General features: G+C 50.0%; 1 protein-coding gene across 1 annotated transcript; it reads right to left on the minus strand.

Annotated features, from left to right (window-relative positions):
- Window positions 1–16200: 16200 nt before the first annotated feature.
- LOC116944324 (uncharacterized) lies at window positions 16201–35457 on the minus strand. The gene is made up of 8 exons (XM_076068532.1): window positions 32617–35457; window positions 31887–31909; window positions 30610–30746; window positions 29070–29213; window positions 27540–27616; window positions 25143–25298; window positions 22732–22947; window positions 16201–20666 (listed from the first exon to the last, which is right to left on the minus strand). The coding sequence occupies exons 1-8, from the start codon at window positions 33115–33117 to the stop codon at window positions 19962–19964; spliced, it is 1959 nt and encodes a 652-aa protein (XP_075924647.1). The 5' UTR covers window positions 33118–35457; the 3' UTR covers window positions 16201–19961.
- Between the last annotated feature and the right edge of the window lie 36632 nt (window positions 35458–72089).

Raw genomic sequence — 72089 nt, forward strand, 5'->3', positions numbered from 1 at the left:
ATAGCGCCAATAACAATAACAGTACAGGTGGTAAGCATATATGTACATTACGAAACTGTTTTGGCAGTCACCCTGTTGGGCCCCATCGTGTAAAATGTTCTCCAATTCAAGGTTCTGCGAGTGGTGCTGACGAAAGTGGTGACGATGCCGGTAGTGCAATTCTGAACAAGGGGCACTGCACAACACACCAGTCAATTGCAGTGCATTGTATATACTGCGTTTTAATTGAATTCACGAGGCAGCGTTAATGCTGGATGTGCTCATTGTGAAATATTTACTTATTTACAGGGACTCGTCTACTTACGAACATTCGACGTACGTACTTTCAGAAATACGAACAGACCTGTCCGAATGTCCATTTGCAGCTGTTCACGATGCAATTGCCCGTTACAACTAAAATTATTAAAGGAAGAAGAGAGCAAATGTGCAGACATCTCTTGGTCAGTTTTTCAAGAGAGTAGAGAGGAAACACGAGCACCAAAGGGAAGTGGCATCTACATCTGCAGAACGTGAAGAACCAGTGGCATCTACACCTATAGAACGTGAAAAACCAGTGGCATCTACAACTGCAGAATATTAAGAACCAGTGGCATCTACATCTGCAGAACGTGAAGAACCAGTGGCATCTACATCTGCAGAACATGAAGAACCAGTGGCATCTACACCTATAGAACATGAAGAACCAGTGGCATCAACATCTACAGAACATGAAGAACCAGTGGCATCTACACCTACAGAACATGAAGAACCAGTGGCATCTACATCTACAGAACATGAAGAACCAGTGGCATCTACATCTACAGAACATGAAGAACCAGTGGCATCTACATCTACAGAACATGAAGAACCAGTGGCATCTACACGTACAGAACATGAAGAACCAGTGGCATCTACATCTGCAGAATATTAAGAACCAGTGGCATCTACATCTGCAGAACGTGAAAAACCAGTGGCATCTACACCTATAGAACGTGAAGAACCAGTGGCATCTACATCTGCAGAACGTGAAGAACCAGTGGCATCTACATCTGCAGAACGTGAAAAACCAGTGGCATCTACAACTGCAGAATATTAAGAACCAGTGGCATCTACATCTGCAGAACGTGAAGAACCAGTGGCATCTACATCTGCAGAACATGAAGAACCAGTGGCATCTACATCTACAGAACATGAAGAACCAGTGGCATCTACATCTACAGAACATGAAGAACCAGTGGCATCTACATCTACAGAACATGAAGAACCAGTGGCATCTACACGTACAGAACATGAAGAACCAGTGGCATCTACATCTGCAGAATATTAAGAACCAGTGGCATCTACATCTGCAGAACGTGAAGAACCAGTGGCATCTACATCTGCAGAACATGAAGAACCAGTGGCATCTACACCTACAGAACATGAAGAACCAGTGGCATCAACATCTACAGAACATGAAGAACCAGTGGCATCTACACCTACAGAACATGAAGAACCAGTGGCATCTACATCTACAGAACATGAAGAACCAGTGGCATCTACACCTACAGAACATGAAGAACCAGTGGCATCTACATCTACAGAACATGAAGAACCAGTGGCATCTACATCTACAGAACATGAAGAACCAGTGGCATCTACATCTACAGAACATGAAGAACCAGTGGCATCTACACGTACAGAACATGAAGAACCAGTGGCATCTACATCTGCAGAACATAAAGAACCAGTGGCATCTACATCTGCAGTACATGAAGAACCAGTGGCATCTACATCTGCAGAAGGTGAAGAACCAGTGGCATCTACATCTGCAGAACATAAAGAACCAGTGGCATCTACATCTGCAGAAGGTGAAAAACCAGTGGCATCTACATCTGCAGAACATAAAGAACCAGTGGCAGCTACATCGGCTGAACGTGAAGAATCAGTGGCATCTACATCTGCAGAACGTGAAGAACCAGTGGCATCTACATCTGCAGAACATAAAGAACCGGTGGCATCTACATCTGCAGAATATGAAGAACCAGTGGCATCTACATCTGCAGAAGGTGAAGAGTTAGTGGCATCTACATCTGCAGAACATAAAGAACCAGTGGCACCTACATCGGCTGAACGTGAAGAACCAGTGGCATCTACATCTGCAGAACGTGAAGAACCAGTGGCATCTACATCTGCAGAACATGAAGAACCAGTGGCATCTACATCTACAGAACATGAAGAAGAAGTGGCATCTACATCTACAGAACATGAAGAACCAGTGGCATCTACACGTACAGAACATGAAGAACCAGTGGCATCTACATCTGCAGAACATAAAGAACAAGTGGCATCTACATCTGCAGAACGTGAAGAACCAGTGGCATCTACATCTGCAGAACATGAAGAAAACAGTGGCATCTACATGTGCAGAAGGTGAAGAACCAGTGGCATCTACATCTGCAGAACATAAAGAACCAGTGGCATCTACATCTGCAGAAGGTGAAGAACCAGTGGCATCTACATCTGCAGAACGTGAAGAACCAGTGGCATCTACATCTGCAGAACATGAAGAACCAGTGGCATCTACACCTACAGAACATGAAGAACCAGTGGCATCTACATCTGCGGAAGGTGAAGAACCAGTGGCATCTACATCTGCAGAACATAAAGAACCAGTGGCATCTACATCTGCAGAAGGTGAAGAACCAGTGGCATCTACATCTGCAGAACATAAAGAACCAGTGGCACCTACATCGGCTGAACGTGAAGAACCAGTGGCATCTACATCTGCAGAACGTGAAGAACCAGTGGCATCTACATCTGCAGAACATAAGGAACCAGCGGCATCTACATCTGCAGCACATGAAGAACCAGTGGTATCTACATCTGCAGAACATAAAGAACCAGTGGTATCTACATCTGCAGAACATGAAGAACCAGTGGCATCTACATCTGCAGAACATAAAGAACCAGTGGCATCTACATCTACAGAATATGAAGAACAAGTGGCATCTACATCTGCAGAATATGAAGAACCATTTGCATCTACATCTGCAGAACGTGAAGAACCAGTGGCATCTACATCTGCAGAACGTGAAGAACCAGTGGCATCTACATCTGCAGAACATAAAGAACCAGTGGTATCTACATCTACAGAACATGAAGAACCAGTGGTATCTACATCTGCAGATCATGAAGAACCAGTGGTATCGACATCTGCAGAACATGAAGAACCAGTGGCATCCACATCTGCAGAAAATAAAGAACCAGTGGCATCTACATCTGCAGAACGTGAAGAACCAGTGGCATCTACATCTGCAGATCATGAAGAACCAGTGGCATCTACATCTGCAGAACATAAAGAACCAGTGGCATCTACATCGGCTGAACGTGAAGAACCAGTGCCATCTACATCTGCAGAACGTGAAGAACCAGTGGCATCTACATCTGCAGAACATAAAGAACAAGTAGCATCTACATCTGCAGAATATGAAGAACCAGTGGCATCTACATCTGCAGAACGTGAAGAACCAGTGGCATCTACATCTGCAGAACGTGAAGAACCAGTGGCATCTACATCTGCAGAACATAAATAACCAGTGGTATCTTCATCTACAGAACATGAAGAACCAGTGGCATCTACATCTGCAGAACATAAGAACCAGTGGCATCTACATCTGCAGAACATGAAGAACCAGTGGCATCTACATCTGCAGAACGTGAAGAACCAGTGGCATCTACATCTGCAGAACATAAAGAACCAGTGGTATCTACATCTGCAGAACATGAAGAACCAGTGGTATCTACATCTGCAGAACATGAAGAACCAGTGGCATCTACATCTGCAGAACGTGAAGAACCACTGGCATCTACATCTGCAGAACATAAATAACCAGTGGTATCTTCATCTACAGAACATGAAGAACCAGTGGCATCTACATCTGCAGAACGTGAAGAACCAGTGGAATCTACATCTGCAGAACATAAAGAACCCGTGGTATCTACATCTGCAGAACATGAAGAACCAGTGGTATCTACATCTGCAGAATATAAAGAACCAGTGGTATCTACATCTGCAGAACATGAAGAACCAGTGGCATCTACATCTGCAGAACATAAAGAACCAGTGGCATCTACATCTACAGAATATGAAGAACAAGTGGCATCTACATCTGCAGAATATGAAGAACCATTTGCATCTACATCTGCAGAACGTGAAGAACCAGTGGCATCTACATCTACAGAACGTGAAGAACCAGTGGCATCTACATCTGCAGAACATAAAGAACCAGTGGTATCTACATCTACAGAACATGAAGAACCAGTGGTATCTACATCTGCAGATCATGAAGAAGCAGTGGTATCTACATCTGCAGAACATGAATAACCAGTGGTATCTACATCTGCAGAACATGAAGAACCAGTGGCATCTACATCTGCAGAATATAAAGAACCAGTGGCATCTACATCTGCAGAACGTGAAGAACCAGTGGCATCTACATCTGCAGAATATAAAGAACCAATGGCATCTACATCTGCAGAACGTGAAGAACCAGTGGCATCTAAATCTGCAGAACATAAAGAACCAGTGGTATCTACATCTGCAAAACATGAAGAACCAGTGGTATCTACATCTGCAGAACATGAAGAACCAGTGGCATCTACATCTGCAGAATATAAAGAACCAGTGGCATCTACATCTGCAGAACGTGAAGAACCAGTGGTATCTACATCTGCAGAATGTGAAGAACCAGTGGCATCTACATCTGCAGAATATGAAGAACCAGTGGCATCGACATCTGCAGAAAATGAAGAACCAGTGGTATCTACATCTGCAGAACATGAAGAACCATTGGCATCTACCTCTGCAGAACATAAAGAACCAGTGGCATCTACATCTGCAGAATATGAAGAACCAGTGGCATCTACATGTGCCATACGGCCTTCTGTGAGTGCCTAACTTCAGTAGCATTCCCTCATCGCAAACAAACTCTGGACCAGCCTTGCCATTCAGTACGTTTGTATGTTGAACGTCTTTTGCACCGTACATAGCCAACCGTGCTAATTGGAGGTGTGTAGTAAGGACAACAAATTGAACAATAAAAAGCAGTTATAAAGAAATATTTTAAATCTAAACGATTTAAAAGTTCATAGCGTCAGTGGCTTCCTCATATCGGAAGGAAGAGCGTTCCAGACGGCCGTAGAAGCGCATCTGAAAGCACGCGGTGTCGGTGACCATCTTTGTTCGATGGTTAGCCAAAATCCGCTGCTGTGAAGATGACCATAAGTTTGCGTGACGGTTTATATTCATTGACGAGACCAATAAGTTATTGTGGTGCATTTGTGGCAAGCACTTTATGTGTAATGAGTGCGACCTTACGATGCATTAGTTCGGCAAACCGAAAGTCAGTGGAGCTCAACGAGCACCGGGCGGACACGTCTCATCAGCAGAGCCAGGCCTTTTTGAGCCAGTATTGGTGATCTGCAAACATTGTTGATGGGCTATTTAAGGACCCTCTCTGTTAGATGGCAGCTGCCAGGTTTCTGAGCACTGGAGCCCAGCTTAGCAAATCGTCACGCTCTGTTCTGGTTCTCAAGGCTGGAGCCTGGCCAATTCTAAGAGAGCCAGAGGCCCCAATAAAGAGGCCCCTTTCGGACCCGGAAACGGAAAGATTTCTTCTTCGCAATTCTGGCAAATCGTGCCGAAGAAGCTGATTGTTGCAATCGACAGCGAAACGTCGTACTCAAATTGTAAATGTGTTGGGTTTACTCTTTAATACTCCGGTGTGCTGAAGTAGTAACTAATTGGCACGTTTTATTTACGTGACAAATCTGACTAATTGGCTTTGTCCGGTGGTGGTGGGTTAATGACACATTTTTATTTACGCGATCTGACCCGAAAAAAACCCTTTATTATACGGCCTGTTGACTGGACTTGAGAGTAATTTTTGGGGCATTATTCCATCACCATTCTCTGACACATGCTGACATGCACATTCTAGCTGCAGGACACGTCCATGTACACGTCTTTGCGAGACGGCGACAACTCGATTAAAACACAAATCATTTGATTCGCATGGCGCAACACTTTGAGGAATGATAATCACTCCGTACATAATTATTCAAATAAACTGACGTAACGCTTTAAGGGCCCATTGTGCAACAGCGCCGCGCCACCGCACGTGCCAAGTCCGTTTGGCCACGAGCTTGGAAGGGAGGGCGGTCCGCACGCATTGCGGGATTATTTGACCATTCTTCTTCACCACACCGCGAGGCGGTGTGAGGTGGTGAATGTTGGTCGTGAGTGCGTAGAGCTGGGGGATTAGCTGCGTGGCACGTGGCCTGTAATCCAGCGAGGGGTTGTTGGATCACTGCACACAGATGCTGTGGAACTCCCTGTGCCACCCCCCCCCCCCCTCCCTTATACTGCAGGCGCCAAAGCCTTGATGGGGCCCTTCTGAGATCTGACGGGACGGGGCGCATTCCGCGTGAAGTTGTTCGTCGCCAAAGCCCCGGGTTGGTTCTGGAATGCGCGCCGGCTGTCGCACGCACCGCGAAGCGCCGTTTAGAAAATGAACAACAGAATGCAACGCAGTAACCGTATAATATGCTGGCACGGCGAACTTTGAATGTGAGTCAGTCTGCAACACTTTAGCGCAGGGGCTTGGCACCCAAATGAACAAGAAGTGGCCTCTATTTTTTGTTTGTTTTAGAACTCGGTAAAAAAAATAACACAATATTTCAACAGCCACAGTTGCAACGTGGCGAATGCTAGACGGTGGTGGATATCTGAATAAGCAACGGTCAAGAAACGAGTCCTCGAAGAGCCACCACAGACAGCTCCTGAGCCGCAGGTTGCCGATGCCCCCCTCCCCAGGGCTGGATGCAGACACGGGTGGCTTTAGGGGGCCGCAGCCACAGGGGGCCTCCGCCAACTGGAGGGGCCTCCAGAGATGAAGTGAAAAGTGATTTCCTTCGTGAATGCTGAATTTTATTTGTTGTTAGCCTTGTAAAAAACATGCAATTTTATTTTTCTTTAACTTTATTTTCCTTTTGAAAATATTACTGGGGGCCTCATAGTACTTATAGCCCTGGAGCCCTACGCAATCCTAATCCCCCCCCCCCTCCCATGTGTTAGCAGGTTGGGTAGAGATCTGCACTTAGATCGCTGGACACCGATGGAAACCCGCCCCCGTTTTCTAAATGGAAAATATTTGCATTGCTGTCACAAGCAATTCACCTCGCTATTTTATTCCATCAAAGAGCTGGACGGGTGACCGACGGCGAAGATCGTGTCGAAAATGTTTGTTTTAATTCTACGGTTGGCCACGTACGGTGCGAAAGAAGTTCAACATTAGCGTCGTTGCAGTGATGACAGTCTCAGGTCTTCACGCCTAAATATATTCCATGGGGTAAATTATGATGGCGATCATCATCAATCCACTGCTGGAGGAAGGCCTCCCCAAACGTCGCTGGGTTGAAGGCCACACCCTGGATTATTTTTGTTGCTTCGCCATCTTCTCCTCAGAATCCTACGATGCACCCGTCCGCCTGCACGTCAGACGATCACATCGCTCCTCCGTCTTCACGGGTGGACGTCCTCTTGGACGCGTTCTCTCCTTTGGCTGCCTCTCCGTCATTCAAAACACGTATTTATACTGGAGGAATCCGATGAGCTATAAAGCTCTGTTTCGCAGATGTCTAGTCATTTTTCTGGACCACCGTCCAGCCATGACGTGTCCTGCGCAAGGCCTACTCACTCTTATTATCTGATGTTAACTACCTCGCCTGGTATGCACGAAGTCGTGGCTTCGATCCCGACCCTGGCGCCTGATGTATACATTCAGAATTTCCGTGTCACTCTCCCGATGGTCGCGTGGATTTTTCTCCGGGTCCTCCGGTTTTTCCCTCCACATGTATTATTAACAGGCGTTTTTAGAGAATTTGGCTGCTTTGAATTTCCACACGATGATAAGCCACTTCGTTGAGCTATCATTGGTGGCACAGGTCGCTTCTGAAAAAGAGCTACACAGCTCCGTGGGCCTTACCTAGTAAAAAAAAGGTGAATAGTTTAATTGTTCGAATGATATATTTGAGCATGCGTGTGTTCTCTAATCCGTGCATTTATTCGTTATGTCTCTCATTGTAAAACCCATGCAGTCGTGTATTTCTGCCTGCCACTTTCTCCGTTTTCCCGATTTTAAGCAAACCGCATTGTAGCTAATTGGATTACTGCCCTTTAATGCAGCCTTACAACAATTGCAATGAAATCTATTACACATTATGAGAAAAATCCATCGGCATCATCGTGACAGAAGAATAGTGCAGGCCGGAGAACCACACATTTCAAGCAACACGTAGGCCCTCTTTCGTCTTAGGTCACGCCATCAAAATAAATTTGAGCAATAGACAACTTGTGGACCGGTTTGATCCTCGCTGGAACGCATCAGCTTCGGTGACTAATCTGTGAATTATTTTTGTGAACTGTAATGGATGTATGTTGAACTTCTTTCGCACCATACGCAGCCAACCGTGCCAATCGGAGGTGCGGGGTAAGGACAACAAGACTCATATTTTGCGAGGAAAATTCATATTTCGTGCGATAATTACGATATGAAGGTATTGTACTCAACGGATGTTCCATCGTACGATGTGCATCGTAGTTTCGCCGTATCGCAGCGACCTTTTTTTCTGGAAGGCACCCGCTTCGGAGAATCCAATCTGCAGTCTCGATCTGGCCGCGTAAGCTAATTAACTGAGGGCCTCATTTGGGCCAAATTAACAAATTAACAATGCTACCCCTCCTCCAAGCCTGTTCCCCCCCTAAACCAGCTACCACCACCGTGTCCCATCATTACCCCCAGCTGTCCAGCGTACTGACACACACAACAAAACATCTTTAGTATGACATTTCGGATAACAAGTGAGTGGTGGTCGTCATCGAACCAAATTTAATTATTCATTCTGGACGAGATACACGGAGATGCCAAAGCTATTTATTTACGTCTATCAATTGCAAATGCTATGACTGCATTGCTGTAAGAGGTATGCCTAGAAATAATATTTCTGTGTCCCTGTAAAAGGTTTATTTTGTTTTATAGTTTGATTTAGAAATCTGGAAAATATGCATAAAATTTAGATTTTTCTTGCAATTTTTTTTTTACAAGGTTATGCCGACTGCGCTAGTTACATCAGCAAGAATAATTTATTCTGAATCTTGCAGAGCGGTGCATTGCCCTCCGTCTTTAAGAATGGCCCGCTAGAGGATATATCGTTGAGCTGCATCCTGCTTGGAGATAATCGGATCTCTCCAGTATATATAAAACAGATTATGATTCTGATCGAATATTCTGATTCTGACCTCTTTCATCCGCACAGATAAGAGCTGGCATTTGTTGCTAAATCGAGTAGAACCCACGTTAAATAATGGTTGTGTTGTTGTTTTTTTGTTGGGTGCAGTCATTGATTTCCTGGCTGAAATTATGAATACATTTACAAACCGGCATCCATAACCCCGAAATAGAGAACGCTGACGGCAGTGCATGCCCGGCGTGATGCGGCGATGCATAATGACGTATTCTTGGTTCTTTCGGTAAAGTCACGTATATAAAAAAAAATTACAATTAAAAATAATAAATTGAAAATAAATATTATTATTGTTAGTTTAACACGTAGGCTTTCGCGACCAATATTATTCATAATAAAGTTTTTGGGTTAGATCGCGTTATTTATAAATGTGTCGTAACCCTCCACCACCCGACACGGCCAATCAGCAAAAAAAAGTGTCACGTTGACAAAAGACAATTAGTTAAATAAATTAGTCTTATTTAAGACCGAGAGCAAGTGAGGGCTTTACCATTCTGGCGAATTGCCCGATGATGCTGGATGTAATTACCAGCGAAACGTCGTATTCAAACTGTAAATGTTGTGGATTCACTCTTCAACACACCGGTAGGCTAAAGTGGTGAACTAATTGTCTTTTGTCAACGTGACACTATTTTTGCTGATTGGCCGTGTCGGGTGGTGGAGGGTTACGACACATTTAAAAATAACGCGATCTAACCCAAAAACCTTTATTATGGATTATTATTGTTATTATTTTTAATTAATTATATTCAATTAATTATTTGTATTGTTAATTGTATTTTATTTTCTATCGACGTGACTTCACCGAAAGAACCAAGAATATTAACTCCTGAAGTTACGAATGTTTAAGTCAGAGTAATGACGTCTATGACGACATCAACGACGATTATGACGACGACTACAGCAGCCATCGGTGACATTTGCGACGATTTCATCATCGGTGTGATTGCGATGGCGCAATCAACAACGCCATCGCAACTTTGTGCCCGAAAAAATACACCACGTGTTTAGAACCCGCGTGTTGGCGGCAGGGTGACAGCGCCGCTGGTAGCGCCTGTGCCTCGCAGCAACGAGGCCCCCTCTCTGGGTTCGAATCCTGACCCGGGTGCCTTCCTCCGAGGAGGTTGTGCTCTGGTGTTCACCCTCCTCCCTTCCAAAGCTAAAGATAAACCACACGGGGGTAACTGGCATGAGCAACAAAACATCACAAAGCTGGCACGGTGCTCGGCATCCCGGACCCTGCAGTCCGCAAGTCACCGGTTCGATCTCCATCTCCGGCGCGGTGCAAGTTAAAACAACGCGGCGAAGTTTCTTATACCCACCCTGCCTCGCTCTGCCTCTGTCCACTCTATACCCGGCAGTGCAAATGGATCCCACCCAGAGTGCAGGTCGCGTGTAATGGCGTGAAGAGGTGTGGCGACCTCTCACCTCTTTACAGGAGATCCCTGGCCACCGTCGGAGAGTAGACCAAAGATGCTCTCTCTCTCTCTCTCGATTCTCGTTCAGTGCCGAGCCTTCCGTCGGCAGTGGCGGGTCAGCAAGACGTTGCAGGGCCGCGCCTTTAACTTCCAACAACTTGTCAGCGCGCTTGCGGACCTTCTTTCGCACCGTACGTAGCCAACCGTGCCAATCGGAGGTGCGGGGGAAGGACAACAAACTAACACACACACACACACAGCAAGAAATGACCTTTATTTAAAAATAATCAACTAACAGTTCCGCGCTGTTCTATTTTAGAACCGCTCGCAATTTAGACGATGACGATGGCTGCGAAGCACCGAAGGCGTCGCGCCTTGCACCTTTGCCAACTTTGGCAAATGTCACCGTCACCATCGGCAAAGTGGCGCTCGCCGCGGTGGCCCAGGGCGCGGCTTTAAGCCGCCGCCTGTGCAGTAACACCGCCACCACCACCACCGTCACCACCGCCGTCACCACCGCCACCGCCACCACCACCACCGCCACCACCGCCACCACCACCGTCACCACCGCCGTCACCACCGCCACCACCACCGTCACCACCACCACCGCCACCACCACCACCACCGCCACCACCACCGCCACCACCACCACCGCCACCACCACCGCCACCACCACCGCTACCACCGCCACCACCGCCACCACCGCCACCACCACCGCCACCACCACCACCGTCGCCACCACCACCGCCGCACCCCCTCCACCGTGTGCGCCCCCCCCCCTTCACCGCCAACTCGACAATGAGATCGGTGGCATTTCGATGGGGCAGCCCGCAAGTGCGCCACGTGGGGCCAGCGCCACTTTCGCTTCCAAGGCCGAGTGCAGCCAGGGGCGAGTGCAGCCAGGGGCGAGTGCACTGCGCTCACGTTGCCAGACGCTGTTGTGGACCCAGCGACGATTTCGCGAGCGACGGCGTTGCAACTCGCCCGGTAACACTTTGCGGGGACAACTTCGACGCGTCGGTGGGCTGTTGTTGTTGTTGTTGTTATCGTTGTCGTCGTTGTTGTCTTCGTTCTTGTTGTAGTCGTTGTTGTTGTTGTAGTCGTGGATCCGTAACGGGCCCTCCGTGGTGCCTTCGCGGTTGTTAACCGCGCATCGTCCGGCACGACGTCCGACGTTTCGCTCCGAGTGCCGGGAGATGCGAGCTGAATTCAGCCGCTCTTCCACGCTCGAGCAGGTGGGAGTCGCCCACATTTGACCCCACCGCATATGCAAAGCAACCTCGCCAATGTGGTGTAGCCATTGCTACAACTGGGTGGATCGAGGGGGTGGGGTGGGGAGGGCATTTAAGAAACGTGCACCGATGTTGCAATTACCGTGCAGCAAACAGTGAACTGGAGACCCCTGTATTGCAAAAAAAAACCAGTGCGCTAACTATCCCACAACTCACTTCGGCTTCCCAGCACGTGGAAGCGAAACGTTGGACATCGTGCAGGACAACAACCCAACAACACACCGGAGGGCCACGTTACGGGGGAGTGTTCCAGCTACAGCGCATCCCCTTGTTCAAACAACGCGCATGGAGCAGTTGGATTGTTTTTTTTTTGCAATTTTATTATCAACGCGTTCAATCAGCCGTGTGGCGGATGTAAGGGTAGAGGTGACCGAGCGGTTCAGGGGTCAGATCAAATCACTGAGCCGACCACCATTCAGAGCCTGGGTTCAAATCCAGGCAGACACCTGCGATCAAAACCGGCTTCTTGAGTGCAGCATCTTCCGGGGAAGCTCTCTGGCAGCCGATCGCTGCAGGGCTTGAAATTCATTATGCTCGTGACATGATTCCGAAAGTGCAGTTGGAATATCATTTGTGGGGTGGGGGGGGGGGGGGGGGGCATAAGCACGCAAGATCATTTTTCGTCGTGTGAAGCCATTCGCTTGAGAAAGTGGCAGCTGCAGCCTGGAGTCCCCATGGCTTGACTCCAGCCAGGAGTCCCCATGGCTTGACTCCAGCCAGGAGTCCCCATGGCTTGATTCCAGCCAGGAGTCCCCATGGCTTGACTCCAGCCAGGAGTCCCCATGGCTTGACTACAGCCAGGAGTCCCATGACTTGACTACAGCCAGGAGTCATCATGGCTTGACTCCAGCCAGGAGTCATCATGACTTGACTCCAGCCAGGAGTCCCCATGGCTTGACTCCAGCCAGGAGGCCCCATGGCTTGACTCCAGCCAGGAGGCCCCATGGCTTGACTCCAGCCAGGAGTCCCCATGACTTGACTCCAGCCAGGAGTCCCCATGGCTTGACTCCAGCCAGGAGGCCCCATGGCTTGACTACAGCCAAGAGGCCCCATGGCTTGACTCCAGCCAGGAGTCATCATGGCTTGACTCCAGCCAGGAGGCCCCATGACTTGACTACAGCCAGGAGGCCCCATGGCTTGTCTCCAGCCAGGAGTCATCATGGCTTGACTCCAGCCAGGAGACCCATGGCTTGACTCCAGCCAGGAGTCATCATGACTTGACTACAGCCAGGAGTCCCATGGCTTGACTCCAGCCAGGAGTCCCCATAGCTTGACTCCAGCCAGGAGTCATCATGACTTGACTCCAGCCAGGAGTCATCATGGCTTGACTCCAGCCAGGAGACCCCATGACTTGACTACAGCCAGGAGACCCCATGGCTTGACTCCAGCCATGAGTCATCATGACTGGACTACAGCTAGGAGGCCCCATGGCTTGATTCCAGCCAGGAGTCATCATGACTTGACTACAGCCAGGAGTCCCCATGACTTGACTCCAGCCAGGAGTCCCCATGACTTGACTCCAGCCAGGAGTCATCATGACTTGACTACAGCCAGGAGTCATCATGACTTGACTCCAGCTAGGAGTCATCATGACTTGACTCCAGCGAGGAGTCTCATGACTTGACTCCAGCCAGGAGTCATCATGACTTGACTCCAGCCAGGAGTCATCATGACTTGACTCCAGCCAGGAGTCATCATTACTTGACTACAGCAAGGAGTCCCATGACTTGACTACAGCCAGGCGGCCCCATGGCTTGACTCCAGCCAGGAGTCCCCATGACTTGACTCCAGCCAGGAGTCATCATGGCTTGACTCCAGCCAGGAGGCCCCATGACTTGACTACAGCCAGGAGGCCCCATGGCTTGTCTCCAGCCAGGAGTCATCATGGCTTGACTCCAGCCAGGAGACCCATGGCTTGACTCCAGCCAGGAGTCATCATGACTTGACTACAGCCAGGAGTCCCATGGCTTGACTCCAGCCAGGAGTCCCCATAGCTTGACTCCAGCCAGGAGTCATCATGACTTGACTCCAGCCAGGAGTCATCATGGCTTGACTCCAGCCAGGAGACCCCATGACTTGACTACAGCCAGGAGACCCCATGGCTTGACTCCAGCCAGGAGTCATCATGACTGGACTACAGCTAGGAGGCCCGATGGCTTGATTCCAGCCAGGAGTCATCATGACTTGACTCCAGCCAGGAGTCCCCATGACTTGACTCCAGCCAGGAGTCCCCATGACTTGACTCCAGCCAGGAGTCATCATGACTTGACTACAGCCAGGAGTCATCATGACTTGACTCCAGCTAGGAGTCATCATGACTTGACTCCAGCGAGGAGTCTCATGACTTGACTCCAGCCAGGAGTCATCATGACTTGACTCCAGCCAGGAGTCATCATGACTTGACTCCAGCCAGGAGTCATCATTACTTGACTACAGCAAGGAGTCCCATGACTTGACTACAGCCAGGCGGCCCCATGGCTTGACTCCAGCCAGGAGTCCCCATGACTTGACTCCAGCCAGGAGTCATCATGGCTTGACTCCAGCCAGGAGTCATCATGACTTGACTACAGCCAGGAGTCATCATGACTTGACTCCAGGAGTCATCATGACTTGACTACAGCCTGGAGTCATCATGACTTGACTCCAGGAGTCATCATGACTTGACTACAGTCAGGAGTCCCATGACTTGACTCCAGCCAGGAGTTCCATGGCTTGACTCCAGCCAGGAGTCATCATGACTTTACTCCAGCCAGGAGTCCCATGACTTGACTCCAGCCAGGAGTCATCATGACTTGACTCCAGCCAGGAGTCCCCATGGCTTGACTCCAGCCAGGAGTCATCATAACTTGACTCCAGCCAGGAGTCCCCATGACTTGACTCCAGCCAGGAGTCATCATGACTTGACTCCAGCCAGGAGTCCTCATGACTTGACTACAGCCAGGAGTCCCCATGGCTTGACTCCAGCCAGGAGTCATCATGACTTGACTCCAGCCAGGAGTCATCATGACTTGACTCCAGCCAGAAGTCCCATGACTTGACTCCAGCCAGGAGTCCCATGGCTTGACTCCAGCCAGGAGTCATCATGACTTGACTCCAGGAGTCATCATAACTTGACTACAGCCATGAGTCATCATGACTTGACTCCAGCCAGGAGTCCCATGACTTGACTCCAGCCAGGAGTCCCATGACTTGACTCCAGGAGTCATCATGACTTGACTCCAGGAGTCATCATAACTTGACTACAGCCAGGAGTCATCATAACTTGACTCCAGCCAGGAGTCATCATGACTTGACTCCAGCCAGGAGTCATCATAACTTGACTACAGCCAGGAGTCCCATGACTTGACTACAGCCAGGAGGCCCCATGGCTTGACTCCAGCCAGGAGTCCCCATGGCTTGACTCCAGCCAGGAGTCCCCATGGCTTGACTCCAGCCAGGAGTCCCCATGACTTGACTCCAGCCAGGAGTCATCATGGCTTGACTCCAGCCAGGAGTCATCATGACTTGACTCCAGCCAGGAGTCCCATGACTTGACTCCAGTCAGGAGTCCCCATAATTTGACTCCAGCCAGGAGTCATCATGACTTGACTCCAGCCAGGAGTCCCATGGCTTGACTCCAGCCAGGAGTCATCATGACTTGACTCCAGCCAGGAGTCCCATGACTTGACTCCAGCCAGGAGTCATCATGACTTGACTCCAGCCAGGAGTCCCCATGGCTTGACTCCAGCCAGGAGTCATCATAACTTGACTCCAGCCAGGAATCATCATGGCTTGACTCCAGCCAGGAGTCATCATGACTTGACTCCAGCCAGGAGTCATCATGACTTGACTCCAGCCAGGAGTCCCATGACTTGACTCCAGCCAGGAGTCCCATGGCTTGACTCCAGCCAGGAGTCATCATGACTTGACTCCAGGAGTCATCATGACTTGACTCCAGCCAGGAGTCATCATGACTTGACTCCAGCCAGGAGTCATCATGACTTGACTCCAGCCAGGAGTCCCATGGCTTGACTCCAGCCAGGAGGCCCCATGACTTGACTACAGCCAGGAGTCATCATGACTTGACTCCAGCCAGGAGTCCCCATGACTTGACTACAGCCAGGATTCCCCATGGCTGCAGTCAAGCCCCCCGCCCAACTAATTATGAGATCACACGGGAGAAATAATTTGCTGACAAAATGATATATTAACAGTAAATATGATACAAGATTCAAGTTTGTGAGAACGTTTCGTTTGAATACAATCGCAGACTAACATAGCAAGCCTATCCTCATCACCATCACCACTACCGCCATCATCGCCATCATCTCGCGGTGATTAAAATAGCTTCGAGGTTAAACCGAGGGAGTGGTGGCACATTTGTTCACATATTTGCACTTTTACTTCAAAGGCGAGTGATCTGATGGTGAGTTACGCCCCAACCTCCCCCCGCACCCATCAGCCCCCTACATCCTTTACCAACACCCACACTGACCAGCGTCGTCAAGAATGGTCAAATAATCCCTTTGGTCAGCAGCCAGCTGACAAGAAGTCGACGTCTCGCCTGGAACGCGTGCAGGAGTGCACGGGTTCGATCCCGGACCCCGTTGTTTATTTGGAGTCGGTGTGTTCTCTCTCTTCCCGTGGTGGCCACGTGGATTTTTCTCCGGGTTTCTCCGCTCTTGCCCTCCACGTCCAGACATCATCTGTCTGCTGCTCTATAGTCACACGTGTGATGATGACGATGATGACGGTACACGCTACTCTGATCAGCTGTCACGTGTGGGTATGAGGCCTCTGGAAAAGCGATAATAGCTCAGTGGGCCTTAACCTTAACACCGTTTAATAGTTTAGAATCATCATTAGTCATGCACAGCAAGCTTGCTGAACAAATGAAGACCATCTATATATCTATGCAAGCGACGGTAAAACTACATTGTGCGACGCATATACATTGCAACATTTTAATTCAGCGCTTTGATAAATAGTGCACGCGCTGACTTTGGTAAGTAACACAAAAAAATATATATCAAGAAACATAATTGGACGGATCAAAAACATCTCCGTTTGATCTCCTGTCGTCAAAAGGCCACGGGGGTGTGGGCCCCGCAGCTGTGGAAACTGAAATTGACTTCGCGTTTTGACCCTCGACGGTTCCGGGCGATCTTCGTTTTTGGTTGCTCGTCGCCACAGAATCCCTGCGACGACGACGCGACGGCCCTCTCCGTGAATGTCACAGCGAGCGATTGAAGCTGCCCCCCCCTCCCTCCCTCCGGAATCAGTCGAGGCTACGGCCTGGCACGCGTACCGGGGGGGGGGGGGGGGCCGGGGGGTCACGCTCGTTTGGTCTCTACTTCACAAGCGAGTCGTCGAGAGCAATAGCGAACCGTCCCCCCCCACCCACACACCCACAAGCGGAATTATACTGCCCAAGATCACTGACTTTTATTCGCAGTTAATATTGTGGGTAAAGAGATTCCTAGCCGGTCGGATTACTCCCGGGGTGAATATAGATTCCGATTATCTTTTCGGATTTTTTTTGTATCCTGTCATTATTATGACGACCCAGGGTTGTAAGGAAAAGATAATCACACGTTGCCGTGACTACCTTCGTAATTTCAGAATCGCAATCTTTATTTAGACTAAAGGAATCCGATGAGCTATGAAGCTCTTTTTCACAGATGTCCAGTTCATATTAGACATGACTGCTGCTGCTGATGGTGAAAGTAACTGACGTGAGTTGAGAACCGTAACGTCAGCATAGTATATTTGAAGTGTAAATATTAAAGATTCATCTTTAAGAAAGCAATGTGCTCTTATATAGTCTGTTCTCCTATAGCGCGTGTGGTTTTCATAACGCGAATCTGATGCAATTATATGAATGTATTCGGGATTTCGTTTGAAAACGCGTTGGCGAAGTGGATATAACGTGATCGAGTGAACGGAACTACGTCGCGCGAGTAGGAATAGTGTGGTCGTCCAGCTGCCTCGGCATAGCATTACACAAAGTGGGATGCTGCTGGATGCTCTTGGATGCTACTCACCCACCTCGGTCTTTGTTCAGCCTGCGTACGCACCTCACGTGTTATCGCGGACTGTGCTTTACTCCTACGTTGTATATTATGACAACGAGATTTCCCCGTGTTCTTCAGGAACGTAACTACTACCGCGCTATAGGAGAACAGGGTGTACATTTTAAGAAATAACCATGTTTCACTGGCCCCTTACAATGTTGCTCAGGAAGCAAGAGCATTCACAAATAGTGCAGTGTAAATCCGAACAAACAAACACGTAACGTACGCTCCGCACAGCTCCCTGGCGCGTTCTCTCGGGGTGCCGCGCGTTGGTCGGCACGGAGTCCGAACGCTTCGCGCTATGCGCTGGGAGCTTCTTCAGGAAGCTGAAAATGCCGACGGAGTTGACAGAACGAAGGAGCTGCTTTTCCTGCAAGCAGATTCCCAGCACGTAGAGCGGAACGTCGGACATCGGGCCGAACAACCAATTTGTTTCATAGGCGGAAAAAAAACTCACGCGGTAGTTGGCTACTTACAACTAGCGTTGGCTGAAGCAGCAACTTTGATTCGATATTCGCACAGTGGGAACGAGGCATTTCCACCGCTGGCTCGTGATTTAGAGTTTGAGGAGGCTCGCTGACGCCAAATGCTAAGCCACTTTGTTGAGCTATCATTTGTGGCCAGGTCGCTTCTGACAAATACAGTTAGTTAATACCTCAGTGGGCTTTGCCTGGTAGGATGGGGATGATTTAGTTGTTGTATTTGTTTGTGTTTTGGTGATTTGTTTTCCTTTCTTGTACTTTGCACGACCGTCGTGTTTTTGTACTGTTAGCTGTTGTGACGTTTTTTACCCACCCCTACTGGATACCTGTAAACTAGAGCTTTTTCGCTCATCGGATTCCTCCAGTATAACCAAATATTCTGATTCAAAATTGTATTCCTCAAAACCGTAGCGGTGTCTCCGATACCAGCGAAAACATAATCGTCGCAACAGAGCCCTCTTAGTGCGTCTGGTATTCGCACCGTTCCCATCATGCAAAGGGGCGTCGTGAAGGTGATGTGGCTGTGTTTCAGTCTGCCAGTAGGGGAGCGATTGTGGCTTTGGGATTTTCACCGAACTAAGCACTTTGCGGGTAGTCTTAAAAAAAAAGTGGCAAAATTGGACGCATTGCACCGGACTTGTGTGCCTACCACAAAAAAAGGAATTGGCAATATTTGGACCGTGACCTACTCCGTTTTAGAGTGAACCGCCGCGGCCCACGTGATACAAACAGCCACCGTGCAAAGGATGACAGCGCATTGTGATTGGCTAATACACCCCGCAGTGTTCGCCGGGGCGGCCCGCTGGGATAGAACCACTGGGGCTCGTGCTCAGCCAACAACGATGCAGCGCTCTCCGAGGTCCAGGATTGTGGCCGTTCCGTCAACTTGTGAGTCCAGCCGGAAGTTTCTCCCCCGCTCACCGCGAGCAATATGGCGGCACCTAATCCAGCGACGAAAATTTCACGTTCCACAACGAGGCCCCAGTGCTTTCCAAAACAAAACCGTTGCCAAGTACTAATTACATTCATAAATAGTGGTAGTAATAATAATAAATGTCATATTTCTATCTAGTAAAGTCTAACTGGCCTCACCCTGCTACCTTCGTAGATCTGGCCAATTCCTTTGCTCGTCGAGGTGCTATCCTCATTGAGCCTCGAGACTCAATTTGCCGGCCCATCCTGCCACCTCGGGACATTTTTGGCCTACGTCTACGACTCTCTCCCTCCGTCGACGAGCCAAACATACGCTCGCCTCACACCGCGGCCTGCCAACCTCGAGCGGGCAGAGGGCCCCCCCCCCCCCCACCACGACGGTCCTCCCAACGACTGAATCGTCTTCGCACGGCTGCCTTAGGTGGACGCTCTGGCCCCCGCCGCGTCGGCGGCCGGGCCTCATTTCACCACGTAGCTGTTGCTCGCCGGGTCCGACTTCAGCCTGGGCTGCAGCGCGTTGCGGACCTTGTCCAGGGCCTTTATCCGAAGTGGGCCGCCCCCCTCCCCGCCCCCGCCTCTGCCGACCTCGTTGATCCGTCTCACGTCGAGGCTCGACAGCGCCCGTGCCGCTCGCAGGCCGTTAGCGCTGGGAGTCTCCGGCGCCGCCGCCGCCGCCAAAATCTCCGACACGGACCAGGAAGCCCGCGTCGACGTGCTGACCCTCGAGTCGACGGAAATGGCGTCGTCGGACGACGACTCCTCGTACGGGGGCTCCGTCACCTCGCTGGACCACGACGAGTAGGAGGAGGAGGTGCACGACGCTCGCTGCGGGTCCCAGCCGGCGCCGACGCCGCCGCCGCCGCCGCCGCCGCCGGCGGCGCGGACGACGCCGGCGCCGGGCGAGCCGGACGACGGGCCGGCCTTGTGAAGCATGGCCGCTTGCTTGCCCAGCCAGAGGTGGATGCTCGACTCGCGCGCGTCCGTCGGGGAGGCCCGCGAGTGGTCGGGCGTGGACGCGCGGGAGGCCGGCGCGGAGCGCGGCGAGGACAGGGCCGCCCGGAAGCGGTCGCCGATGACGTTCGTCAGTGTCCTCGGGCGGTGGTGCTCGCGGCCCGAGCCGAGGCTCAGGGCATCGTCGCCCCGGCCGGAGTCGTTGCGTTCCATCTGCGCGGTGACGGCGTGGGGCACGGCAGAGAGAGAGAGAGAGAGCCACCGACTGATTTATAGAGAGAGAGAGACGAAAGCGACCGAGCGCGGTCACAGCGGGCCCAAAGGGTCCCCCCCAAACCTCTGGATGCCTAGACAAATATATATAAATGTATACACACACACAGGGTGCTACTCTTTTTTAACACTTATATAGGACTATCGTTTTTAATGGACAAATAACCTGATAATTGTACACTGTAACATGGTTACAAATGTAATGTTAATAGTCGAAGAGTCTCCACTTTGTTCGCCATCGTTGTCAACACGTGGCCTGGAATCTTCTCCAGGTGGTCTCCAGAGCCCGGAGGCAGCAGCACATGTCACGTGGCGTTGTTGCAAATTCTCCGAAGTGTTACCGTTTTTTTGAAGGACCTTGTATACACGCTCAACGTTACATGGCAGTACAGCGAGTAAATCTGTCAGTTCAACATTGCGGCACGGAAATTGAAATACCGGTTTACGTTTCTTAAAATGCCCCTTCCCCCACTACCCCACAGCCCCCTCCCCCCATCCTCTCTATCCTCCCGAGTTGTTTAAATTTCTACACCAGATTGTCAGGTTGCTTGCATGTGGTGGTGTAAAATGTGGGTACTCTCCCCCCCCCCCAAAATCCCCCATCCCTCCCTCTCTCACGTAGTACTTAAGATTTTCGTTCACGTTTCCACCACTCCTTAATGGAATTGGCCAAACATCCCAATGTAGGACCACAGAGCTTGGCAAATCGTCTGCGGTTTCCCTCGTCACCGATTCATTCGGTATCTCTCTCCCTCTCTCTCTCTTTTTTTTACGATCAGAGGAAACAAGAAGGTGCTCGGTGTAGTCGGCACTTTGCTCCGTTCATCATTTTTGTTTTCAATGCTTTGATTTCTCTCTCTCTCTCTCCGAGAGCGAATGGAAGCTGTGCGCGTTACAAATGATAGATTATGGAGATTCGTTTTACTCTCGCTTGGAAAGCGTTCGAAAGAAACCCCAATATTGGTGAGAGCGAAAAACAAAGGCATGCGTCACGCGCGACGGTGTTTAACCGACGACGCGTTCGGCTCGCCAAGCAGCCCGCTCGTCGATCTCGAATTTAATATGAAACGCATTTTTCGTTGCTCGAGGGTGTCCAGCGCTGAGAGATTTATAGGATCGTTGTCCAAATGCCTCCCAAAGCCTCCTCCCGACTCCTCCATCTCCCAAACCCACCACCCCGTGCCGAGCGGCTCAATCAATACCGCAGGGCGCTTCGGCTTGCTCAGCACCAAACCACGACCTCCAAGGAGACACTGCGTTGTCACGAGACCGGGGATGTTGGCACGACTAATTCATCCAAACGGGAATGCTTTCATTTGTGTTCCCGTGGGCTCTGCTGCTTTCCAACAAAGGTTGAAACCTTTAAAATCCATGTGCTCTTGTCCGTCTGTTTGTCTGTTTTTTCCGTCTGGTTATTTGTGCGGTTGTCCGTCTGGTTGTCTGTCTGTCCTTCTGTGGCGGGGGGATTACTGTAATTATCTAAAGCTGATCCAATGTCAGTGACTCGGATCAGACATCGCTCATCACTCACGCTAGTCGTGGCCGGGAATCGAACTCAGGACACGTAGCCTAACCACTGCACCACGGCTCCATCCCGCTTCTTGATTGACGACGTAAATTTCCATAAGCGGCACGTCTGCCGATGGGTTTTTATATTCATTTGCAGATGTGACGATTGGCGGCATGAGCCATGCTTATTGCCCCACAGTGCGGATGCGGCCACTCCACATATTTGGGTATACAGTGGAAGCAGTGGGAATCGGTGACTTACACCATGCCGATGAGTCCCAATAATGACGAAATGCATCCACACGCGTCTATCTATCGCTGCATCCCCGCCTCCTGTCAGTAGCCCGAAGTACACAATTCCATGGTGACCTTCGGTACAACATCACAGTGCAGTTCCTCAGGAACTGGTGGGGGTTTCTTTGGTTACATAAAGCACCAATGGGGGCCCCGTCTGCGCGTGCACGCGCGTGGCCAAGCGAGGGGCCGAGCCGCTCACCTCCAAGCGCAGCGGACACAGCGACAGCGGCTGCGTGTTCTTCCCCCGCACAACGCCGCGGGTGTTGAGCGCGACGGTCAGGGCTCCGGAGAAGGCGGCGTTGAACGTGTAGAGCGCCAGGTTGGTGTCGGCGTTGTAGAACGACAGCTGCCCATTGTCGTACCGCAGAAGGATGCCCAGCCGTTCGAAACGCTTGCAGTCTTTCAGCTGTTCGGCCTGCACGCACGCGCGGGTCAGGTCAGTCGCAGTGTTATTTTTTTTTCTCTTCCGATTAAGCGTCAACTCCTCTTGAGCGCAGTTCACCCCCCCCCCCCCCCCTGGAAAAGCAAGCGGCCTCTGTCGTCTCCTCGAAACAGCCGCGGCCTCGCCACAGCAACGTGGAGTTCACGTGCATACACACAAAGATCCCCCGTGTAGCCTGTAACAGACTGTAGGGGCAAGCGCTGTTAGCGAGCACCTATAAAGGCAGGCACGGCACACGGGGGGGTGGGTGGCCAATACCACGCCCGGCCGCCTTTGTCTCCCGAGTGGCGATGTTTACACACCGCACCAGGTACTCATTTGAGGCTGAGTCGACCTAGGGGAGGCCGAGGACCGGTTCAGATAATCGTCACTGGCGTTGGCCGTGAGCGGGAATCGAACCCGGGTCACCAGGTTCGTAACGTAGCGCGTTAACCGCTACACTACCGCCCCCCACACACGTGCATGCACACACGTGCATACACACACACGTGCATACACACACACACGTGCAAGCATGCGCGTGTAACGGTCCTCGCAACATCGGCGTTCCCTACCCTCCGACACGCTGACGTCAATCCCTGCACCGAGTTGAGGTATGGAGAGAGGCGATTGGTGGCTGGAGATGATGAGGCATGGTCTGAGGTGCGGGAGACAGGGAATTGGTGGCTGGGAATGAGGAGACAGGGATGAGTGGAGGGGGAGGGAATGGGAGAAAGGGCGGCGGGGGGCGTGCAAGTAAGAGGGGACGTCGTCAGGAGCGAAGGGGGAGGAGAGAGCTGTGGATGAAGAGGAAAGAGCTGTCGGCTAATGATGGAGCGGCGTGTGCGACGGAGGAGGTGGAAATAAATGGACTGGAGCTACACATGCATACACAAAATTATGTGTCTGTGCCTTGTCTCTCTCTCAAATTGCATACTTAACTTCTAATTTGGGAATCTTTGGAAGAACGTAATCAACCAGGCCATGCGTTAATTTTGTGTTAACCGACTCTCTGTGTTGCATTGCGTTACATTTCCAAATTTTACTAAGTTTGTTTGATTTAGTGTGGTTTCTCTCTGTCTCCCCTCGTTTTTTTAGTTTCCTGCGTTCTTGCCAGGTCTCTCATTGACATGCTAATTTATCTACCCCCCCCCCATCTCTCTGCCCCCTTCTCTATTTAAGGCCTCGACACAGAGGCGTTGTTTCTCTGTGTACCTATGTGTGTGTCTCTCTCTCCCTGTGTCTCTGTGTTATCTCTCTCTCTGCTTGTGTGTCTGTCTATGTGTCTCCGGTTCTGTGTTTTGTCTCTCTCTTAAAAATGTAGCAATATTTGGAAGAACGTAATCAACCAGGTAGGGTGTTGGACTGTTATGTTGGCCGACTCTCTGTGTTGTATTGCATTATATTATATTTCTAAGTTCACTAGGTTTGTTTTCTCTATCATTTGTACCTGATGATGATTGCGTGTGTTGCAATCGAAACGTCGTATGCTATTATTACATTTTTGTTTTCTCTTTCTACGTGACTTTACCGAAAGAACCAACGAGTGTAAAACTATGAATAACTTTTTTTTTTCAACTAGGAAAGGCCCACTGAGCTATGTGGTTATTCATATTCTTGGTTCTTTCGGTAAAGTCACGTTGAAGGGAAACAATAAAATAATAAATATATATAAAACAATAAAATAGTGAGAATTTTATTGCTTTATATATATTTTTTATTGTTTCCCTTCAACGTGACTTTACCGAAAGAACCAAGAATATGAATGGCTGCAGTCACGAAAGCTTTCAATCAAAATGTATGTAGTTATTAATTCAGAAGCGACCTGGCCCTCACAAGTGACCGCCCAACGAAGTGGAAACGTATCGCGGCCAAACACCCGGGACGCGTGACGTCGACTCAAAATGTAGAGGGGGGAAACAAACCCGGACGACCAGGAGACAAAATCCATGCGCCCGCGGTGAGAGAGAGAGAGGGACACCGCTAATTCCATGTAGGACCCGGAGAGAAATCCACGCCACCACGAAGGAGGGCGCACACGCAAACTCCACACGTACGGCAGGCGTCAGTGTCGGGATGGAACCGACAACATCCCAGCACATCAGGCGGGGAAGTTAACATCTCGCCCACCCCCCACATTCATCACAAAGCGGCAGTGGCGTCACGACAGCGCTCAGCCGTCTCCGCACCTTGTTGTTGTGCCAGGCATGCAGGTTCCCGTGCGTAGCCACGAGTGCCCACGAGTGCGGGTTCTTGCCGATGAGAGTGTCGAGGCCCGTGCCCTTCCGCTTGAAGCCTTCGCTCACCACTCCGACCGTCCACGCCTCCTTGTTCCGCACAGACACCTGCACACACACGGCACGGCACACACATACACCACACACCACACACACACACACCACACACACACGGTACACACACACACCACACAAATACACCACACACACACACACCACACACACACGGCACGGCACACACGTGCTGATGACAGGGGTCCGGGGAGAAGGGATAGACTCCCAGCACAAAGACAAAAATCCCACCACCCCCCGAATCGCCTATAAGAATGTCGGGGCAAGTGCTGTTAGCGAGTAGCAGCACCTATGAAGGCCGGCACTGCACACGAGGGGGTGGGTGGCCAGCACCACGCCCGGCCGCCTTTGTCTCTCATACTCTACGCTGTTTGGCGTCCTCTGGTCTAACACCGTTTGAAACGAGGCTCACAAGAAAGCTGTCTCTGGTGTGGACCAATCACTTTCAAATACAATGCATCATATATTATCAGAGTATGTTTTTTTGTTTGCATTCTGACCACAAGCATTGTGGTTCATGCAGATATGATTCCTTGTGAAAGGTTTCAGTTTGGTGTTTGATCATCTTAACGCAGCTGTTTTGTTGCCAGAAAAAAAGGGGAAAAAACCTATTATCACGTAAAGTTGAGTTCATAATTAGAGTTGTTTCGCCACGGCAGCAGCTTCCCCACTTAGGGATTACAACCGGTATCGCCGTAGGGCAGCGATCTTAACTACAAGGCCTCACGGGCCACTGGCGGCCACTGGTGGCCTTTAGTGAGGCCCCTGACGTGCAGGGCCCTCACCGGTATCGCCGTAGGGCAGCGATCTTAACTACAAGGCCTCACGGGCCACTGGCGGCCACTGGTGGCCTTTAGTGAGGCCCCTGACGTGCAGGGCCCTCACCGGTATCGCCGTAGGGCAGCGATCTTAACTGCAAGGCCTCACGGGCCACTGGCGGCCCCTGGTGGCCTTTAGTGAGGCCCCTGACGTGCAGGGCCCTCACCGGTATCGCCGTAGGGCAGCGTTCTTAACTGCAAGGCCTCACGGGCCACTGGCGGCCCCTGGTGGCCTTTAGTGAGGCCCCTGACGTGCAGGGCCCTCACCGGTATCGCCGTAGGGCAGCGTTCTTAACTACAAGGCCTCACGGGCCACTGGCGGCCCCTGGTGGCCTTTAGTGAGGCCCCTGACGTGCAGGGCCCTCACCGGTATCGCCGTAGGGCAGCGATCTTAACTACAAGGCCTCACGGGCCACTGGCGGCCCCTGGTGGCCTTTAGTGAGGCCCCTGACGTGCAGGGCCCTCACCGGTATCGCCGTAGGGCAGCGATCTTAACTACAAGGCCTCACGGGCCACTGGCGGCCACTGGTGGCCTTTAGTGAGGCCCCTGACGTGGAGGGCCCTCACCGGTATCGCCGTAGGGCAGCGATCTTAACTGCAAGGCCTCACGGGCCACTGGCGGCCACTGGTGGCCTTTAGTGAGGCCCCTGACGTGGAGGGCCCTCACCGGTATCGCCGTAGGGCAGCGATCTTAACTGCAAGGCCTCACGGGCCACTGGCGGCCACTGGTGGCCTTTAGTGAGGCCCCTGACGTGCAGGGCCCTCACCGGTATCGCCGTAGGGCAGCGTTCTTAACTGCAAGGCCTCACGGGCCACTGGCGGCCCCTGGTGGCCTTTAGTGAGGCCCCTGACGTGCAGGGCCCTCACCGGTATCGCAGTAGGGCAGCGTTCTTAACTGCAAGGCCTCACGGGCCACTGGCGGCCACTGGTGGCCTTTAGTGAGGCCCCTGACGTGGAGGGCCCTCACCGGTATCGCCGTAGGGCAGCGTTCTTAACTACAAGGCCTCACGGGCCACTGGCGGCCACTGGTGGCCTTTAGTGAGGCCCCTGACGTACAGGGCCCTCACCGGTATCGCCGTAGGGCAGCGATCTTAACTACAAGGCCTCACGGGCCACTGGCGGCCCCTGGTGGCCTTTAGTGAGGCCCCTGACGTGGAGGGCCCTCACCGGTATCGCCGTAGGGCAGCTTTCTTAACTGCAAGGCCTCACGGGCCACTGGCGGCCACTGGTGGCCTTTAGTGAGGCCCCTGACGTGGAGGGCCCCCACCGACCATACACACGAAGAGTGACAACACCAGACCCCCCTCCCCATCGTCATCACCATCATCGTTGCGCTGCTGTCAAACCCCCGGCTAAAGTGCCTCCCCCCCACGCCACCCCCCTGATGAAGATTAGTTCAGTTCAGTTAATTTATTAGTGAAGAACACTCCCGCTGATGGTTGTGCACGGGAATGCACACCTCAAAGTAATGCGTGCCGCTGCTGAATCTCTGCTTGCAGAGGACATTGAAGGTCATGTCGAAGCGATTCGGGTTATCTGCACACACGGAAACACACACACACACAGACACATCACGCAAAAAACGTGAGCGAAGCCAAGGTGCTGCTGGTTGTTTGTGGTGTTGTTAGTGGGTGCTTGGTGGTGGTGGTGATGGTGCTTCTCGCTAACAGCACTTGTCCCAACAGTCTATTTAGGCTCTACGGGAGACATTGGTCTTATGTAGTGATGGTGAGACAGACAGATAGATGGACTACGGCTAATTCATTATCGCTTTCAGTAAGCCCTTTAAGCTGTCGGTCAGAAATGGTTCATTGGTTACCGGCTGGTGTGGAAAATAAGAACAATTATTATTTTGCTCAATTTTATCTCTGCATCTTAAATACGTACGATTGCAAGGTCACCGTGGTAGTGTATTGTTTAAATGGGGCAAAAAGTCAATGACCCTAAGGGCACACCGTATGTATGTTTGTATGTTGAACGAATGTCACACTGGAGGACCTGGAGAAACATCCATGCGACCACGGAGTAAGAGAGAGAGAAGACGCAAAATCCATATATATATAGGAGGCGTCAGGTTTCGGGATCGAACCCACGACCTCCTGCACACCAGGCGAGGTAGTTAACATCTCCTAGCCACTGATGATGATGATGATGAGAGACACGCAAACTCCAAATGTACAGCAGGCACCGTCAGGGTCGGCATGGAACCAACGACCTCCTGCACATCAGGCGAGGTAGTTAACATCTCCTAGCCACTGATGATGATGATGATGAGAGAGAGACACGCAAACTCCAAATGTACAGCAGGCACCGTCAGGGTCGGCATGGAACCCACGACCTCCTGCACACCAGGCGAGGTAGTGAACATCTCCTAGCCACTGATGATGATGAGAGAGAGACACGCAAACTCCAAATGTACAGCAGGCACCGTCAGGGTCGGCATGGAACCCACGACCTCCTGCACACCAGGCGAGGTAGTTAACATCTCCTAGCCACTGATGATGATGATGAGAGAGAGTGACACGCAAACTCCAAATGTACAGCAGGCACTGTCAGGGTCGGCATGGAACCCACGACCTCCTGCACACCAGGCGAGGTAGTGAACATCTCCTAGCCACTGATGATGATGAGAGAGAGACACGCAAACTCCAAATGTACAGCAGGCACCGTCAGGGTCGGCATGGAACCCACGACCTCCTGCACACCAGGCGAGGTAGTGAACATCTCCTAGCCACTGATGATGATGATGAGAGAGAGACACGCAAACTCCAAATGTACAGCAGGCACCGTCAGGGTCGGCATGGAACCCACGACCTCCTGCACACTAGGCGAGGTAGTGAACATCTCCTAGCCACTGATGATGATGATGAGAGAGAGACACGCAAACTCCAAATGTACAGCAGGCACCGTCAGGGTCGGCATGGAACCCACGACCTCCTGCACACCAGGCGAGGTAGTGAACATCTCCTAGCCACCGTGGCGTACTGACCATCGACGGGCGTGGGGATCGGCGATGTGGACAAGCAGTCGGACACGGACGTCGCCGATCTGCGGTTGGACACCGTGAGGAGGTCGCTGGACAGCACGAGGTCGACGTTGGCCGTGTCCGGATCGAGCGTCAAGTTGCTCGCGTCTGGAGATCCCACGCGCACGTGTGCGAAAACAGTGAGATTGTCCCCCCTCCACGCCGGATCGCTCTGAACAGGACTCGTTCGGGGGCAGGAGCTTGTTAGCTTAGGCACCACAACAACAACAACCTCCATTCGCCACTAAGTGGCCCGTGAGGTCACCACGGCGCTTGTGCCAGGCCACGTGCACGTTAAGGTACACACACGGTAGGTACGCACACGTGCGCGTGCGCACCATCATCATGATCAGCAGCAGCAGCAGCAGCCATGATCTTATCCACTGGCCGACCAAACTCTCTCAAATCAGAGCGGTTGTTATTTTTGTTGCTCAAACGCATGGTGGTGCCTTCCTGACACAAATCTGCCACCCGAAGCGCCAACGTTACGTCATTACACACACACACGCACAAGATACACAGCAACTATTATATACAGTCTAAGTATAAAAGAGAATTAAAAGCAAGTTGTGGCTGTGAGTTCGTTGTTGTCACCGTCTGCCGAGTTTCTCGCGGTGGGTAGTGAGTGAGAAGCCGTGCCAGTGAGTGAGTGAGTAAGAAGCCGTGCCAGTGAGTGAGTGAGAAGCCGTGCCAGTGAGTGAGTGAGTGAGAAGCCGTGCCAGTGAGTGAGTGAGAAGCCGTGCCAGTGAGTGAGTGAGTGAGTCGTTCCCGTGCCAGTGAGTGAATGAGAAGCCGTGCCAGTGAGTGAGTGAAGAGCCGTGCCAGTGAGTAAGTGAAGAGCCGTGCCAGTGAGTGAGTGAGAAGCCGTGCCAGTGAGTGAGTGAGAAGTCGTGCCAGTGAGTGAGTGAGAAGCCGTGCCAGTGAGTGAGTGAGAAGCCGTGCCAGTGAGTGAGTGAAGAGCCGTGCCAGTGAGTGAGTGAGAAGCCGTGCCAGTGAGTGAGTGAGAAGCCGTGCCAGTGAGTGAGTAGCCGTGCCAGTGAGTGAGTGAGTCGTTCCCGTGCCAGTGAGTGAGTGAGTCGTTCCCGTGCCAGTGAGTGAGTGAGAAGCCGTGCCATTGAGTGAGTGAGAAGCCGTGCCAGTGAGTGAGTGAGAAGCCGTGCCAGTGAGTGAGTGAAGAGCCGTGCCAGTGAGTGAGTGAGAAGCCGTGCCAGTGAGTGAGTGAGAAGCCGTGCCAGTGAGTGAGTGAGAAGCCGTGCCAGTGAGTGAGTGAGAAATCGTGCCATTGAGTGAGTGAGAAGCCGTGCCAGTGAGTGAGTGAGAAGCCGTGCCAGTGAGTGAGTGAGAAGCCGTGCCAGTGAGTGAGTGAGAAGCCGTGCCAGTGAGTGAGTAGTCGTGCCAGTGAGTGAGTGAGTCGTTCCCGTGCCAGTGAGTGAGTGAGAAGCCGTGCCAGTGAGTGAGTGAGTCGTTCCCGTGTCAGCCAACGGGGTGCGGGTGTTGAACTCACAAGCCCAAGGTCTGGGCAGCAGCCTCTTCAACTGGTTCTGGATGTTGTTGACGCCAACGAGCATATTCTGGAGACGCCGCTCGTCGACGTGGACTTTGTCTCCGATCAACGTCGGCCGTCGTTCCAGATCCGCGATGCTGTCGACAAGGTGGGAGGTGGGGGGGGGGGGGCAGAGAGAGGGGGGGGGGTTAGACGTTAGAGGTGACCCAGGGCCGTGTCGGAGGCACCGAACCGCCACTACCTTCAAGCCAGCGACTCGACCGCACGTGTACAACACGCAGCTACGCACTCGCTCACACGGAGACCCTTAGACTCATTCACAGACCCATAGACTCACACGAAGACCCATAGACTCATTCAAAGACGCATAGACTCACCCATAGACTCAAACAGAGACACATAGACTCACACAGAGACCCTAGACTGACACAGAGACCCATAGACTCACAGGGTGACCCATAGACTCATTCAAAGACCCATAGACTCACCCATAGACTCAAACAGAGACACATAGACTCACACAGATACCCTAGATTCACACGGAGACCCATAGATTCACACAGAGACCCTAGACTCACACGGAGACCCATAGACTTACAGAGAGACCCATAAACTCACCCATAGACTCACATAGAGACCAATAGACTCACACGGAGACCCATAGACTCACACAGAGACCCAAGAGACTAAGACAAAGACCCACAGACTCACGCAGAGGCCCACAGACTCGCACAGAGACCCATAGACTCGCACAGAGATTCATAGACTTACACAGAGACCCATAAACTCACACAAAGACCCGTAGACTCACTTAGAGATCTACAGACTCACATAGAGACCCACAGACAAACACCGATACCTATACTAAGGCATAGACTAAAGCCTCACACAGACACAAAGACAAAGATCACTCATATAGACTTGAAAGACTGTTGGGGCAAGTGCTGTTAGCGAGTAGCACTTTTGAAGGCCGGTACGGCACACGAGTTGGGTGGCCAGCACCACGCCCGACCGCCTTTGTCTCCCCTACACACCGCTACACCAGCTGCTCGTTTGAGGCTGAGTCGACCTAGCGAGAGATCCAGGACCGGCTCAGATATTTGTCACCGACGTTGCTGGCCGTGAGCGGGAGACGAACTCGGCTGGGGGAGGGGGGGGGGGGGAGCGGTGGTGCAGCGGTTAGCGCTGCGCTAACCGCTGCACCACCGCTCCCCCCCCCCCCACCCCCCCACTGCACACACACACACAAACGCGTGCACACACGCACATGCACTCACCATTTTCTCATCTCCTCCGCATCCTGCGAAGCAAAAAACGAAGCGTCGTTAGTCAACGTCGGTAGGCGTGCACACGGCCTCCTCATGCCCCACGTGGTGACCGCAATCGTTATCGGATTGCTGTGCCAACTGCGGTAGTGACGATGCCCAATGAGGGTGAAATTGGCGTGGGAACAGACGCACGCTTTGACAGATTCACGGTTTTACTGCACCGCAAGCTCACAACGGCCGACGCTCAACCGCTCATTATAATTATTATAAATCTTCGTCTGATGTCGCTTATTATTATTATTAATCTTCGTCTTATTCACCCATGAACATCTCACCGAGCCTCCAGGCTCTCTTTTCGGGAGCGAGTGAAGTGACAGGGAGGTAGAGGTAGGAGAGTACGTGGAAGGGAAGCAGAGAGAAGTGAGCAGAGAAATACATCTTTCGTGAATCTTTCGTGAAATCTTTCATTAAACACATAAAGCAAAGCATTGAAAAAACAAACAAAAAAACCGAAACGATTAACGAAGCGAAGTGCCGACTACACCGAGCATCTCCTTGTATCCTCTGATCAATAAAAAAAAAGAGAGAGAGAGGGATGAGTGGAGCACAGAGAAGTGAGTGAGTGAGTGAGAGAGACAGAGAGAGGAGAACGCTTCGAATGGGAGCAGAGAAAAGTGAGAGTGAGGAGAGTGGGGGGAGCGCGTGGAGTCCTGCCCGATCCCGGCCACCCCCGTCTCACCTCGTGCGACGCCTCCTGCTCCAGGCTCGTCCAGCGCTGCTGCGCCTCGATGATTCCCGTCTCCTGCGCCAGCAGATCGAGCTGCTGCAGCTCGATCCGCTGCAGCGCCTGCTGCATCTCCGCGTGCAACAGCTCGTGAGCGGCCGCGCGGTCCTGCGCCAGGAGCTGTTCCATTTCGTTGTAGCCGTTGTTGAGCTCTTGGCAGAGCCGCTCCGTGAAGGTCTGCGCGGTCATCGTCACCATGATCACCATCATCGCCGCCACGATCGGCGTCACCATCATCACCGCAATCATCGTCACCATCATTGCCATCATCAATACAATTATCATCACCACCGTCATTATCATTACCACCACCATAATCACCACCACCATCATCACCATCATCATCACCATCATTATCAACATCATCACCATTATCATCACCTTCATCATTACCATCATCAACATCATCTCCACCATCACCATCATGATCACCACCACCACCACCATCATCACCATCTGTGTTAGTCAATGGGTCTATGTATAAGACTATGGGTGTCTGTGTGAGTCTATGGGTCTCTGTGTGAGCCTATGGATCTCTGTGTGGGTCTATGGGTCTCTGTGTGAGTCTATGGGTCTCTGTGTGAGTATATGGGTCTCTGTGTTTCTGTTGGTGTGCTGTACTAGTACAGCAGTACTAGTAACGCATTGGCATTGTTCTGTATACGTGACAAACCTTACTAATTAGTTGTGTCGGGTGGTGGCAGATTTAACGACACATTTAAATTTACGCGATCTAACCCACAACACCTGTATTGTGTGGCTAGTAGGCCCACCGTCTCTTTAAAAGCTTTTCGTCAAAGCACCCTCTCGCATGTGTTATTTGTCTAGGGCCCATTGTTGTTGCTGCTGCTGCTACTACTGCCAGAAGTGGCATGAGAAATACATTTGCAGGGGGCTGTGCGTTTACCCTTAGCCCAGGCGATGAGTCATTCGCGGTGTGTTCACCGGCCAAGAATTCTAGCGGAATACTAATTAATTTGTGGGCAAAGCTTGTCTGAGAGGCGGCGTGCACTGAAGTTAATGATAATTTTGAATCAAAGTGTGTGAAATTACGCGTGGTTGAACTGACAGTTTTAATTTATCTGTTCATGCCTGTGTACCACCCACGCACAATGATTGTGTAAAGATGTTTCTTTTTAACGAATACTGCTTTTGCAGCTGAGCTTACACATTTCACTCGCACGAAGTGCATTATCACCACAGCGGTGCGAGAGTCACGTTTTCAGTCACTGCGTACTCGGCGGCGATGACACACGGACCATAAATTGGAACGAGATCTGCAAATGTTCCCATTGAATCGCGGTGAGATGCATTATCATAATTAGCTTGGGCGACCGCCACAGACGTAGCAACGCATAGACCAGGGAAATACATGAAATTTTCGGACGTAGCGATCCATCACAGATGTTTGGGCCATATTGCCGCGTGTGTACGAAGGCAGTGGTGTGTCATACAGCCTCCTCCGTCCGGCACACACAAATCAATACGGTCGTCACGTGAACGAACGGGCCAATCTTTAATGTTTCAGCACCCCCGGTGTGCTGAACAGCGATCCACTCACATTTAACAAGCGGATTACGACGTTTCGCTGCTGGTTTCCAGCATTCTGGATATCTCATCCAGTCCATAATAGAGGTTTTTGGGGTAAATCGCGTACGCATAAATGTGTCGTTAAAACCGCCGCCACCCGACACAGCCAATTAGTCAGGTTTGTCACGCAAACAAAACTTGCCAATTCATCACCCAGCAGTGGATAGACCACGGCCGATGTCATGACCGTCGGACTGGCCACGACGATGAGGATGCAGTGCGGGTTTGTTGTGTGCACACTCACCACGATGATTCGCTTCCTCGTCTCGAAGTCCTTCTGGTGGTCATCGATGGATTTTGTTCTCTCCTGCAATCCTTCGAAACTCTTGGCAATATGCTCCTGCACTCAATCGACAACGCCACCGCCATCGTCAATATCTGAAACGTCCCAAACGTCGTCACCATTGCAGCTGTTACAACTGCTCGCGTACTCATCGCCACTGTCATAATCTTCGTCTTTTGCTCTTTTTTTTCTAGCACGATCATCGCCGTGAGCTGTCCCTGTAAGTATGGTCCCGCAACACGTATGAAAGGTTGCCTCCACATGGAAGGAAATGGGAGAACTTAGAGAGAGAGAGAGAAAACCATCCACTTTTTACGAAGGGGGGGGACACTCAAAACTTCTGTCAGATGTATTCAATCCGCTTGCCGCACTGCCAGTCATCTCCGGCAGTACGGCAAGATGGGATGATGAGAGGGGAGAGATAGAAGGGTTGCGTGGAGGGGAGTAAAGTGGAATGAGAGGGGAGAGGTAGGAGAGTGCGTGGAGGGGAGCAACGTGGGATGAGAGGGGAGAGGTAGGAGAGTGCGTGGGATTGAGAGTTCCAGACTGCGGTGGGCACAGGAGGAGGAGGAGAGTGAGCGACCTCCACACTCATTCAGCGTTGCGCGTGCGGCATCCGCTGATGTGCGGTCAAATACACGAGGCGCGTCTCCCGGAACGTCGGCGCTCGTGAAACAAACGAAGCGGCGCCCCTCTACCAGGGCTCGCCGGAAACGGCTCGGGCCAACGGCGTCCCACGCGTCTCTCGCTCAGCTCTCATCCTCGTAGCGGCTTTTGGTGAACCGTCGAACAAAGACGGCAGTCACCGCATCGCGCGGCGCTTTCGGATGCGCTTCTGCTGGCCGTCTGGAACGCTCCTTCCGACATTAGAAAGCCACTGGAAGCTTTTAACTTTTAAATCTACAGTATATTGAAAAGTAATTTATTTACACTGCTTTTTGTGTTTAGTTTGTTATTTCCCCCCCCCGCCCCGTGCCCGCCACCTCCGATTATCATGATTGGCTACGTATGGTGCGAAAGAAGTTCAACATACATGCAACTCAACCTCAGCCCACGGAAAAAAAGCGTCACTGTTAGGGCTGCCAACCCTCCCGGATTTCCTGAGATTCTCTACCTGAATTGGCATTGGCCTCCTGGTGACAATTTGAAAGCAATATTTTAATTATGGGATATTTTAAGAAGAAAAAAAAGGTATAATACAAATTTCCCTGAATCACTTCGGTCAAGAGTTGGCAACCCTAGGCAGCGCCTTCACAAATTACTATTGGGACTCCTGGACTTACGGGCTTTTAGAGATACGAACAAACATGTCCGTATTTCCAGTTGCCTGTTCGGACGGAGAGTCGTAAGTTCAACCGCCGCACAATAGATGGCAGTGGTGGCATCTACATCTGCAGAATGTGAACAACCAGTGGCATCTACATCTGCAGAATGTGAACAACCAGTGGCATCTACATCTGCAGAATGTGAACAACCAGTGGCATCTACATCTGCAGAATGTGAACAACCAGTGGAATCTACATCTGCAGAACGTGAAGAGCCAGTGGTATCTACATCTGGAGAACGTGAAGAAACAGTGGCATCTACATCTGCAGAACGTGAAGAACCAGTGGCATCTACATCTGCAGAACGTGAACAACCAGTGGCATCTACATCTGCAGAACGTGAACAACCAGTGGCATCTACATCTGCAGAACGTGAACAACCAGTGCCATCTACACCTGCAGAACGTGAACAACCAGTGGCATCTACATCTGCAGAACGTGAAGAACCAGTGGCATCTACATCTGCAGAACGTGAAGAACCAGTGGCATCTACATCTGCAGAACGTGAAGAACCAGTGGCATCTACATCTGCAGAACGTGAAGAACCAGTGGCATCTACATCTGCAGAACGTGAACAACCAGTGGCATCTACATCTGCAGAACGTGAACAACCAGTGGCATCTACATCTGCAGAACGTGAACAACCAGTGGCATCTATACCTGCAGAACGTGAACAACCAGTGGCATCTACATCTGCAGAACGTGAAGAACCAGTGGCATCTACATCTGCAGAACATGAACAACCAGTGGCATCTACATCTGTAGAACTTGAAGAACCAGTGGCATCTACATCTGCAGAACGTGAAGAACCAGTGGCATCTGCTTCTGCAGAATGTGAACAACCAGTGGCATCTACATCTGCAGAACGTGAAGAACCAATGGCATCTGCATCTGGAGAACGTGAAGAACCAGTGGCATCTACATCTGCAGAACGTGAAGAACCAGTGGCATCTACATCTGCAGAACGTGAAGAACCAGTGGCATCTGCTTCTGCAGAACGTAAAGAACCAGTGGCATCTACATCTGCAGAACGTTAAGAACCAGTGGCATCTGCTTCTACAGAACGTGAAGAACGAGTGACATCTGCAAAACATGAAGAACCAGTGGCATCTGCATCTATAGAACGTGAAGAACCAGTGGCATTTACATCTGTAGAATGTGAAGAACGAGTGACATCTACATCTGCAGAACGTAAAGAACCAGTGGCATCTACATCTACAGAACGTCAAAAACCAGTAGCATCTACATCTACAGAACGTGAAGAACCAGTGGCATCTACATCTGCAGAATATGAAGGACCAGTGGCATCTACATCTGCAAAACGTGAAGAACCAGTGGCATCTACACCTGCAGAATGTGAAGAACCAGTGGCATCTACATCTGCAGAATGTGAAGAACCAGTGGCATCTACATCTGCAGAACGTGAAGAGCCAGTGGCATCTACATCTGTAGAACATGAAGGACCAGTGGCATCTACATCTGCAGAACGTGAAGAACCAGTGGCATCTACATCTGCAGAACGTCAAGAACCAGTGGCATCTGCTTCTACAGAACGTGAAGAACGAGTGACATCTACATCTGCAAAACATGAAGAACCAGTGGCATCTACATCTGCAGAACGTAAAGAACCAGTGGCATCTACATCTACAGAACGTCAAAAACCAGTGGCATCTACATCTACAGAACGTGAAGAACCAGTGGCATCTGCATCTGCAGAATATGAAGGACCAGTGGCATCTACATCTGCAGAACGTGAAAAACCAGTGGCATCTACACCTGCAGAATGTGAAGAACCAGTGGCATCTACATCTGCAGAACATGAAGAACCAGTGGCATCTACATCTGCAGAACGTGAAGATAATAAAAAAAAAAATGAAAATAATAAAAGCAAAAAAACCCGCAATAAAAATAGTAGAATTCTAATTTTATTTTACAATTTTTATCGTGGGTTTTTTTTGCTTTTATCATTTTCAAATAATTTTTGTTTTCGATCGACGTGACTTTACCGAAAGAACCAAGAATATTTGTGGGTGTTGGTTCCGGTGTCTGGCACGGTACGTTACGAGCACCCCGCACTCCCGGAGAGAAATTAAAGCCAATCGGCCCCAGGGCCTGACTCGGGCTGTAAGCCGTGACGGCGGAGTATCTCTGACATCGCCACGTTACGAATGTCCCCAGGAGAGACGCAGGGGCGAGCGTGAGTTTTGCCGTACGCATTTTTACGAACCTCCCCGAGGATAACGGACAGAAGGCTGCCATGAGAAGGAGAGACGGAGAGACGGAGGTTTGAAGCGGACATAATGAACCTCCTGATTAGTTTGTTGTCTTTCCCCCCCCCTCCCCCTTTCACCCCCGGCACCTCCGGTTAGCACCACGTTTGGCTACGTACGGTGCGAAAGAAGTTAAACGCAGCGTGCGGTCTTTTCTCCTACAATGCGCACTTTCCATGGCGCGAATCGTATACAACGCGATGGATGTGTTAGGGAGCACATTTCTTGAAATATATATACTGTATATAACGCGGGTGCCGATTGGATATAACGCAATTGAGTGAACGCAATAACGTCACACGAGTGGGAAATAAGTTGTTGTTGTTGTTACGGCTGCCTCGGCATAGCGCCATCGTACAACGGCGGGATGCTGCTGGATGATTATAGACGCTCCCCACGCGCCTTCAGTCTCCGCACAGCCTGCGTACGCATCTCAGAGTCTACCGCCGCGTTATAGGAGAAAGGGGCCGTCCATAAATGACGTCACGCACCTGGGGGGGGGGGGTGGGGTCAGACGTTTGTGACGATGTATGACGAGGGGGGGGGGTTTGAGAAATCTGACGTCACATCAAAATGCGCAACTTTAAAGAAATATAGACAACACGTTCTTCTTAATTAAATATACTTTTTTAAAATGTTTTTTTCCTAAAACATCAGAGTGCAGCGCCACATTAAATACGCACTACAATGACAAGAGTTTAAAGCTATTTGAAGCATGTTTTACTTTTTGGGGGGGCAGGGAGCAGAGCTTTGTGACGTCATATTTGAGTTGGGGGGGGTCTGACTTTTTGTGACGCCGTGTGACGAGGGGGAGGGGGTCAAAAATCGTCCAAAATCGCGTGACGTAATTTATGGACGGCCCCAAGCAGCACCGCGTACGCACATCGCACGCGGCAGGGGGTGGAGGGGTGGGGATAATTCGCGGTGCGAGCGGCGCATCGAAGCGAGCTCAACGTGCCTTGCGCTGCTGCAGGAGCTGCGTGGCACTGATGTAGCTGTGCTTCCCGTGCGACGAGGAGGTGGTGCACGAGGGGCAGACGAACTCGCGGTCCTCCTGGCAGAAGAGCAGCAGCTCCTCGTTGTGCTCCTCACACAGAGGCATGGCCCAGTCCCAGACGGCTGCCGCGACGCACGCGCCTAGTGCGGGGCAGAGACGATCGTCGTCATCATCGTCATTATCGTTTTGATCATCGTGGTCATCGTCATCATCATTGTCATCATCAGTATCATCATCATTGTCAGCATCGTCATCGTAATCATTATCATCGTGAGCATCATTGTCATCATCGTCGTCATTGTCGTCATCGTTATCATGATCATCGTCATCATTATCATCAACATGCCATTCTCATCATTGTCATCATCATTATCATCGTCATCATTATCATCATCGCCGCCACGATGAAGACGAAGTCCTCCCCAATCTAACTCACGAACGTACACCGTGAAAACCCCTACATGCCCACGTTAGCGAGAATCATAAAACCCACAAAATCCACCCCAACAGAAATCAAACTCACCACCTCATCAACACTGCCTCTATCAGCTACCACCACCAAGCAGCTGTTGCAGCAGCAGCAGCCGCGAATTATCCGAAGCCTGGATGAACGCCTCCCAGAGCCATCGCGAACTCTCACAAAAACCTCGCGATGCGCCCTGCCGGCCTCCCCGCAACGCGCGAACCGATCCCCCCACCGCGCTCCATCTCCACGCTGGACGTCGCTCCCCTCGAGACCTCGCGCGACTACCTCTACCCCCTGCCGCCCCCCTTTAGGGCCGCCGTTCGTTCGTGATCGTCGACGACCCTCGGAGGCGACGACGTCTCCTGCGCCCAAGCCCGCGTGCGTTCTCGACGTCGTTTGCCCGCGGAATATCGGCGTAAGGCACTACCGCTAGAGCCGTCGATCCGTAAACAATCCTTATCGATTATTGTCGCTGTCACCAGCCAGGCGGCTCTGTGGTAGAGGGAGCCGCTTGCAGTCGGAAAGGGTGCGAGTTCAAATCCTGATTCAGCCCATCATTCATCCGGGGGGGGGGGGGTGCTCGATAAAATTGGTACTTCATATTCTTAGCTCTTTCGGTAAAGTCACGTTGAAGGGAAACAATAAAATAATAAAATATATATAAAACAATAAAAATTCTCACCACGTTTCGACCGTAACACAAACGGTCGAAACGTCGTGAGAATTTTTATTGTGTTATATATATTTTATTATTTTATTGTTTCCCTTCAACGTGACTTTACCGAAAGAGCTAAGAATATGAATTACTGCAGTCACGAAAGCTTTGAATCAAAATTGGTACTGTTTTGTTTTCCCTTGTAACTTTCTGACCCCTGTGCCCCCGACTGTACATCTGTGAAGAATAGAGCTTCACAGCTGACCGAACTTGGTCCAGTCTAAATAAAAGATTCTGATTCTGATACAGGAGACGGATGAACTGTAAAGCTATCTGGAAAGGGCGCTTTATAAATCCTAAATAGAATAGAATACAGCAATAGATACGGAGACTACGCGATTAATCGAGGTAAGTTGTAGCAGGCAAGAGCGAGGTCTGAGAGAGACAGGACACTATATAAGATATAAGAACAAACCAAAAAACGTTTTTCTTGCTGGCCGGTACAGACAGACCGGAGAGTCACTTTCAGGTAACGCCCAAGTTGTATATATATACACACACACAAATATAGATAGATATAAAATAATGAAATACACTTACCGCTGTCGGCAAAAAAAAAAGTAATAATCGGCGATTGCGGACCGCTCTGGCAGAAATGAAGCACCGCGCACGGAATGCCACGAGAGGAATGGCCCCGTGTGATCACAGAGCGACGGAGAGTGTCACCCTCTTAAAGACGCTTTGAGGGTTTGCGAGGGGTGGGTACACGGACCTCCCTCCCCCCCTACACACGCGCACACACTCCTCCCACGTGAAAATCACGGCGGGCGGCTCACGGCCACTGCCAGCATCCACCTAATGTCAAAAACGTCCTGCAGCAAAAAAAAACTATTTTTGTATAAAATAAAAACCCACCTCGGGCAGGAGGTTTTAGAAGGGCGCGTAGGTGGAAAATATCAGCAAAGTTTTGGGTGGAGGCGACATCTCCAAGTTTAACGACATCACCCGAATAGAGCGAGCGGGGGTGGTGGGGGTGGTGGGTGTTGTGCGCTATAAACTATAGCGCACAACACAAGCGGCCTTCATCAGGTGAAGGGACGAGACAGTCTCGTCCCTTCACGAGACAGTCTCGTCCCTTCACCTGATGAAAGCCGCTTGTGTTGTGGCCGAAACGTCGTAAGAATATTATTGTGTTATTTTATTTTATCAATTTATTATTTTATTCTCATTCTACGTGACTTTACCGAAAGAACCAAAGAAGATGAATCATTGCAGTCACGAAAGCTTTAAATCGAAATTTAAACTACAACAAGTTCTATTATACCAGGTAAGAAAGCCCACTGAGCTGTATAGCTCCTTTTTATTACTGGTAGGAACGAAGTTGTAAACTGAGTGTACCAGCCTGCAATAGATTAATGTGTCCGTCCGTCCGTCCCCTTTCAATACTTTAACGAAGTGAAATCTCGTGCTGTTGGGGTGTAAAAATAAAATTGCGCAAAATTCCAATGTTCCTACCAGCCCACCCTGCAGGGACCTGTTTTTTTAAGCGACCTGGCTATCACAAATGATAGCCCAACAAAGTGGCTTAGCATCACGTGAACGTTCATTACGGCCAAATACTCTGAACGCGTGATGTCCATTCTAAATGTAGAGAGGTGTAAACCCGGAGGACCCGGAGACAAAATCCATGCAACCGCGGTGAGAGAGAGAGAGATACCGCAAATTCCAAATATACACAAGGCGTCAGGGTCGGAGATCGAACCCATGGTTTCCTGTATACCTGGAGAGGTAATGAACAGCTCACCACCGTGGCGCCCATATAAGCCGCGGTCCGGAATCAAACTCAAGTTTCTGAGGTCGCAGGGCAGTGCGGTATAACCACCGTGCTCGCCGAGAGCGGGGGAACGACCGTCACATAGGGCGAGCGTGTTCCCACAAGCATGCGTGAATGTGTTTTTTTTAATGACATTCATTTTACAATATATACTACTGCGTTACTCAAGTCCGGATACTCTTTTCGTCGGGAGGGTCTCTTGCGTTAAGAGAGTTGGCCGCTCACGAGTGTTGGGCTTCGTGCGGTAAGGAAACCCGGAGAAGCGGTACAAATCCGCAGAATAACCGCACCGCGCATTGCCACGTGATGACACTCATAGGCGCACACGGACGAGTTTACAAAGCCACCCGCTGTTACCGCCGTCTCCGACAACAATCACAACCACGGGCTGGGATGCGAGCCACAAAGGTGAGGGGTACCACGTTGTAAAACATTAGCGGTGGTCGTGATATGAATGAGAACGGGCCTGCCAAGAGCATGTTGAATGTCCACCAAATGGCTCACGCACTCGAAAATAAATCGATAATCTCCCAATGCTTGTATGAACGGCAGAGAGCCGCTTAGACTTGATTATTGGATGAAACAACAAACAAAACATCGACGTTAAACTTGCATCTCAAAAACTCCGACGCTTTTCACCAAATCACCCAAAAAATATATCCTATCCTCAGCGCTCAAGCTAAGCTTGCATTGCGCCTCGTTAGCACTTGGATGGGTGGCGACTGCTCTGTGGGCGTTGGGATTGCCGAAGACCGGTACCAGCGGTGTCGAGATCGACCTCTATGGAGGAGGCTCGTGAAAGACGCCCTCCAACAACAACTGAGGGCAGAAGAGCAACGCTCACAACAGCCACAACGAGCGGAGCGCCGGGGCGGATAAAACGCGGTTGGCACAGCCAAACCCATGGCACCTCGGTCTGTCCCGTGACCTCCTGTCAGCGAGCCCCAAAGTGCACCTGGCCTGGCACAGGTGCCGCAGTGACTTCGTCGCAGGTGCTACGAGGTGTGTCCTAGGAGATGACATTGATGAGTGTCATCATGCACCCCCCCCCCCCTACTTCGTAGGGTGCTGCATTTTTCTCCGTGGGTTTCGGGCATTCTCCCGTACGAAAGCCAAACACATTAGCAATGCCATTCATGGCCAACATCGCAATGTAATGAGGACCCTTCTGAAAATGTTTTTTTTTATCAATAAAAACGCTTCTTGTGATTCAGTGGCACCTTACCCGTGCCACTGAACGGTGCCGCTGAAAATGCTCGAGTCAAAAATCGATGGAGCCACTGTGTGCAGTATTGATTTATTTCGTGTTAAGCATTTACGATACGCGTGACCTCATGGCTGCTAAATTTAACATTGTAATTTTGGTTAAGGTGAACTTTTCAAAGTCTATATGAAAGGCGCACCGAGTGCTTGCATTTTAATACATTCTAGAGATTAAACACGCCAGAGCGCTTTTTGAAATATCACGTTCAATTGTTCACGGTGATTTTTTTTACGTAGTTAGTTTCAACGTTCTGTAAATGTAAATCTTGTTTATTAGTCGTGTCCTTATTGTTGACACAGAATGACACTCAGCGTCCATTTGGGTCTCTGCCAGAGGAGCGCCTCGCCGCTTGTCTTACAGCACGGCACGTGGAAGCGGAGGTCATAGAGCTACTTGTGAGATCCCTTCAAGTGGCCCTTTTTCAGTCGCACGCTACTGACCGCTTGCCGCACTGTGCCCACACACCATGCCGCAGACAAGCGGTCCTGAGCATGTGCCAGACATCAGCATTGGGGAGACAAAGGCGGCCGGGCGGTGATTTTGGCCGCGCAGGCCCCTCGTGTCACGTGCCGGCAGGACTTAATCGATGCTTGCTAATAGCAACATGCCCCCAACAGTCTGTTAAGGCTATACGGCGCATATTTGCATTGCATTCATATCTGCAAGTTTGTTGCAGAGAATGGGTATTCGCTACACATGGAACCCGGAGACCCGAGTTCAGTTCCCACTCAGGGCCAAGTGACGATGATCTGAACCGATCGTGGGCCTCCTCCTAGGTAGACTCAGCCTCAAATGAGCAGCTTGTGCGGTGTGTAAACATCGCCACTGGGGAGATAAAGGCGGCCGGGCGCGGTGCTGGCCGTCTACCCCCTCGTGTGCCGTTCCGGCCTTCATAGGCGCTGCTCGCTGATAGCACTTGCCCAAACGGTATATTGAAGGCTATATAGGAGATCTTTGTCTGTGTCGTGACTTCTGCAATCTGGCTTTTGGATGACTGCAAGGTGAATTCTGTGCAGTACATAAAATAGGGTGCGGGACATATTTGCATATATAGTTGATATCCTGCTTTGCATATTAATAAAATGTGTTTCCTATTTGATTTTGAACTCAACGCGACATTTGTCTTAGCAGAAATGCACACATTCCACATTCCTATGTCAGGGAGCAAACATTCTTCGTAACGCTGCCGACTCGAAGCAACATAATACCAATAATTGTGTTCACCGTGCATGAATGATTGATGATGATGGGCGAAGTTGCATTATAACTTTAACTTTGAGTGGTCAAGACGTTGAACCTGACACCACTGAGAGCCTGGGGTCGAATCCAGGTTTCAGCAGCGAGTAATGAAACCTTTTTTTCAAGTGTAGCGAGTTAGTGGTCTCAGCCCGATCTTCAATGACTATTTTCACACGCAAAAAAAAACGTAATATTAGGTGGAGTTTTACATGAAATTTGGCAAAAAATTCCAGCTCTGAGGTCAGAAAAAAAAATGCATCTTGACCACCACCCTTCGAAGATATGTATGCAGCAGGGCACGTGGAACAATGCAACTCCGCCGAAATTGCGGTGGCTAAAGAAGGCAACTTGATGAAGGCACGTCAAGAAGTAGTAGCTCTGTGATGTCTACGTCCACGGGGCCCAATCAGTGAACGCGCGGTTGTTGATTCTAGGCACTGTACGGGCTCCAGAAGTACACTGGCACATGCCATGCCACTGACAGTGCATCGAGGGTAAACAATAAATACCCTTAGGCTTCGTTGAAGCCATCATCATCATCATTATCACACATAGAAGGTCAGTGACGCGGAGAGCCCCTGAATGACCGCAACAAAATGTCACTATTTTTAGAAAAGTTTTTGGCAACAAAAAAAAAGTAACGAGTTCGATGACACATTCAAACCCACATTTTAGTCACGCTGCACGTAGACAGGCGCGCACAATATTAATTGTTTTCATAACCTAAATTGATATGTTTACATTTTCTGTGGTTATGGCCTCGAATGGGCCGCTCCTTCAACCAATGACCATGCATAACTGACGGCTGAATTCGTGGCCATGAATGCAAACGTCAGCCGCGGGGGGGGGGGGGGGGGGGGTGAAATTGGCATCGCACTGGGGATTTTGCACACAGCGTTGATATACGGTGCCCTTTTTTTGTCTGCGAGTTCTTGCTCGGTTTTCCTGGGTGTTTATGTTGCGCGTCGTCACTTCAAGATGTTTTCTTTGTTCACGTTTCTGTTTGTTGCGGTCGCACCCGAGCCAAGGGCCGCGTGGCTCACAGGGCTCTCTTATGCCTCATCATCAATTTAACTGAAACTGAAACCTGCGGAGTGACCTGACGTTGTGACCACCCTGAGGCTGAACGTAGTTCGAGGGGTTTGTGTCCATTGTTGGGGGGCGGTGGGGGGTAGTTTGGGGGAAAAGGTGGGGGGGGGCTAATGGGGGGGGGGGGGGTAGTTGGGGGGGGGGTGTTGTTTAAACCAGGCAAGTCCAGCCGAGCTATATAGTAGCTCGGCTTTTTTTTCAGAGGCGACCTGGCCGACCACAAATGAGCAGGTCGACAAAGTGGCTCGCTCATTGCCGCGTGGAGACGTCGAGCAAGCCGGACACTTTGCGTCGATTCCAAATGCGGATGGGGAAAAACGGGAGGAGCCGGAGAAAAATCCACGCGACCACAGAGAGAGACACCGCAAACTCCAAATATACAGCAGCAGCAGGCATCGTCAGGGTCGGGATGGAACCCACGACCTCCTGTATACCGGGCGAGGTAGTTAACATCTCCTAGCCACCGTGATGATGATGAGAGAGAGACACCGCAAACTCCAAACATACAGCAGCAGGCATCGTCAGGGTCGAGATCGAACCCACGACCTCCTGTATACCAGGCGAGGTTGTTAACATCTTCTAGACCCTGTGATACCCTTAAGGTATCGCTCCCCTTCATTGGAACCAACTCCCACTGCACCACACAGAGCAATCATTTTCACTATAACAAAAGCCTCCAGCTTCCGTTCCTCCCTTAAAACAACCGCCATCTCTTCTCTCCTCGTCGAGCATCATCAGCCTGCTGTTGCTACTGCTAGACCCTGTCCCAGCCCTCCAGCCACGGCCAGGCCTACCCGATCACTTCCCCTACTCCCATCAGTACCCCTACTACTGTCAGTACCCCTACCCCTATCACTACCACTAGCCCCATCACCACTCTTACCCCTATCACTACCACTCGCCCCATCACCACCCATACCCCTATCACCACCCCAACCCCCCATCACGACCCCTATCACTACCCCTACACCTATCACCACCCTAACCCCTATCACCACTCTTACCCCTATCAGTACCACTCGCCCCATCACCACCCATACCCCTATCACCACCCCAACCCCCCATCACGACCCCTATCACTACCCCTACCCCTATCACCACCCCTACCACGATGACCACCCCTACCCCTATCACCACTCTTACCCTTATCACCACCCCTACCCCTATCACCACCCCAACCCCCCATCACGACCCCTATCACTACCTCAACCCCTATCACTACCCCTACCCCTATCACCACCCCTACCCCTATGGCTACCCCTACCACCATCACCACCCATACCCCCATCACTTACCCATTCTCCGCTCTGGGTGACCCCAGTCGCACAATGCCGAAGAGTTTTAACATGTTTACACTTGCGCATCAACCACCCACATCTGTCATAGTTTGTGCGAAGTGTGGATGACGATGACAGACGATCAGTGTGATTTGCCTCGTGGGTTTTTTTCGGTGTTTATGCGATCATCATCTACAACTTGATCATTTAAATGCAGCTTTTATGACCGTTTAATATTCAACATTTATTTAATGGAGGGAGGAATGGGGGGGGGGTTGACTTGTAAAGGCATTAATATAACAGCTGGGACAGAGACTGTGCACCGCTGGGGCCGGTTTACAACGACTCACCGGGACTCCGCGACTATGACGTCACAACGGATGAGGACGTCACCCGCCAAGAACCAATCCCAAAGGGGAACGAGCCCGGGCCTCGCTCGGTAAACACGTGCCACTACCGAATCCGGGCGATTCCTGGCTCTCAACTAAACGACGTTTTTTTTTGTTCATTTGACCAGGAAGAGGCCCACTGAGCAATAGAGTAGCTTTTTTTTTTAAGGAGCGACCATGCTATCACGATTGATAGCTCAACGCAAGTGGCTTATCGCGTGGAAATGCACGGCGCCCGAAGACCCTGAACGCGTGATTCTAAATGTGGAGGTGGAAACACCGGGGGGTACCAGGAGAAAAAATCCACTCGTCCACGGGGAGAACACGACCTCCTGCACACCAGGCGAGGTAGTTAACATCTCCTCGCCACTGATGATGAGAGGAGAGAGAGAGACACGCAAACTCCAAATATACGGCAGAAGGCATCGTCAGGGTTGGGATCGGACCCACGACCTCCTGTATACCAAGCGAGGTAGTTAACATCTCCTCGCCACTGATGATGATGAGAGGAGAGAGATAGACACGCAAACTCCAAATATACGGCAGAAGGCATCGTCAGGGTTGGGATCGAACCCACGACCTCCTGTATACCAAGCGAGGTAGTTAACATCTCCTCGCCACTGATGATGATGAGAGGAGAGAGAGAGACACGCAAACTCCAAATATACGGCAGAAGGCATCGTCAGGGTTGGGATCGAACCCACGACCTCCTGTATACCAAGCGAGGTAGTTAACATCTCCTCGCCACTGATGATGATGAGAGGAGAGAGAGAGACACGCAAACTCCAAATATACGGCAGAAGGCATCGTCAGGGTTGGGATCGGACCCACGACCTCCTGTATACCGAGCGAGGTAGTTAACATCTCCTAGCCACTGATGATGATGAGAGGAGAGAGAGAGACACGCAAACTCCAAATATACGGCAGAAGGCATCGTCAGGGTTGGGATCGGACCCACGACCTCCTGTATACCAAGCGAGGTAGTTAACATCTCCTCGCCACTGATGATGATGAGAGGAGAGAGAGAGACACGCAAACTCCAAATATACGGCAGAAGGCATCGTCAGGGTTGGGATCGGACCCACGACCTCCTGTATACCGAGCGAGGTAGTTAACATCTCCTAGCCACCATGGAGCCTCATGCGTCCATCAATCCACCTTCGGTCCTCACACAGACAAGACGCTTACAGAGAACAATCAATCCGCTACCGCGAGGGATTGCCAAGCAGGGAAGGAGGATGACGTGTTGTGTTTATATTCTTGGTTCTTTCGCTAAAGTCACGTTGAAGGGAAACAATAAAATAATAAAATATATATAAAACAATTAATGTTGTATATTCTTAGCAATATATTGTTTTATATATATTTGATTATTTTATTGTTTCCCTTTAACGTGACTTTACCGAAAGAGCTAAGAATATGAATTACTGCAGTCACGAAAGCTTTAAATCAGAATAAATGTTGTGTTTAGTTTGTTGTTCACCGCTCCCCCCGATGTTGCGCCGTTGGCTAGTCGAGTTTTTCAGGCAACTTCTTCGATCGACGCGTCCAATTTTCTCTTGGGCGAGGGCCCTAATGGCGACACAACTTTACACGAAAGTTCCATTCATATCGGATCATCCTATTCTTGACAGTCATGGTGTCCACCCCACCTTCTCCCCGCTCTCCACCCCCTCCTCTTGCCTCCCCCCCCCCCTCCCCCCCCCCACCGCGCGATCCCATGTAGGATGCATCGACGCTGTCAACCGTGAGTTGGAAATCGTAAAGATGCGTGCTGCTGCGCTGAATTCCACAGAGCGAGTGACCTGAACAAAGACGAATAGTGACGTCTGTGGGGAATTAAACCACGGAGGGGTTGAAAGAGGATAGGGAGGGGACACACACACAAACGACACGCTGTGATGATGCAAACTCAAAGGTGTTGGGATATCACCGCATCCATTGTAGTTGACTGCGGGGATAGTCCTAGGCATGAAAAGAGTGCGGTTTGGGAGTTGTCCAAGAACTTTAACAATGTGGCGAAGATTTGATGGAGCTGCCAAGAACCGTGCCTCAAAATGTAATAATTTGCATTGCATAATTTGCATTGCATGCATTTTGTGGTTTCGCATAATTAGGTCTTTTTGGTGGGGATTTTTTTTTTTTTACCATGACGTTTTAAATTTGGCTGTCGCCTGATCAAGCTAGTTGTAATTACGGGCGAAACGTCGTACTCAGATTGTAAATGTTGAGGCTTTGCTCTCCAACACACCGGTGTCGCTGTACTAGTTACAAATTGGCACGTTCTATTTACGTGACAGACCTTACTACTTGACTGTGGCGGGTGGTGGCCGGTTTAACAACGCGTTTATATATTTACGCGATCTAACCCCAAAAAAACCTCTGTTATGAACCACAAGACTTATTTACTAGTTACTACGCGACTGATGATGTAGTTTACTACGGCACTGATAATGTAGTTACTACACCACTGATAATCTAGCTACTACACCACTGATAATGTAGTTACTACACCACCATTTGCTGGGAGCTGTAGGTGTAATCCCAATTGGTGTCAATTTGCCAATATTTTGACATTCACATTTGCAGATGTTTGGCCAACTCCGGTTGTCACTTTGCCCGCGGTTATTATCGTTATTTGTTTCCTTTCAATCGCACATTTACAAATTATTTTTTTAAACCAGTTGAGTAATTCCCAGGTAAGATAAAAATAGAAAAAATTTGTAAGTTTTTAATTATTTATTTGTTGCCATTTGCTTGCCTCTCCGCCCCCCCCCCCACGCACCGCTTACTGGACATCTGTGAAAAAAGCTTCATACAGTGAGGGAAAAAAGTATTTGATCCCCTGCTGACTTTGTACGTTTGCCCACTGACAAAGAAATGATAAGTCTATAATTTTAATGGTAGGTTTATTTAAACAGTTAGAGACAGAATAACAACAACAAAATCCAGAAAAACGCATGTCAAAAATGTTATGAATTGATTTGCATTTTAATGAGGGAAATAAGTATTTGACCCCTCTGCAAAACATGACCTAGTACTTGATGGCAAAACCCTTGTTGGCAATCACAGAGGTCAGACGTTTCTTGTAGTTGGCCACCAGGTTTGCACACATCTCAGGAGGGATTTTGTCCCACTTCTCTTTGCAGATCTTCTCCAAGTCATTAAGGTTTCGAGGCAGACGTTTGGCAACTCGAACCTTCAGCTCCCTCCACAGATTTTCCATGGGATTAAGGTCTGGAGACTGGCTAGGCCACTCCAGGACCTTAATGTGCTTCTTCTTGAGCCACTCCTTTGTTGCCTTGGCCGTGTGTTTTGGGTCATTGTCATGCTGGAATACCAATCCACGACCCATTTTCAATGCCCTGGCTGAGGGAAGGAGGTTCTCACCCAAGATTTGACGGTACATGGCCCCGTCCATCATCCCATTGATGCGGTGAAGTTGTCCTGTCCCCTTAGCAGAAAAACACCCCCAAAGCATAATGTTTCCACCTCCATGTTTGACGGTGGGGATGGTGTTATTGGGGTCATAGGCAGCATTCCTCCTCCTCCAAACACGGCGAGTTGAGTTGATGCCAAAAAGCTCAATTTTGGTCTCATCTGACCACAACACTTTCACCCAGTTGTCCTCTGAATCATTCAGATGTTCATTTGCAAACTTCAGACGGGCATGTATATGTGCTTCCCTTGAGAAGGGGGACCTTGCGGGCGCTGCAGGATTTCAGTCCTTCACGGCGTAGTGTGTTACCAATTGTTTTCTTGGTGACTATGGCCCCAGCTGCCTTAAAATCATTGACAATATCCTCCTGTGTAGTTCTGGGCTGATTCCTCACCGTTCTCATGATCATTGCAACTCCACGAGGTGAGATTTTGCATGGAGCCTCAGGCTGAGGGAGTTTGACAGTTCTTTTGTGTTTCTTCCATTTGCGAATAATCGCATCAACTGTTGTCACCTCCTCACCAAGCTGCTTGGAAATGGTCTTGTAGCCCATTCCAGCCTTGTGTAGGTCTACAATCTTGTCCCTGACATCCTTGGAGAGTTCTTTGGTCTTGGCCATAGTGGAGAGTTTGGAATCTGATTGATTGATTGCTTCTGTGGACAGGTGTCTTTTATACAGGTAACAAGCTGAGATTAGGAGCACTCTCTTTAAGAGTGTGCTCCTAATCTCAGCTCGTTACCTGTATAAAAGACACCTGGGAGCCAGAAATCTTTCTCATTGAGAGGGGGTCAAATACTTATTTCCCTCATTAAAATGCAAATCAATTTATAACATTTTTGACATGCGTTTTTCTGGATTTTTTTGTTGTTATTCTGTCTCTCACTGTTCAAATGAACCTAACATTAAAATTATAGACTGATCATTTCTTTGTCAGTGGGCAAACGTACAACATCAGCAGGGGGTCAAATACTTTTTCCCCTCCCTGTATTAAGGCAGTGTGCTTGTGTAGATGTAACGTTATTCTAGTGCGGTAGGACTCCTATCTGCGATGAAGCGGAGGGGGTAGGTGGGTGCACGTGTGTGGGGCGGGGTGAATGTCACAGATCCTATCGGTCATCATTTACACTTGAAACGTCGTTGCCGCCGCAAGGAATCGCTCGCTCTCAGTAGAGAGAGAGGACGACTCAGAGAGAGAGAGGGACAGAACGACTCAGAGAGAGAGAGAGAGGTGACGACTCAGAGAGAGAGAGAGAGGACAAATCGAAGAGAGAGGACGACTCACAGAGAGATAAACGACTCAGAGAGAGAGGACGACTCAGATAGAGAGGACGATTAGGAGAGAGAGGACGACTCGTAGAGAGAGGACGACTCGAAGAGAGACAGGACGACTGAGAGAGAGACGACTCAGAGAGAGAGAGGACGACTCAGAGAGAGAGAGAGTCACGACTCAGAGAGAGACGACTCAGAGAGAGAGAGAGAGGATGACTCAGATAGAGAGGGGACGACTCAGGGAGAGATACGACTCAAAGAGAGAGAGAGGACGACTCAGAGAGAGAGAGAGACAACTCAAAGAGAGAGAGAGTGAGGATGACTCAGATAGGGAGGGGACGACTCAGAGAGAGATACGACTCAAAGAGAGAGAGAGGACGACTCAGAGAGAGAGAGACGACTCAAAGAGAGAGAGAGAGAGAGAGGATGACTCAGATAGGGAGGGGACGACTCAGAGAGAGATACGACTCAAAGAGAGAGAGAGGACGACTCAAAGAGAGAGAGAGGACGACTCAGAGAGAGAGGACGACCCTGGGACGGAGAGAGGACGACTCAAAGAGAGACAGGGGGGACGACTCAGAGGCGCAAGGAGGAGGAGCCACAGACGAGAAGAGAAAGGCAGCAGCAGCAGCCGCAGCAGCCACGCGGCAATGATCCGACGCTTCCAAACGATTGCCCAAGCTCTGCGTTCCTCGATATATCTTTAGGCGCGATCGGCCAATTATACAGCACTCACGTGTGGGAGGCAACCAATAGACTTCCCAGAACCGTTAGTGGCTACGCCCCTCTTGAGTTGAAAGTAGGCATCCTGCCACGCAGGGCAGCGCCCTGTGTGTGTGCAGCTTCAGTTCTGCCAAAATTAGGGGCCCCTGGGCCAAGGGTGAACCATGAGGTCATTTGACGACGTCTCGCGGCATTGCTCAAACCTACTTATTAGAACCGGCCCGACGGGCCTCTCATTCTCGTCTTCGCCCACTCCCCGTCACAACCCCCCCCCCCCCCCCCCCGGTTCCCCTCCACCCTCCCCCCAAAGCCGACAAAAGATCCCCAACCTCGTCGCCTGTAACAACAGACTGTCGGGGCAAGTGCTGTTAGTAGCGAGTAGCGAGCGCCTATGCAATGTCGGCACTGTGGCACACGAGGGGGGTGGGTGGCTAGCCACCACGCCCGGCCGTCTTTGTCTCCCGAGTGGCGATGTTTACTACACACCGCACCGGGTGCTCATTCGAGGCTAAGTCGACCTAGGGGAGGCCCTGGAACGGTTCAGATAATCGTCACCGATATTGGCCGTGAGCAGGAATCGAACTCGGGTCACCGGGTTCGTAGCGCAGCGTGCTGACAGCTGCACTGACGCTCCACCGCCCGCTAACACTAATTCAACAGACGCTTCGCTTAATCATGAACAGAAATCCGATGAGCTACAGTGAGGGAAAAAAGTGTTTGATCCCCTGCTGATTTTGTACGTTTGCCCACTGACAAAGAAATTAACAGTCTATAATTTTAATGGTAGGTTTATTTGAACAGTGAGAGACAGAATAACAACAACAACATCCAGAAAAACGCATGTCAAAAATGTTATGAATTTATTTGCATTTTAATGAGGGAAATAAGTATTTGGCCCCTATGCAAAACATGACTTTTGTTGGCAATCACAGAGGTCAGACGTTTCTTGTAGTTGGCCACCAGGTTTGCACACATCTCAGGAGGGATTTTGTCCCACTCCTCTTTGCAGATCTTCTCCAAGTCATTAAGGTTTCGAGGCTGACGTTTGTCAACTCGAACCTTCAGCTCCCTCCACAGATTTTCTATGGGATTAAGGTCTGAAGACTGGCTAGGCCACTCCAGGACCTTAATGTGCTTCTTCTTGAGCCATTCCTTTGTTGCCTTGGCCGTGTGTTTTGGGTAATTGTCATGCTGGAATACCCATCCACGTCCCATTTTCAATGCCCTGGCTGAGGGAAGGAGGTTCTCACCCAAGATTTGACGGTACATGGCCCCGTCCATCGTCCCTTTGATGCGGTGAAGTTGTCCTGTCCCCTTAGCAGAAAAACACCCCCAAAGCATAATGTTTCCACCTCCATTTTTGACGGTGGGGAAGGTGTTATTGGAATCATAGGCAACATTCCTCCTCCTGCAAACACGGCGAGTTGAGTTGATGCCAAAGAGATAAATTGTGGTCTCATCTAACCACAACACTTTCACCCAGTTGTCCTCTGAATCATTCAGATGTTTATTGGCAAACTTCGGACGGACATGTATATGTGTTCTAGATTTAAAGCTTTCGTGACTGCTAGGATCCATACTCTTCGGTTCTATTGGTTAAAGTCACGTAGGTAAAAAAAAATAACAAAAACCACGACGTTTCGGCCACAACACAAGCGGCCTTCATCAGGTGAAGGGACGAGACTGTCTGGAGGACAGCGCTGGAGTGAAAAAAGCCACGCTCAGATCACGACCTTTAAGCTATGTGAGAAGAAACAAAGCGCCTTGACAAAGGAATTAGCATATAATTTATCATTTAAATGGCTCATGGAAATAGCTAAGTTAAAGTATACACATCCGCAGAGGCACCCCTTGACAAAGGAATTAGCATAGAATTTAGCATTGAAATAGCTGAGTGATTAGCTTGTAACTGGTCACAGAAATAGCTATGTTAAAGTCAGAGCATATACATTCACCGAGGCACCTAGTACAAATCAAACAGGAGAATTTAGCGAAACACAACCACGCTCAGACCGCGGACCTTTAAACTGTGTGCGAGCAAACAAAGTGTCCTGACAAAGAAATTAACATAAAAATTAGCATTTGATTGGCCGATTTTATAAAAGAGGTGGTGTACGTGCTGGTGGACTTGCTGATTGGCGCGGGGGGGGGGGGGGGGAGTTTACCTATTGATGGTGTGAAAAGGGAATTTATAAGAGCTGCGAAAGTTTGGGGTACCACTACTTGAAAAATATACTGTACCATTGAAATAAGTTTAATGTTTAGTTCGATTTAGAACATCTTTCCAATGGTTGCTTAATTTGAAACCATCTTCTCGGTTGAAATTGTGTCTGTGTTTGTAGATCTGAATTGCCTTGTGGACAAATCTCTGATAAAAACCCGTGGGTTTGCAAATAACCTTGGCATCGGAGAAAATTATATCGTGATCACCCACAGCGTTGTAACAGTGATCAGCCACGGCAGAAGAATTCGTTTTGCCGTGTTTAAAATCTGATTTGTGCTCGCGAATTCGGTCAGAGACATGTCACTTTGTCTCCCCGATATAGTAATCACCGCAGGTACAACTCAATTTGTAAACCCCGGGGTACTGTAAGTCAGGAATGACATCCTTCACGGATGGGATCAGATCACGAATTTTGTGTACTGTATTGAACCGGACCTGGATCTTGTGTTTGTTTAGAATTTTGGAAATATTTTTAGTAACGCCTGCTATATATGGTAGTGTGATGGTTTTGACCGGAGTATCAAGTGGTTGTTTCTGTATGGAGGGAGAAACAGCTTGGCGGATGGTACGGTCAGAGTTACCATTCCTTTTGAGGGCCAGGTGTACATGTTTAAATTCACTGGTCAGGTGGTGTTGGTCCGAAATGCAATGAGCCCTATGGTATAAAGTTTGAATGAGAGAATTATTTTGGGCTGGGTGGTGGTGGGAATCAGGTTTTAAGTAGGAATCTGTGTGGGTGGTTTTCCTGTAGACAGAATGCCCCAAATGAGCCATCTTTAGGCGCGATCGGCCAATTATACAGTGTTCACGTGTGGGATGCAACCAATAGACTTCCCACAACCGTTAGTGGCTACGCCCCTCTTGAGTTGAAAGTAGGCATCCTGCCACGCAGGGCAGAGCCCTGCGTGGCAGGATGCCCTCCACACACGCGAGCACAAATCAGGGCAGAGCCCTGCGTGTGTGCAGCTTCAGTTCTGCCAAAATTAGGGGCCCCTGGGCCAAGGGTGAACCATGAGGTCATTTGACGACGTCTTGCGGCATTGCTCAAACCTACTTATTAGAACCGGCCCGACGGGCCTCTCATTCTCGTGTTCGCCCACTCCCCGTCACACCCCCCCCCCCCCCCCCATCAGCAAAAATGAACGCTCTGAACTCGCGAATTTAAAAAAACAGAAGTGATATAGTCATCCTCTCAGCCGATAAAGGCAACGCTACTGTTATTATGGATAAAGATTCATACAACAACAAAATCCAGAATCTGCTCAACGATGGAAGTTACTCAAAAATAAAAAAATGACCCTACTAATAGCCTAGCGATAAAAACCAACAAGATCATCACAAGTTCGATCTCCCTAATCGACCCAACTAAACGTCCCTCCCAAAAACCTTCTGCTGCAAGACCCCCTAGATTCTATTGTCTTCCCAAGATTCATAAAGAAGGCACCCCACTACGGCCCATCATATCCACGATCAACTCCCCTACCTATAGACTAGCCCGTTTTCTGTCAGATACCTTGCTGCCTTTCACTGGCAAGACCGCCTCAGCAGTACTTAACTCAGCCCAATTGATCTCTATGGTCAAAGAGATTGTACTGTCCCCTGACGATATCCTTATCAGCTTCGATGTGGTCTCTTTGTTCACCAAGGTCCCAGTACCTGATACCATTGAAATAATTGAAAACTTGTTCCAACATGGACTAGACCCCGACACACCTGCACTGGTTAGGCACTGCCTCAACAATACCTACTTTTCTTGGAATGGCTCCTTCTACAAACAAAATGAGGGTACCCCCATGGGATCCCCCTTATAACCAGTGATAGCCAATATTTTCATGGAGAAATTTGAATCAGACGCCATCCAGATTTCCACTCTCAGACCTTCCCTGTGGAAGAGATATGTGGATGACACTTTCGTCATTTGGCCACATGGCCTCCCAGCTCTGAACCTTTTCCTACACCACATCAATTCCAGACATTTTCCGCCATCAAATTCACTATGGAAGTGGAGAAAGATGGCAAGCTACCATTCTTAGATGTTCTGTTTGAGAGGAGACCTGATGGCTCATTGGGGCATTCTGTCTACAGGAAACCCACCCACACAGATTCCTACTTAAAACCTGATTCCCACCACCACCCAGCCCAAAAGAATTCTCTCATCAAAACTTTATACCATAGGGCTCATTGCATTTCGGACCAACACCACCTGACCAGTGAATTAAAACATGTACACCTGGGCCTCAAAAGGAATGGTAACTCTGACCGTACCAACCGCCAAGCTGTTTCTCCCTCCATACAGAAACAACCACTTGATACTCCGGTCAAAACCATCACACTACCATATATAGCAGACGTTACTAAAAAGATTTCCAAAATTCTAAACAAACACAAGATCCAGGTCCGGTTCAATACAGTACACAAAATTCGTGATCTGATCCCATCCGTGAAGGATGTCATTCCTGACTTACAGTACCCCGGGGTTTAGAAATTGAGTTGTACCTGCGGTGATTGCTATATCGGGGAGACAAAGCAACATGTCTCTGACCGAATTCGCGAGCACAAATCAGATTTTAAACACGGCAAAACGAATTCTTCTGCCGTGGCTGATCACTGTTATAACGCTGTGGGTGATCACGATATAATGTTCTCCGATACCCATGTCCTTTGCAAACCCACAGGTTATCATCAGAGATTTGTCCACGAGGCAATTCAGATTTACAAACACAGACACAATTTCAACCGAGAAGATGGTTTCAAATTAACCAACCATTGAAAGGTGTTCATAATCGAACTAAACATTAAACTAATTTCAATGGTACAGTATATTTTTCAAGTAGTGGTACCCCAAACTTTCGCAGCTGTTATAAATTCCCTTTTCACACCATCAATAGGTAAACTTCCCCCCCCCCCCGCGCCAAACGGCAAGTCCACCGGCACGTACACCACCTCTTTTCTAAAATCGGCCAATCAAATGCTAATTTTTATGCTAATTTCTTTGTCAGGACACCTTGTTTGTTCGCACACAGTTTAAAGGTCCGCGGTCTGAGCGTGGTTGTGTTTCACCAAATTCTCCTGTTTGATTTGTACTAGCTAGGTTAAAGTGTATACTTTAAAGTGTATACTTTAACCTATCTATTTCAATGAGCCATTTCAATGCTAAATTATATGCTAATTCCTTTGTCAAGGCGCTTTGTTTCTTCTCACACAGCTGAAAGGTCGTGATCTGAGCGTGGCTTTTTTCACTCCAGCGCTGTCCTCCAGACAGTCTCGTCCCTTCACCTGATGAAGGCCGCTTGTGTTGTGGCCGAAACGTCGTGATTTTTTGTTATTTTATTTTTTACCTACGTGACTTTCCCCAATAGAACCAAAGAGCATGTATACGTGCTTTTTTGAGCAGGGGGATCTTGTGGGCGCTGCAGGAATTCAGTCCTTCACGGCGTAGTGTGTTACCAATTGTTTTCTTGGTGACCATGGTCCCAACTGCCTTGAGATCGTTGACAATATCCTCCCGTGTAGTTCTGGGCTGGTTCCTCACCGTTCTCATGATCATTGCAACTCCACGAGGTGAGCTCTTGCATGGAGCCTCAGGCCGAGGGAGATTGACAGTTCTTTTGTGTTTCTTCCATTTGCGAATAATCGCACCAAATGTTGTCACCTTCTCACCAAGCTGCTTGGCAATGGTCTTGTAGCCCATTCCAGCCTTGTGTAGGTCTACAATCTTGTCACTGACATCCAAGGAGAGCTCTTTTGGTCTTGGCCATGGTGGAGAGTTTGCAATCTGATTGATTGATTGCTTCTGTGGAAAGGTGTCTTTTATACAGGTAACAAGCTGAGATTAGGAGCACTCCCTTTAAGTGTGCTCCTAATCTCAGCTCGTTTCCTGTATAAAAGACACCTGGGAGCCAGAAATATTTCTAATTGAGAGGGGGTCAAATACTTATTTCCCTCATTAAAATGCAAATCAATTTATAACATTTTGACATGAGTTTTTCTGGATTTGTTGTTGTTATTCTGTCTCTCACTGTTCAAATAAACCTATATTTAAAATTATAGTCTGATCATTTCTTTGTCAGTGGGCAAACGTACAAAATCAGCAGGGGATCAAATACTTTTTTCCCTCACTGTATAAAGACCAGCACGACACACGATGGGGTGGGTGAACAACGCCACGCTCAGTCGCCTTTGTCTCCCCCAGTGGCGATGTTCAACTACACACCACACCGGATACTCATTTGAGGCTGAATCGACCTAGGGGAGGGCCCAGGACCGGTTCAAATAATCGTCACGGGTGGTTGGCCGTGAACGGGAATCGAACTCGGGATCGCCGGGTTCGTAACGCAGCGTAGCGCTAACCGCTGCACCACCGCTCCCAGCATTAAAACAAACAGACACACACACACAGGCGCGGCGTCATTTCAGCGCACGTGCAGCCCCCTTCTCTCTATTGCCCAGGTGTTTCCTGGGCGCCAGCAGCAGGGCCACGACAAGTCACGTCCACACCCCACGATAATTCACGTCCACACCCCACGACAATTCACGTCCACACCTCACGACAATTCACGTTCACACCTCACGACAATTCACGTCCACACCCCACGACAATTCACGTCCACACCTCACGACAATTCACGTCCACACCTCACGACAATTCACGTCCACACCCCACGACAATTCACGTCCACACCTCACGACAATTCACGTTCACACCTCACGACAATTCACGTCCACACCCCACGACAATTCACGTCCACACCTCACGACAATTCACGTCCACACCTCACGACAATTCACGTCCACACCTCACGACAATTCACGTCTACACCTCACGACAATTCACGTCTACATCTCACGACAATTCACGTCTACACCTCACGACAATTCACGTCTACACCTCACGACAATTCACGTCTACATCTCACGACAATTCACGTCCACACCTCACGACAATTCACGTCCACACCCCACGACAATTCACGTCCACACCTCACGACAATTCACGTCTACAACTCACGACAATTCACGTCCACACCTCACGACAATTCACGTCTACACCTCACGACAATTCACGTCTACACCTCACGATAATTCACGTCTACACCCCACGATGATTCACGTCCACACCCCACGACAATTCACGTCCACACCTCACGACAATTCACGTCCACACCTCACGACAATTCACGTCCACACCTCACGACAATTCACGTCTACACCTCACGACAATTCACGTCTACATCTCACGACAATTCACGTCTACACCTCACGACAATTCACGTCTACACCTCACGACAATTCACGTCTACATCTCACGACAATTCACGTCCACACCTCACGACAATTCACGTTCACACCTCACGAGAATTCACGTCCACACCTCACGACAATTCACGTCTACATCTCACGACAATTCACGTCCACACCCCACGACAATTCACGTCTACATCTCACGACAATTCACGTCCACACCTCACGACAATTCACGTCTACACCTCACGACAATTCACGTCTACATCTCACGACAATTCACGTCCACACCTCACGACAATTCACGTCCACACCTCACGACAATTCACGTCCACACCTCACGACAATTCACGTCCACACCTCACGACAATTCACGTCCACACCTCACGACAATTCACGTCTACACCTCACGACAATTCACGTCCACACATCACGACAATTCACATCCATACCTCACGACAATTCACGTTCACACCTCACGACAATTCACATCCACACCTCACGACAATTCACGTTCACACCTCACGACAATTCACGTCTACACCTCACGACAATTCACGTCCACACCCCACGACAATTCACGTCTACACCTCACGACAATTCACGTCCACACCTCACGACAATTCACGTCTACACCTCACGATAATTCACGTTCACACCTCACGACAATTCCCGTCCACACCTCACGACAATTCACGTCTACACCCCACGACAATTCACGTTCACACCTCACGACAATTCACGTCTACACCTCACGACAATTCACGTCCACACCTCACGACAATTCACGTTCACACCTCACGACAATTCACGTCCACACCCAACGATAATTCACGTGCACACCTCACGACAATTCACGTCTACACCTCACGACAATTCACGTCCACACCTCACGACAATTCACGTTCACACCTCACGACAATTCACGTCCACACCCCACGATAATTCACGTCTACACCTCACGACAATTCACGTCTACACCTCACGACAATTCACGTCCACACCTCACGACAATTCACGTCCACACCTCACGACAATTCACGTTCACACCTCACGACAATTCACGTCCACACCTCACGATAATTCACGTCTACACCTCACGACAATTCACGTCTACACCTCACGACAATTCACGTCTACACCTCACGACAATTCACGTCTACACCTCACGACAATTCACCTCCACATGAACGACAATTGCTTTCGTTTTCTCGTCCTCTCGCCATTACACGTGGAATGTTGGGCCAACGATGGCCCAACGGTTCCAACCAGATTCCGACGCTAGTCCAACGTTGGCACAACGTTGGGCCAACGTTGGCCCAACGGTACCAACCATATGTCGACGTTAGTCCAACGTTGAGGCAACGTTGGCCCAACGGTACTAATCATATGTCGACTTTAGTCCCGTATCTCTGCTCCTGACCCTCTCTGCTCCCATTGCTCTGCGTCCTTTCCATCCTTTTCCTCTCATTTCCCATTTTTGCGTTGGCTATTTTCTCCCTCTTCTCCGTTCGCTTTTATTGCTGTATCCATTACATTCTTGACCCAGCTCCCCGTCCCGTGGTGGTTGTGGCCACGGGTACAACAGTTCCCAGTGCGGTCGGTTTCAGAAAAAAAAGTTAAATGCAAATAAATTAGGAAACTGATTAAGTAATTTCACTGCAACACCATTAATTACTCCAAAAAAACATTCGTAGCACTAACGGATAATAGTTATATGCAAATATCTTCTCAGTTCAATGATTGAGGTCGTGGTTTCACAAATATTTGCTAAAATAATTGGTACGGCTATCGTGGGCCTTGCATCGCGTGGTACATTGCAATATTTCTTCGTATGGTGGCGTGCCTACGTATTACAAGGCTGCAAAGATGACTGAAGTCACCGGTAATAATGATCATCATCTTAAATGTCATTCAAACGTAGAGTTAAAATAAAATAATTCAGCATTTAATCACTTTACATATTGAACCATGTTTGCAGAGGTTCGCGGTTCGAGTCCAGTAGCCACCCTGATTAATAGTGCGCTGCGTGCCTGTGTGTGTGTTAATCGTAACAAATTTTTTTACTCGGTGGACGTTAAAGACCACGCGTGACGTCATTCGAAAATAAAATTAAAGTACTGCGTGTCTGCGTCACGGTCCAAATTTGGCTGCGAAAATAATTACCCGCAAATAACTCTGTTGGAATCTAGAAAATTGGGCAGGACCCTCCTAAAAACTATTTAAAACTGAAGATATTTGTTTCCTTTTACCAGGTAAGGCCCACTGAGCTATGTAGCTCTTTTGTCAGAGCTACATAGCGAGGTGGGCTTATCACGTGGAAATTTACAGCAGCTAATTACTCTAAACGCGTGATGGCGAATCTAAATGTGGAGGGAATAACCGGAGGACCCGGAGAAAAAATCCACGCGACCACGTGGAGAGAGAGAGAGAGAGACACGCAAACTCCAAATATACAGCAGGCGTCAGGGTCGGGATCGAACCGACGACCTCATGTATACCAGGCGAGGTAGTTAACATCTCCTGGCCACCGTGGCGTCCCAATAATAACAGTGTAGCAGATGGAAAGTCGCAATCCACTGCTGGGTGAGGATCTGCGTTGTGATAAAGAGAAGGCAGTGCGGCAAAAGCCATTTGTGCACGGCGGCTTCTACGCTCCCACGCCTAAGAAACGACGACTTCATTAACCTGCACGGACCAACGTGGTGAAGTATGGTCCCAAGAAAACCCACATGAGCCTAACGTAGGAATCATTCATTCCCTTTAAGACCATGTCCCTGTGTCACACACACAGTGACAGCTCACCCGTGTTGTGTCACTTTGTGTCACACACACAGTGACAGCTCACCCGTGTTGTGTCACTGTGTGTCACACACACAGTGACAGCTGGCCCGTGTTGTGTCACAGTGTCACACACACAGTGACAGCTGGCCCGTGTTGTGTCACTGTGTGTCACACACACAGTGACAGCTCACCCGTGTTGTGTCACTGTGTCACACACACAGTGACAGCTCACCCGTGTTGTGTCACTGTGTGTCACACACACAGTAACAGGTGACCCGTGTTGTGTCACTGTGTGTCACACACACAGTGACAGCTCACCCGTGTTGTGTCACTGTGTGTCACACACACAGTGACAGCTCACCCGTGTTGTGTCACTGTGTGTCACACACACAGTGACAGCTCACCCGTGTTGTGTCACTGTGTGTCACACACAGTAACAGCTCACCCGTGTTGTGTCACAGTGTCACACACACAGTGACAGCTCACCCGTGTTGTGTCACTGTGTGTCACACACACAGTGACAGCTCACCCGTGTTGTGTCACTGTGTGTCACACACACACAGTGACAGCTCACCCGTGTTGTGTCACTGTGTGTCACACACACAGTGACAGCTGGCCCGTGTTGTGTCACTGTGTGTCACACACACAGTGACAGCTCACCCGTGTTGTGTCACTGTGTGTGTCACACACACAGTGACAGCTCACCCGTGTTGTGTCACTGTGTGTCACACACACAGTGACAGCTCACCCGTGTTGTGTCACTGTGTGTGTCACACACACAGTGACAGCTCGCCCGTGTTGTGTCACTGTGTGTCACACACACACAGTGACAGCTCACCCGTGTTGTGTCACTGTGTGTCACACACACAGTGACAGCTCACCCGTGTTGTGTCACTTTGTGTCACACACACAGTGACAGCTCACCCGTGTTTGTGTCACTGTGTGTCACACACAGTGACAGCTCACCCGTGTTGTGTCACTGTGTGTCACACACACACAGTGACAGCTCACCCGTGTTGTGTCACTGTGTGTCACACACACAGTGACAGCTGGCCCGTGTTGTGTCACTGTGTGTCACACACACAGTGACAGCTCACCCGTGCTGTGTCACTGTGTGTCACACACACAGTGACAGCTGGCCCGTGTTGTGTCACTGTGTGTCACACACACAGTGACAGCTCACCCGTGTTGTGTCACTGTGTGTCACACACACAGTGACAGCTCACCCGTGTTGTGTCACTTTGTGTCACACACACAGTGACAGCTGGCCCGTGTTGTGTCACTGTGTGTCACACACACAGTGACAGCTCACCCGTGTTGTGTCACTGTGTGTCACACACACAGTGACAGCTGGCCCGTGTTGTGTCACTGTGTGTCACACACACAGTGACAGCTCACCCGTGTTGTGTCACTGTGTCACACACACAGTGACAGCTCACCCGTGTTGTGTCACTGTGTGTCACACACACAGTGACAGCTGACCCGTGCGGTCAATGGGAGTCACGTGATTTGCTGTCACTCTGACAGAAGGCCGCGCACATCACTCAAGGAGATGTGAAGATCGCGCGTGCAATCAACATAGAGGTTCTGCTGTGTGCGACGAAAATCAGCGTGAAATACGATCATAGCCAGCGGGTTTCAAACGAGCAGCTACTTTAAAACAGCAGTTGGGGTGACGGCAGACACGCAACTGTTTACATAAATCCATGTCACAATGCAATTGCGCGTGTCATGTTACACTCTGGATAGCCTTGGAATCTCGACGGATTAGATTATCCAGGTAAACTGTTTGAAGAAATGCAACCACGTGCTGATCATATCACTGTAATGCTCCGCGTAGAATACGTCTTAATAGCGCGTCGTTAAACATAACAACGGCGAACGTGTCTTCTTTAGGTGCCACGAGTGCAAACGGTTACCGTAACCGAACTCGTCAAATATCCGCGAGATGGAACAGCTTCTCGTGATTACACATCGATTGGAACGGCGTTAAACGGCGTAGTAGTAGCAGCAGCAGCAGCAGCAGAAACTTCTCGGGCGCATCCATTTGGAACGGTCAAACGTGGCAGCTGAAGGTTCGAGAGAGACACACGTGGGAACGGAGTTGAATGACGCATCAGCAGAAGGTTCGTTCGAGCGTCCACAGCGAAGACGTTTGAAAGGGCGAAACGTGGCAGCTGGACGGCTATCGAGCCATGGACGCGTAAACAAAGTGAGACAACGCATCGGCAGAGGGGTTTTTCGAGCGAAACCAACCCAAGCAGTTAAACGTAACAGCTGAAAGAGTGGTACAGAGTGATAAAAAAAATACAAATCAGCAACGCGTTCTCGAGTCAAACGCTTTGAAACACAGCTCGGCTGCAAAAAAAATAATTCCGAATTCAGGCTTGACACGCCACGCAATGTCTCTCTCTCTCTCTCCCTCTCTCTGCTCTTACCTGTGCTCGCAGCTTTCTTTTTAACCAGAGCTCCAGGCAGCTCAACGGCTGAGCTGTGTGTGTATATATATCGAAGGGAGGGGTGCGAATGAGGATGTTCCAATGAACAATCAAGGGCGGTTTGGTGGCAAAGCGTCTCGGATCGAAAGGGCTTCCCGGCGGGCACGAGTGACAACCTCTTAGGCGATACGTAACGACGTTCACGTCTCGGCGTGGCATTTCACGGCGGGCGCGCTTGTGCGCGTCGTGCAACTCGAAATTCGAAAGGGACTTCGTCCTCTGGCGTGTGTGCGTGCGTGGGATTCGGCGAAGCAATTGGCGCTTGCACGTTACGGACGGGCAAGCCGAGGACTGGACTGTGTGGCAGAGGGCACGGACTGGCACTTACATGGATCTGAGTGACAGAGGGCACAGACTGACACACACACACACGGCTCTGAGTGACAGAGTGCACAGACTGACACACACACACGGCTCTGAGTGACAGAGTGTACAGACTGACACACACACACAGCACTGAGTGACAGAGGGCACAGACTGGCACACACACAGCAGATCTTCCCTGTGGAAGAGATATGTGGATGACACTTTGCGTCATTTGGCCACATGGCCTCCCAGCTCTGAACCTTTTCCTACACCACATCAATTCCAGACATCCCGCCATCAAATTCACCATGGAAGTGGAGAAAGATGGCAAGCTACCATTCTTAGATGTTCTGTTTGAGAGGAGACCTGATGGCTCATTGGGGCATTCTCTCTACAGGAAACCCACCCACACAGATTCCTACTTGAAACCTGATTCCCACCACCACCCAGCTCAAAATAATTCTCTCATCAAAACTATATACCATAGGGCTTATTGCATTTCGGACCAACACCACCTGACCAGTGAATTAAAACATGGACACCTGGCCCTCAAGAGAAACGGATACTCTGACCGTACCATCCGCCAAGCTGTTTCTCCTACCATACAGAAACAACCACTTCATACTCCGGTCAAAACCATCACACTACCATATAGAGCAGGCGTTACTAAAAGGATTTCCAAAATTCTAAATAAACACAAGATCCAAGTCCGGTTCAATACAGTTCACAAAATTCGTGATCTGATCCCATCCGTGAACGATGTCATTCCTTACTTACAGTACCCCGGGGTTTACAAATTGAATTGTATCTACGGTGATTGCTATATCGGGGAGACGAAGCGACATGTCTCTGACCGAATTCGCGAGCACAAATCAGATTTGAAACACGGCAGAACGAATTCTTCTGCCGTGGCTGATCACTGTTACAACGCTGTGGGTGATCACGATATAATTTTCTCCGATACCAAGGTTCTTTGCAAACCCACGGGTTTTTATCAGAGATTTGTCCACGAGGCAATTCAGATTTACAAACAGACACAATTTCAACCGAGAAGATGGTTTCAAATTAAGCAATCATTGGAAAGATGTTCTAAATCATACCAAAAATTAAACTAATTTCAATGGTACACTTTATTTATCCAGTAGTGATATTACAAACTTTCACAGCAGCTTATTTCCCTTCAACACAACGCTTGCATTGTCAAATTCCCCTCCCCCTCTCCCCCCCGTGTTAAGTGTTCGATCAACACTTTATGCTATTTTTTTTGTCAAAGCGTTTGGTTTCCTCCCACACAGCTTAAAGGACGCGACCTGGCTTGACTTTCTTGACAGCATGGTCCCTTCACCTGATGAAGGCCACTTGTGTTGTGGCCGAAACGTCGTGATTTTTTGTTGTTTTATTTTTTTGCCTACGTGACTTTACCGAATAGAACCAAAGAGTATGGATCCTTGCAGTCACGAAAGCTTCAAATCTAGAATACACACACAGCTCTGAGTGACAGAGTGCACAGACTGACACACACACAGCTCTGAGTGACAGAGTGCACAGACTGGCACACACACACACAGCTCTGAGTGACAGAGTGCACAGACTGCCACACACACACAGCACCGAGTGACAGAGTGCACAGACTGGCACACACACACACACAGCTCTGAGTGACAGAGTGCACAGACTGACACACACACAGCTCTGAGTGACAGAGTGCACAGACTGACACACACACGCAGCTCTGAGTGACAGAGTGCACAGACTGACACACACACACAGCTCTGAGTGACGCAGTGCACAGACTGACACACACACAGCTCTGAGTGACAGAGTGCACAGACTGACACACACACACAGCTCTGAGTGACGCAGTGCACAGACTGACACACACACAGCTCTGAGTGACGCAGTGCACAGACTGACACACACACACAGCTCTGAGTGACAGAGTGCACAGACTGATACACACACACCACTGAGTGACAGAGGGTATAGACTGACACACACACACAGCACTGAGTGAGAGAGTGCACAGACTGACACACACACACAGCTCTGAGTGACAGAGTGCACAGACTGACACACACAGCACTGAGTGACAGAGTGCACAGATTGACACACACACACAGCTCTGAGTGACAGAGTGCACATACTGACACACACACACAGCACCGAGTGACAGAGTGCACAGACTGACACACACACACAGCTCTGAATGACAGAGTGCACAGACTGGCACACACGCAGCTCAGACTGACAGAGTGCCAGAGTGCACAGACAGACACACACACACAGCTCTGAGTGACAGAGTGCACAGACTGACACACACACACAGCTCTGAGTGAGTGCACAGACTGACACACACACAGCACTGAGTGACAGCGTGCACAGACTGACACACACACACACACACAGCTCTGAGTGACAGAGTGCACAGACAGACACACACACACAGCACTGAGTGACAGAGTGCACAGACTGACACACACACAGCTCTGAGTGACAGAGTGCACAGACTGGCACACACACAGCTCTGAGTGACAGAGTGCACAGACTGGCACACACACAGCTCTGAGTGACAGAGTGCACAGACTGACACACACACAGCACTGAGTGACAGAGTGCACAGACTGACACACACACACAGCTTTGAGTGACAGAGTGCACAGACTGACACACACACACAGCACTGAGTGAGAGAGTGCACAGACTGACACACACACAGCTCTGAGTGACAGAGTGCACAGACTGACACACACACACAGCTCTGAGTGACAGAGTGAACAGACTGACACACACACACACACCACTGAGTGACAGAGTGCACATACTGACACACACACACCACTGAGTGGCAGAGTGCACAGACAGACACACACACACAGCACTGAGTGACAGAGTGCACAGACTGACACACACACACAGCTCTGAGTGACAGAGTGCACAGACTGGCACACACACACAGCTCTGAGTGACAGAGTGCACAGACTGACACACACACAGCTCTGAGTAACAGAGTGCACAGACTGACACACACACAGCTCAGATTGACAGAGTGCCAGAGTGCACAGACTGACACACACACAGCTCTGAGTGACAGAGTGCACAGACTGGCACACACACACAGCTCTGAGTGACAGAGTGCACAGACTGACACACACACAGCTCTGAGTAACAGAGTGCACAGACTGACACACACACAGCTCAGATTGACAGAGTGCCAGAGTGCACAGACTGACACACACACAGCTCTGAGTGACAGAGTGCACAGACTGACACACACACAGCTCTGAGTGACAGAGTGCACAGACTGACACACACACAGCTCTGAGTGACATAGTGCACAGACTGACACACACACAGCTCTGAGTGACATAGTGCACAGACAGACACACACACACAGCACTGAGTGACATAGTGCACAGACTGACACACACACACAGCTCTGAGTGACATAGTGCACAGACTGACACACACACAGCACTGAGTGACAGAGTGCACAGACTGACACACACACAGCTCTGAGTGACATAGTGCACAGACTGACACACACACACACGGCTCTGAGTGACAGAGTGCACATACTGACACACACACACACAGCACTGAGTGACAGAGTACACAGACTGACACACACACAGCACTGAGTGACAGAGTGCACATACTGACACACACACAGCACAGAGTGAGAGAGTGCACAGACTGACATACACACAGCTCTGAGTGGCAGAGTGCACAGACTGACACACACACACAGCTCTGAGTGAGTGCACAGACTGACACACACACAGCACTGAGTGACAGCGTGCACAGACTGACACACACACACACAGCTCTGAGTGACAGAGTGCACAGACTGACACACACACACAGCTCTGAGTGACAGAGTGCACAGACTGACACACACACACATCACTGAGTAACAGAGTGCACAGACTGACACACACACACAGCTCTGAGTGACAGAGTGCACAGACTGACACACACACACAGCTCTGAGTGACAGAGTGCACAGACTGACACACACACACAGCTCTGAGTGACAGAGTGCACAGACAGACACACACACAGCTATGAGTGACAGAGTGCACAGACTGACACACACAGCACTGAGTGACAGAGTGCAGGGACGAAGATATTGAGGCAGACCAGTCCCAAGTTGGTCTGCATCAAACTTGGTGACCGACTGAGAAGACTTCATCGGGCTGACAGGGGGAATGGAATTGGCTGAGTAATCCGTGCTGCTTCACTTGGGACAGCAGCGTCCTCGTGATGAGCACACGACGGTCAGGGACGCGCTGCGCTCCTACGGATTTGTGTTCCATCGCAGCACCGCCACCAGTGACGATTGTCTGAACCCGTCATGAGTCTCCGCCGTTGGTCGACTCAGCCTCAAATGGGTACCTCGTGCTCGCCACGAATTCACCGACATATCATTGCTGATGCCGTCAATGTGCGTAAATCGTCACGCAAACTCCGATCGTCCTAGCAGCAGCAGCAGCGGCTTTTGGCTGCTAAGCCATCGAACAAAAACGGCGGCGGTCACCGCATCGCGCGGCGCTTTCAGATGCGCTTCTGCGGCCGTCTGGAACGCTCCTTCATTCCTATATAAGGAAGCAACTGGCGCGATGTGAAACGTATTTCTTCAGAACTTATTTCTGGTGTTTAGTTTGTTTTCCTCGCCTCGCACCCCCAATTAGCAAGGGGTTGACTACGTACGGTGCGAAAGAAGTTCAACATACATACACATTGGTGCGGTGTGTAAACATCGCCACTGGAGAGGCAAATGTGGCGCTGGCCACCCACCACCTCGTGTGCCGTGCCGACCTTCATAGCTGTTCGCTAACAGCACTTGCCCCAACAGTCTGTTAAGGCTACACTGGGGATCTTTGTCTTTCCCACAAAGTTTCAGACACCGCACTGTGTCGGGGATTGTGCGTGTGTACGTCAATACGAGCATTTCTTAAGACGCTGGCTTGTGCACGTCCACACATATTCGCCGGGCCGATTGGGCGGAGCGGTGGCGCAGTGGTGAGCGCACTGCCGCACGTGTGTATACGTTGAACTTCTTTCACACGGTACTGCATTATTGAGCCCCCCCCCCCCCCCCCCGGCGAACCGACTTTGAATGCCGCTCGCAGCCGCAACATCGGTGACGAATATCCGAACCGCCACTGAGTCAGCCCCTAGGTTGACTCAGCCTTCAGTGAGTGCCTGTTGCTGTGCGTGAACGTTCATGCCGACAGGTTCTTGAAGGGGGCGGGGGGGGGGGTGAGAGTGCGGGGAGGGGGAGGCTTCATCCAGCAGTGGATTGACAAACGGACTCAAATTCTTATTTTCGTTTTAATAGGACTCTGATCTGCATTATTACTATGACTTTTGTTTACGCGCAGATGTCCTTCCCCCACACCTCCGATAATCACGGTTGGCTACGTACGGTGCGAAAGAAGTTCAGCATACATACGTGCATGCAGTACTTTATTGGTCATGTGACTGAACCCATCAGCTCACTGCTCTCTTAAGAACCATTTTCATTCATCAAAGGCGACTGCAAACCCGGATTCGGACCCAGGTTCTCATCTCAACGGTGCCAGCCCAACGCTGTAACCTCCGTGTCACCCTTCCACCTCATTGTATGACTCCCATCCGTACATGGGGAGCCACAGTGGCTAGTAGATGTTAACTACCTCGCCAGGTATACAGGAAGTCGTGGGTTCGATCCCGACCCTGACGCCTGCTGTATATTTGGAGTTTGCGTATCTCTCTATCATCATCACGGTGGCTAGGAGATGTTATCTACCACGCCTGGCTTACAAGAAGTCATGGGTTCGATCCCGACCCTGACGCCTGCTGTATATTTGGAGTTTGCGTGTCTCTCTATCATCATCACGGTGGCTAGGAGATGTTAACTACCTCGCCTGGCATGCAAGAAGTCGTGGGTTCGATCCCAACCCTGACGCCTGCTGTATGTTTGGAGTTTGCGTGTCTCTCTCTCCGTGGTTGTGTGGATTTTTCTCTGGGTCTTCCGGTTTTTCCCTTCACATTTAGAATCAACAACACGGCGTTTAGAGTATTTGGCTGCAATTAAATGTCCACACGATGATAAGCCACTTCGTTGAGCTATCAATTTTTGATAGCCAAGTCGCTTCTGAAGATGAGCCATGCTGTAAAAATGTACTAGTTGAATGTACATCTGCCCGTATTCTCGTCGCACCAAGCTGTTTTCCTTTGCTAAGTGATCATCAACCGAATTAACATACATTTTAAATCGCCG

This window comes from Petromyzon marinus, chromosome 21 (assembly GCF_048934315.1).
Source record: "Petromyzon marinus isolate PM22_M1 ecotype Great Lakes invasive population chromosome 21, UKy_Petmar_22M1.pri1.0, whole genome shotgun sequence".
Classification (NCBI taxonomy): Eukaryota; Metazoa; Chordata; class Hyperoartia; order Petromyzontiformes; family Petromyzontidae; genus Petromyzon; species Petromyzon marinus.

Bases quoted from the DNA above. Each gene is read 5' to 3' on its own strand.
- LOC116944324 (XM_076068532.1), bottom strand. From the start codon at position 33,117: ATGGTGATGATGGTGGTGGTGGTGGTGATCATGATGGTGATGGTGGAG. The intron at 31,910-32,616 runs GTGAGACGGGGG...TTTGCTTCGCAG, and splicing joins AGCAGGAGGCGTCGCACGAG to GATGCGGAGGAGATGAGAAA. The intron at 30,747-31,886 runs GTGAGTGCATGT...CCTTGTCGACAG, and splicing joins GCGGAGGAGATGAGAAAATG to CATCGCGGATCTGGAACGAC.